This window comes from Hemiscyllium ocellatum, chromosome 7, assembly GCF_020745735.1.
Source record: "Hemiscyllium ocellatum isolate sHemOce1 chromosome 7, sHemOce1.pat.X.cur, whole genome shotgun sequence".
Lineage (NCBI taxonomy): Eukaryota > Metazoa > Chordata > Chondrichthyes > Orectolobiformes > Hemiscylliidae > Hemiscyllium > Hemiscyllium ocellatum.
This window is the reverse complement of record NC_083407.1, coordinates 89,056,576-89,117,523: the sequence shown is the minus strand read 5'-3', so window position 1 is coordinate 89,117,523 and position 60,948 is coordinate 89,056,576. Positions and strand designations below refer to the sequence as shown.

The 60,948-nt window shown below is 42.0% G+C and overlaps 3 protein-coding genes and 1 pseudogene across 8 annotated transcripts; all 4 read left to right on the top strand.

Annotated features, from left to right (window-relative positions):
• The first annotated feature begins 235 nt into the window (after positions 1 to 235).
• LOC132817187 (gamma-crystallin S-1-like) lies at positions 236 to 3,876 on the top strand. 3 transcript variants are annotated; one of them, XM_060827460.1, is made up of 3 exons: positions 236 to 244; positions 330 to 572; positions 3,601 to 3,876. In XM_060827460.1, exons 1-3 carry the CDS (start codon positions 236 to 238, stop codon positions 3,874 to 3,876), a joined length of 528 nt encoding a protein of 175 aa, XP_060683443.1. The 3 variants fall into 3 exon arrangements, with proteins under 3 accessions (XP_060683443.1, XP_060683445.1, XP_060683444.1); XM_060827462.1 differs by having other exon boundaries at positions 330 to 576; positions 3,611 to 3,876; XM_060827461.1 differs by having other exon boundaries at positions 330 to 576; positions 3,608 to 3,876.
• Positions 3,877 to 11,266: 7,390 nt separating this feature from the next.
• On the top strand, positions 11,267 to 13,050 carry LOC132817631 (gamma-crystallin S-1-like; annotated as a pseudogene).
• Positions 13,051 to 19,487: 6,437 nt separating this feature from the next.
• Positions 19,488 to 35,929, top strand: LOC132817630 (beta/gamma crystallin domain-containing protein 2-like). The gene is made up of 6 exons (XM_060828132.1): positions 19,488 to 19,496; positions 19,581 to 19,823; positions 20,947 to 21,212; positions 30,307 to 30,394; positions 34,246 to 34,488; positions 35,654 to 35,929. Exons 1-6 carry the CDS (start codon positions 19,488 to 19,490, stop codon positions 35,927 to 35,929), a joined length of 1,125 nt encoding a protein of 374 aa, XP_060684115.1.
• A 16,606-nt stretch (positions 35,930 to 52,535) lies between these two features.
• On the top strand, positions 52,536 to 54,972 carry LOC132817186 (gamma-crystallin S-1). 4 transcript variants are annotated; one of them, XM_060827458.1, is made up of 3 exons: positions 52,536 to 52,544; positions 53,331 to 53,577; positions 54,704 to 54,972. In XM_060827458.1, the coding sequence occupies exons 1-3, from the start codon at positions 52,536 to 52,538 to the stop codon at positions 54,970 to 54,972; spliced, it is 525 nt and encodes a 174-aa protein (XP_060683441.1). The 4 variants fall into 4 exon arrangements, with proteins under 4 accessions (XP_060683441.1, XP_060683439.1, XP_060683442.1 ...); XM_060827456.1 differs by lacking the exon at positions 52,536 to 52,544 and adding an exon at positions 53,220 to 53,228 and having other exon boundaries at positions 53,331 to 53,573; positions 54,697 to 54,972; XM_060827459.1 differs by lacking the exon at positions 52,536 to 52,544 and adding an exon at positions 53,220 to 53,228 and having other exon boundaries at positions 54,707 to 54,972.
• Positions 54,973 to 60,948: the final 5,976 nt, after the last annotated feature.

Here is a 60,948-nt window from a genome sequence, read left to right as displayed (position 1 = left end):
GGACAAATCAAAATGACATGAAAGCAAAACTCAATGAGCCAATTACTCCTATTATTCTGAATGAAGGTGATTTGCTGAAATATCTGTAACACATTTTAGCTTATTTTTGCTGATCTGTGCTTGAGATTGTTTAAAATTACAAAGGCAGTTTCTGTAACTGTTTGTGAAGGGTATAAATACTGAACACCCAGAGTGAGAGCATGTTCAGGCTCTGCTATACCACTGTGAGCTCAAAATGGGAAAGGTGAGGCAGACTCTGATATCATTTACATTTTATCCATGATTCATCAGAAAATACAAATAGTTTGTTTCATTTCCTTCCCTCACAGATCATCTTTTACGAGGACAGGAACTTCCAGGGACGGCACTATGAGTGCAGCAGTGACTGTGCCGACCTGTCCCCTTACTTCAGCCGCTGTAACTCCATCCGTGTTGAGAGTGACTGGTGGGTGGTGTATGAGACACCCAATTACATGGGATACCAGTATGTTCTGACCAGGGGAGAGTATCCTGACTACCAGCGCTGGATGGGATTCAATGACTGTGTCAGGTCATGTCGCAGTCACCCATTTGTGAGTCATAAATTGATTGTCCTTCGGATGAAATGAGCTTGTCAATTGACTTATATTTGGAAAGGTCTGTTTAATTATTTATTTCAAGAAATATGTAGTGATTTTCAATTCATATTTCCATGTAATGAATTTCATTGATAATTAATTGAAATTTTAATTTGAATTTGAAATTGTAGCCTGCAAATTGATGGGCTATGCTTGCTCTGTAAGTACCTCAGGACTATCCTGATGGATCATCAATGAAAAATGAATGGGAATGCCATTATCTTGATCGGAGCAAAGGGAAGGTGTGATTCTCAAATGGTGATCAATCAGGACAATCTCTGAACAAAATCCCAATGAAAAATCACTTGTGAAGGGCAATATGTAGAGTGCATACATCATTACAATAAAGTAGGCACTAAAATAATGGGAGAACACATCAAGTTATATCAGAGAGTAACTTATTTAAAGCTAAGGCTGGCACCACATGTCAACTAACTCACACGGAAACCTTGCACTGAAGCAGACTGCCGAGGTTATCTTCTACTCTCCTTGTAGCTGATGCAAAGTTGAGAGATGCCTCAAATCAAATAAGCAATGAAAATGCAATGGCATTTATCTATAAAAACAAACATGGTAAGTAATCATCTTCTTGTCTTCCGTGTCCACTGAGACTTGAGCTAAGCCATGTCTTCCCCAACAGTTGAATTCAAAACAAAACATTTTCGATTGCTTTTGTCGTGAAGGTTTTATCATTAGTCTGATGAGAGATTAGAGTTTGTCTTGGGTGCGATGGAGGTTTGACGCTGCATAATGGAACAAGAGATAAAATAGAGAGGAATTAGAATCATAGACTAGAGTCATAGAGATGTATAGCACAGAAACAGACCCTTCGGTCCATCCCGTCCACACCGACCAGACATCCCAACCCAATCTAGTCCCACCTGCCAGCACCCAGCCCATATACCTCCAAACCCTTCCTATTTATATACCCATCTTAAATGTTGCAATTGTACCAGCCTCCACCACATCCTCTGGCATGTCATTCCATACACGTACCACCCTCTGTGTGAAAAAGTTGCCCCTTAGGTCTCTTTTATATCTTTTCCCTCTCACCCTAAAACTATGCCCTCTAGTTCTGGACTCCCCAACCCCAGGGAAAAGATTGTGTCTATTTATCCTATCCATGCCCCTCATAATTTTGTATACCTCTATAAGGTCACCCCTCAGCCTCTGACACTCCAGGGAAAACAGCCCCAGCCTGTTCAGCCTCTCCCTGTAGCTCAGATCCTCCAACCCTGGCAACATCCCTGTAAATCTTTTCTGAACCCTTTCAAGTTTCACAACATTTTTCCGATAGGAAGGAGACCAGAATTGCACGCAATATTCCAACAGTGGCCCAACCAATGTCCTGTACAGCCACAACATGACCTCTCAACTCCTGAACTCAATACTCTGACCAATAAAGGAAAGCATTCTCCGTCAATTCTGCCACCTCCAAACAGACCACACCACCAGGGATATATTTCCCGCTCCACCCCTCCCAGCGTTCCGGAAAGGCCACTCCCTCCCCGACTCCCTTGTCAAGTCCACACCCCCTACCAACCCAACCTCCACTCCCAGCACCTTCCCCTGCAACCGCAAGAAGTGCAAAGCTTGCACCACACTTCCCCCCTCATCTCCCTCCAAGGCCCCAGCAGATCCTTCCATATCCATCGCAAATTCACCTGCACCTCCACATCATTTACTGTATCCGCTGCACTCGATGTGGTCTCCTCTACATTGGGGAGACAGGCCACCTACTTGTGGAATGTTTCAGGGAACACTTCTGGGACCCCCACACCAACCAACCCGTGGCTGAACACACTAACTCCCCCTCACACTCCGCCAAGGACATGCAGGTCCTTGGCCTCCTCCATCGCCAGACCCTGGCCACACGATGTCTGGAGGAAGGGCATCTCATCTTCCGTCTTGGAACCCTCCAACCACATGGGATGAATGTAGATTTCTCCAGCTTCCTCATTTCCCCTCCCCCCACCTTATCTCAGTCCCAACCCCTGGATTCAGCACTACCCTCTTGACCTGCAATCTTCTTCCCCATCTCTTTGCCCCCACCCCCTCTCCGGCCTATCACCCTCACCCTTACCTCCTTCCACCTATTGTATTCACAGCGCCCCTCCCCCAAACTCCCCCCCCCACCTTTTATCTCAGCCTGCTTGGCACAATGGCCTCATTCCTGAAGAAGGGCTGATGCCTGAAATATTGATTCTCCAGCTCCTCAGATGCTGCCTGGCCTGCTGCGCTTTTCCAGCACCACACTTTTCAACTCTGGTCTCCAGCATCTGCAGTCCTCACTTTCTCCAAAGCATGCCAAACACCTTCTTCACTATCCTATCTACCTGCGACTCCACTTTCAAGGAGCTATGAACCTGCACTCCAAGGTCTCTTTGTTCAGCAACACTCCCTAGGACCTTACCATTAAGTGTGTACGTCCTGCTGAGATTTGCTTTCCCAAAATGCAGCACCTCACACTTATCTGAATTAAATTCCATCTGCCACTTCTCAGTCCATTGCCCCATCTGGTCCAGATCCTGTTGTAATCTGAGGTAACTCTCTTTGCTGTCCATTACACCTCCAATTTTGGTGTCACCTGCAAACTTACTAACTGTACCTCTTATGCTCGCATCCAAATTATTTCTGCTGTTTGGGGAGTATAGGGAACATGTTGAGAAAATTAGAGCTCAATCTTTCAGGATGAACATAGCACACTATCCTTCTTGCCAAGAGTGGTAGATGTAGTTTTTTTCCAAAAGGTAATGCCAGATCAATGGTTATTTTGGTTATGCAAAGTTATTAAATGAAATTGAGTGAAGGTAAGAATATGGGATTACATCACAAATCAGCCACAAGCTTCTTGAATGTTGGAACAGGCTTGAAGGGCTCACTCCAGTTCTTTTTATCCTCTGTTCCCAACATTAACATGTACTCTGCTAAATGTCAAACTAACATAGCTGTGTCACAAATCTTTCATTTCTTTCTATTGCAGTACCGAGGAGGCTCCTACAGAATGAGGGTTTACGAGAGGCCTGACTTTGGAGGACAGATGATGGAATTCATGGATGACTGTCCATCTGTCTACGATCATTTCCGTTACCGTGACATCCACTCCTGCCATGTGATGGACGGTTACTGGATCTTCTATGAACATCCCAACTACAGAGGGCGACAGTACTTCATGAGACCCGGTGAATATAGGAGATACAGTGACTGGGGAGGCTACAGCTCAACTATCGGGTCTTTCAGGCGCATGAGGGATTTCTAATTCCTTATTGAACTAGATTTTATCATGCAGAAATGTTCTGAAACATAAATAAATGTCCTTTCATTAGAACCGATTTCTTATCTTTGAATTATGTTTTTGTGCCTCTGTTAGTACAAAACTTTTATGAATTTGAGACCATAATGTTAAAAATAGGGAATTATATTCAGAAATTCTCTGAGATCCTTATATAAAAAGATTAGACATTGTGCAACTGCATCATTTGGGACACCTTGTAAGATACGTTGGTAACAATGATGTTTTGCCAAGGCCATCTTGCTAGATCTTCCCTTCACCTGGGCTAATATCAACAGGAAGACGTCAGGCAGAGAGTCCTTTGTCCTCAATATCTCCTCCAACAACACGTTTGAGAAGCTGGCTCTGCTGCTTTCGCCATCTTGCAAAACCCAACTTTGGAGAGACAGTGCATGCTACAGCTTGGGTGAAGATGAGTGCTTGGAGTGCAAATCCATCTCCACGGAAGTTATGTCTAATCAGCAGTTAGTTGGTAAATGTGGCCCTATTTAACGCTTCCAGACATGTGGAAATTGTGATGAGCAGCATGTAGCACCAAACTGTTATTTTAAACCATCATTAGCATATCAATACAGTTTCAATTTGGTGTCATTTTACCAAATATTCCACTTTATCAAACTTCTAGTCATGGTCTGTTATAATGATAGGAAATGTGTGAATTCTGTTTAATTCCTCCACTAAGAAGCAGCTTGCTTGATTAACATCCCATTCATCACCTTAAATATTGACTGCATCCACGACCAGGGTTGTACACTATCATTATAGCATCAAGTCTCTTCGATAGCATCTTTCAAACCCATCATAGAGAAATAGAGTCATAGAGATGTACAGCATGGAAACAGACCCTTTGGTCCAACCTGTCCATGCCAACCAGATATCCCAACCCAATCTGGTCCCGCCTGCCAGCAGCCGCCCCATATCCCTCCAAACCTTTCCTATTCATATACCCATCCAAATGCTTTGTAAGTGTTGCAATTGTACCAGCCTCCACCACATCGTCTGGCAGCTAGTTCCATACACGTACCACCCTTTGCGTGAAAACATTGCCCCTTAGCTCTCTTTCCCCTCTCACCCTAAACCTATGCCCTCTAGTTCTGGATTCCCCCATCCCAGGGAAAAGACTTTGTCTATTTATCCTATCTATGCCCCTCATAATTTTGTAAACCTCTATAAGGTCATCCCTCAGCCTCCAACGCTCCAGGGAAAACAGCCCCAGCCTGTTCAGCCTCTCCCTACAGCTCAAATCCTCCAACCCTGGCAACATCCTTATAAATCTTTTCTGCACCCTTTCAAGTATCACAACATCTTTCCGATAGAAAGGAGACCAGAATTACACACAATATTCCAACAGTGGCCTAACCAATGTCCTGTACAGCCGCAACATGACCTCCCAACTCCTGTACTCAATACTCTGACCAATAAAGGAAAGTATACCAAACGTCATCTTCATTATCCTATCTACCTGCGACTCCACTTTCAAGGAGCCACTAACACTTAGCAGTACAATAGCATCAGACAGATGGAAAGACAACCATATGTAAGTCATATATTATCCTGACTTTGAACTATTTTAACAATCATTTCACTGCAACTTCATCGAAAACCTGGAATCCTTATACCATTGTGAGCACACAGGTGGCTACTGTGCATCAAGGGGAAATTTCTTAACCAACTTCTCACATGCAATTAGCAATAGGACATAAGGTCTGATCCAGCTAATGACACTCACTCAGCCATGTAAGAATTAAAAAAAACCTAAAGCTGACATGTTCCCTGCAAGATTTGCCACCTGGATGGCTGTCCATCCATAGTGGTATCTCCACCATGTAGATTACCTTACAAAAAATAAACAAGCTGCAATTAAAACTATGTTGGCATCTACTGGGAAACCCCTGTATCCATTCAGTCAACACATCCTGGATGACTAGATAGTTCACACCACCAGCTGGCATTTGTGGATGTGGCTGAATAAAATTAATTCGATAATCTGGCAGAGGCACCAACTTAAAAATACTGTGGGATTGTGCTGTAAGCAAAATAAGCATAACTGAACTGAGAACATATTGTCTCGCCATCACCATTGTTAACAGCTAACCCGAGAATGCAACTCTTTTAAAAAAAGGTTTTGTGATTTACACATGAAAGAAATTAAACTATCACTGTATTCTAACAGATGAAAGGCTTAACAGACAAACAATTTTTCAATGTATAATTTTAGTTACATCACAATGTAAATTTTTGCTATAAATTCTGTGTTACAATTGAGCCCTCCACTATCACCTGATGAGATTATGGCTGATCTGATCATGTGTCGGAACAGCTTTGGAAGGCCAAAAGAGCTGTTCCTGTGCTATTTTGGAGCGTCGCTCCGAAAGCTAGTGTGCTTCCAATTAAATCTGTTGGACTATAACCTGGTGTTGTGTGATTTTTAACTTTGAACTGAGAAGGATATCTTACTTAAAGGGTCATGAGGTTGTCCCAGTGGTTTAAATTGTTTCGAATGAAACTAGATTTTCCATCAGTGATGAGGAAAAAACTTAGATGTTTTCTGCATAACTGGGTGACCAATATAAAACTGGGCATTGGCATCATATGTGACACATGGATTAAGCAAGTCATTCAAAGAGATGGGTTGTGGAAGAGGTTCCCCTTTGCTTTGCCACATCTGGGTCTGATAGTGGAGCTCATGTTCAATCTGGAAGGGGTATAGAGAAATTTGTTGTGAGGTGAGGGGAAGGGCTGATATTTGGAAAGCTTGCCACTATCATGTATTGGAGGAAAGCAGATTCCCATGTCTCACATGTTGATCTGCTTTCCTTGCATATTGACTGGTTAAGGAGTTTCCATGTGTCAATGGGTTATAAGTCTTCAAGATGGAAAATGTTGGCATTATCTGAGGCGGAGTACGATTAGAACTCAATGTCACCCTTCTATGTGCTGTTGAGAAAGAGGAAAGGCTCATAAGTACCACTCTGGATAAATGTCAGCAGATTAAAGAAGTCACCGTGTGCCCCTGCCCCGTATATTCAAAGGAACATGCCTTGTATGGTTTTCAGATAAACACCATTCTAAATTGTACTGTAGAGAACTAGAGCCTGAACACAGACACCACCAGGGCAATATGTAGAAGGAAGGGAGAATACTACACCACAACTTCCAGAAAACACTATCAGGATGGGATGTTTGTATGTAACATCCAAAAACACCACACATACCAGCCAGGTTAGGTGGAATCAAGCTCACAGACATTTACATGAGGAGTGAGATATTGTCAATGTCAGTGACAAACTCAGACAAACATTATGGAATCACTGGGACACCAGCGTTGAACTCCTAGCAGAAAAGTTACAGTCGGTCCAGACAAAATGGGCAAATGCACATGAAGTTTTTACTCCAGTCATTCAGCAGACAGAGCAAATTCAAAAGGATACCAGGGAAAACAAAGTGACTAATTGGTGGGAAGAGTTCTGGCACTGGGACTCAAACATGCATGTACCCCCATGGGGATGACTCCTGTCACACCTGGATGTGTTGTTCATCCTGTTTACTTTAATCTACCTCACCCTCCTCACAGTGAAATTTGTTTGTTGGAAGAAGAAACTCATCCAGAAACTAACTACAAACTCTGTGTTCCTAAAGCGGGAGCCAAGAAGTTAATGAACATAGACTGCATCATGAAAGGTAAATTGTTGCACGGAATCAATTTTACCTTATCGAGTACAGCTAATTGCCAAAGGGGTAATGTATATAAATAGTGGTTAATTCTCAATTTATGTATTAACTTATTTGTAAAACAAATCCTGTTAGGCTCATTATGTGTGTAAGGAAGATGGTTTGTGTATAAGATATTTTTGTCTATATATAGTGAGGAAACCAGATACTCAGTAAGTTCGGCTCATCATCTGAGATTTGATACATGCCTGCACAAGAGTGTGTTCTGAACCCATGATCACATTTTCACTAGAAGTTTCAAGTGATCAACAGGATGGAAACGGGTCCAAAGTTGGACATTCAAAATTGACCGACAACCACAGAAATTGAGACAGATAGAAAATTAGCCAAACTAAATTAAGCAGCAGCCAGCAGCTACAGACAACAGTGGAAAGCAAAGTCAAACAAGTTACAGGAGAACTAGTTTCAACCATCCTGAAGGTTGTGTACTGGAGAAGTGTTGATCAGATATTCTGGCACCTTGACCACCTGAGTATGTGCACTTCACAGCAACAGTGAAGGCTGTTTGTGTGACCCCATTGGATGCTTAGAATCTTGCTCATGATCCCTATGGCCAAAGGCCACAGAATATTCTAGAAGATCTAAGGATGGATAAAAAACACATACCGGGAAGCCAGACTTCCAGTGAGAATCCTGATGAAGGGCTCCGGCCCAAAACATCAATTTTCCTGCTCCTCAGATGCTGGTGACCTGCTGGGCTTTTCCAGTAACTCACTCTCAACTCAGATCTTCAGCACCTGCAGACCTCACTGTCTCTAAGTGCGAAGACCCTGTGAAGACTCAATGAAGACTCAACCTAGCCCAGCAGTAAAGCTTCCTCATTTCTCCTCCCCCCACCTTATCTCAGTCCCAACCCTCGGATTCAGCTCCGCCCTCTTGATCTGCAATCTTCTTCCCGACCTCTCCGCCCCCACCCCCTCTCCGGCCTATCACCTTCACCCTCACCTCCTTCCACCTATCATATTCCCAGCGCCTGTCCCCCAACTTCCCTCCCCTCAACCTTTTATCTCAGCCCGCTTGGCACACCAGCCTCATTCCTGAAGAAGGGCTTATGCCCGAAACGTCGATTCTCCTGCTCCTCAGATGTTGTCTGGCCTGCTGTGTTTTCGCAGCACCACATTTTTCAACTCTGGTCTCCAGCATCTGCAGTCCTCACTTTCTCCTCATATGGAGAGAGCTAAATAAAGACCTATCTAAATAAAGAATAAACATTGCGTGAATTTGGGAAATGCTGCTATTGTGTTTTAATAAAAATATTTTATAAATAAAATTGAGTTGAACCAAATCTAATTCTCAGAATTAGTCTGTGGAATTATTTACTGCTGAGCACTATAGAGGCTGGGTTATTATGTATTTCAAGACAGAGACATAGGTTTTTAATCAGTCGGGAATCAGGGGTTAAAGGGAAAAGGCAGGAAAGTGGAGTTGAGGATTTATAAACAACAAAATACAAACAACACGGGACGGCACGGTTGCTCAGTGGTTAGCAGTTTGGGAAAGCAAATTTTAGCAGGACCTTTACTTAATGGCAAGGTCCTAGGGAGTGTTGCTGAGCAAGGAGACCTTGGAGTGAAGGGTCATAGCTCCTTGAAAGTGGAGTCGAAGGTAGATAGGAGTGAAGAAGGTGTTTGGTATGCTTCCCTTTATTGGTCAAAGTATTGAGTACAGGAGTTGTGAGGTCATGTTGCGGCTGTACAGGATGTTGGTTAGGCCACTGTTGGAATATTGCATACAATTCTGGTCTCCTTCCTATTGGAAGGACATTGTGAAACTTGAAAGGATTCAGAAATGATTTAAAGGATGTTTGCCAGGGTTGGAGGATTTAAGATATAGGGAGAGTTAAATAGGTTGGGGCTGTTTTCCCTGGAGTGTTGGAGGCTGAGGGGTGACCTTATAGAGGATTATCAGATCATGAGGGACATGGGCAGGATAAATAGACACGGTATTTTCCCTGAGGTGAGGGAGTCCAGAACTAGAATGCACAGGTCACAGGTTTAGGGTGAGAGGGGTAAGATATAAAAGAGACCTTTTCACACAGAGGGTGGCATGTGTGTGTGGAATGGGCTGCCAGGGGAAGTGGTGGAGGCTGGTACAATTGCAACATTTAAAAGGCATCTGGATGGGTACATGAATAGGAAGGGTTTGGAGGGAAATGGTCCAGGTGCTGGCAGGTGGGACTAGATTGGGTTGGGATATCTGGTCGGCATGGACAGGTTGGACCGAATGGTCTGTTTCTGTGCTATACATCTCTATGACTCTATGATTCAATGCGTTGTGGAGGAGACAGGAGAGTAAGTTGAGGCCACAGTGAAATTGGCTATGCTCTTATTGAATAGATGAGCAGGCTTCTGGTGTTGAATGGCCTCCATCAACTCTTAATTTTTATGAACTTGCCTTCTTCCATCCAGCTGACCCACTACTTGATTCATATTTCCAAAGTCAAATTTGCCAGCCATGACCTAGTCTTCACAAATCCAAACAGGCTGTTTCTGATCAGTTGAAAATTTCCATGTGTATCATCAATCTATCTTCAATGATGGTTTCTTATAACTTCCCAAGAACAGATGCCAAGGTCACTGGGCAATCAGTCAATGGTTTTCCTCTGTCAATTTTCTTAAATAGTGGAGTAACGTGGCCAACTCAATCAAATGGTTTTCAGTTTGAAAAGGCGTCATGTCACTCTTGAGATAACTCTCATTATCCAAACTGTTCTTAATCTGATCTACTGCATTTCTGCTTTTCTCTTAGAGCTATTACTGGCGAGCACTCAGAGGTTCCAGTAAATGTGTTATTTATATTTCAATTTACAGAAAAGTAATGCTCAACTCTCTAGTACTGTGCTTTCATTCCTCTCTTCCCAAAATCTGGATAGTATGCAATTGTTGATCTCTGATTCTCAATCGCATTTCAGTACAACCACCATCTGCCTTTCTATTGTTTTATTTAATATTACAATACAACTTCAGCTAAATTAGAAATAAGTGACAAGTAATATACACCAAAATGACATTGGTTAAAATATGAAACTGTCCATAGGCTGCAACTAATGTTATAAATGTCCTGTCAATGCTGTCGGAGAAATGTTACCAAATAGATAAATTCAGGTATTAAAGTTGATGGCCTTTGCAGCACAGTCTGGAGTCTAAATACTCCAGGGGTTATAGGCATGTGCAGGGGGCTGTAAATAAAGCAACTTGCTCTGAAAGCATACATTATCTTATAGACAGGTTCTGGAGTAGATTTCCATCATTGCATTGAAATATTGGAAACAGACTTAGACGATGGTCAAATGACAAGTGCTCGAGAATTTTAATGACAGCATAAGACAGAGTACACCATTGCTCTAATGCATTGTTGCTGCCTTTCAAGCAATTAAAATGACATGAGGGCAAACACAAACAATGATACAAAGGTGCTTTAAAATGATCTTGCATTATAATGGTTTTCTTTACAATGAGTGCATGCATCATGTACTTTGTTTCTTTTATGTTAACTTCAAATCACTTCAGATATTGGAATAACAATTAGTAAAGCCCAGAGAAGCCTTTCACTCTCACTTATAAATACCAAGCTGCATGAGGCAGTGAGACGTTCAGGTGCTTACTCAACAAGCTCTGAGCTCGAAATGGGAAAGGCAAGCATAACTCAAATGTTTTATATTTCACATTGTATTGGGATTATTGATTAGACATTTCCAAACTGAAAACTCTGAATTAATAAACCTGCATCTTTTCCCACAGATCATCTTTTACGAGGACAGGAACTTCCAGGGACAGCACTATGAGTGCAGCAGTGACTGTGCCGACCTGTCCCCTTACTTCAGCCGCTGTAACTCCATCCATGTTGACAGTGACTGGTGGGTGCTGTATGAGAGACCTAATTACATGGGATACCAGTATGTTCTGACCAGGGGAGCGTATCCTGACTACCAGCGCTGGATGGGATTCAATGACTGTGTCAGGTCATGTCACTCCTACTATTAAAATATGAGTAATTTCTGATGGTTTTATCATTTTCTACCCAGAGTGACACTAAAAAAAATTACTGTGTTCAAAATTACTGTGTACAGCTTGTACCCATTAGCACTGAAGAGGAATACTTGTTCCCATTGGTCTGGTTATATCTTGCAGCAGTGATATTAACAGTAGCGGATCGTCTGCTGTTACAAATCCAACCTCATTTACCAGTCTCTGAGCACATGTTACAATCACTGTGAGAATTTAGTATCAACCCTTGTAATTACATAATTGCAGTTAAGATCCCCAGGCACAGTTTCTTTCTTCAATTGTTGCATAAACTAGGAAATTTGTGGTAGGTCACTGCTGGTGGTATACTTAAAATTTTCAAGAATGTTTGGGAGACAGTAGAACACATCTTTTTGTATTTAATCAAATAATCAGAACTAAAAGCCAATTTGGTGCTTTGACAGTGTAGAAAGTAGTAAGGTAACTACAGATAGGCTAAGATAGAGTACACCTTTCTAACGAACATATTTGTACATGTTCCATTCATCTCATTATAAATATTCAATACATTATAAAAAGGAGAAAGCTGCCCACACTTGGAGAAAGTCTCATCACAATTAGATTTTTACAGACATTGATAAGCCTCATTCTGGGTGGATCAATTAACATCAATCACACATACTGTCACAGGCATTTCACTGATCAACTGTTTAAAATTAAATAGAAGCTGCCTATTTGGTGTTCAAACATAATTGACCTACCGAATTGATGGTAATGAATTATATCAGCTTTACTTCCATTATTAATGTCATCAACTGGGATTTGCTATATTCTTTCCCTCTCTCAGTAATTATCAAACATGGGTTTGCTATTTCCTTACCAATACGATCTCATTTCTATTCCAGTACCAAGCAATACCAAATATTTCATAATAGATTGATGACAATTGGATAACCAAGCAGGAATTGTCCAAAACTAGACAACAATCTGTTAGCATCTAGAGATGGTCAATAGCTGGTTAATGATTGAACAGTGAATTTTTAACAAAAAGCTAATGGGTTCCTTGGTCATATTACTAATATAAAAGCAACCCATGACAATAATTTTAAAGTGTTCTATAGATATTTTCATATCTGCATCTCAAATGTTTCATTTCTCTCTATTCCAGTACCGAGGAGGTTCCTACAGAATGAGGATTTATGAGAGGCCTGACTTTGGAAGACAGATGATGGAATTCATGGATGACTGTCCATCTATCTACAATCGTTTTCATTACCACGACATCCATTCCTGCCATGTGATGAACGGTTACTGGATCTTCTATGAACACCCCAACTACAGAGGGTGACAATACTTCATGAGACCCGGTTGGTACAGGAGATACAGTGACTGGGGAGGCTACAGCTCAACTGTTGGATCTTTTAGGCACACGAGGGATTCCTAGTCTGTCATTATAAACCATTTGTCAACATAATAAAATATCTTCTATTACATGGACATTTTGTCCAACTCGATCATATGTTCAGAGCTTCGTAGAAATGGTCCACGACAGCTGGTATCCAGATGTCATGTACCTAATGTATCATTACAATCACCTCAGCAATGTGATGACCATTAATGTAAAAGAAGGGAAATAGAAAATGTGTGAATAAGGATCCTGCCAACAAAATTGGGAAATAGCAGAGACCTAGAGTCATAGACAGCATTCAGCATGGAAACAGACCCTTCAGTCCAACTAATCCATACTGACTATATTCCCAAACTAAACTAGTCCCATCTGCCTGCACTTGGCCCATATCCTTCAAGATCTTTCTTGTTCATGAACTTATGCAAATTTTAAATGTTGCAACTGTACTCGCATCATCACTTCCCCTGTAGGGTGATTCTACACATGCACCATTCTAGGGATAAAAATGTTGCTCCTTATGTCCTTTTAAATCATTCTCCTCTTACCTTAAAAATATGCCCCCGAGGTTGTCTTGAGATGTTTTACTCGGCATTGTCTGATTATCACAAGATTATTACAGTTGGACATGACCTATAAACACTTTTTGCAGCCAGAAAATCTTCAAAAGACACACCTCCAGCTCTCTTAAGGCTGTTGTGTTACAGCTTGTCTAACAAATGTCTTGTGTTCTACCAACGCAGCTGCAGCCTAGAATATTGGGAGCTCGCAATGTCAGTAGTTCCCAGCCACTCTCTGCGATTTACTGGATCACAGGATAGATAAGGCAGATCTGAAGGGAATGGAGACAATGCCTGAGGAAAGACATCCAATGGGAATGTCAGCTCTGTGGAAGCCAGAACAGGAAATAGAATGCTTTGTAATTCATTGAGAGTAGGATCGAGGAATCAGAAGCTGGCTCCTTTGTATAAGATGGACTTGAGAAAGCACAAGACATGATAAGAGAGAAACAAGAGAAATATGCAAGCTGAGGACTCCAGCATGGAAGATCAACTGGGGAATTTGGCCAAAGGTGCAGAAGCGGAAGTGTATACTTCAGCAGATTGTAATTCATTACACAGATTAAGGAATCATGTTACACGACAAAAATAATCCTCACTGTTTGGTTAGGGCCATCTATTTTTCAGTACGCCTGTTTCCTACATTACAGCATGTGAATAGTCTTGAGGCAGGCAGGAAGATTTCAAAAAGCACTGTATAATTACAGCTGTTTTTTTTTCATGAGCACCTTATCCATAGTATTAGACTACATGTACTAGACAATGTGGAAGATTGTCAGGTTCTGCTCTGTTCCCAAAAAGCAACATCAATCCAACAAATACGACCGCACTAGGGCATTAGTCTACTTTCAGTTGTCAGCAAAGTCACAGAAGGTTTGGTGACAGTGCCATCAAGTGACAGACAATCAGCAATAACTTTCTCATGATGCTTGTTTTGGCCTAAATTAAAAACCAGACAAAACCAAGTTATAGTCCAACAGGTTCATTCGAAAGTACTAGCTTTCAAAGCGCTGTTCCTTTATCAGGTAGCTGATTTTTAACTTTATCCACCCCAGTCCAACACCACAGTTTGGCCTACACCAGGGCCTCTCAATATCAGTCCTCATGACAGCCTTAGATCCAAACATGAACAAAAGAAATCCATTAGTTGGAGTCATAACTGGCACAATGGAAAATTGTTGTGGCTATTAGAAGCCAATCATCTCAATCCCAGTGCATCACCATTATTTATTTTTTTCAAAGATACTGATAGGTTAACCAGAGGAGGAGCAGGAATTGACCATATGACAAAACAGTCCCTCAAACCTACTCTGCCATTCAACATAATGAAGATCGATTATTGGCCTCAGTTCCATTTTCCACTCACTCCACATCCCTCTATTGTCTACCTCCTGTCCATTTCAAACTTACCTGCACTTAAGTTCAAGCTTTTGCTTGAAACGTCAATTTTCCTGTTCCTCAGATGCTGCCTGAACTGCTGTGCTTTTCCAGCACCACTCTAATCCAGAATGAAGCATCTATTGTCAAGTCTGTTCAGAAACATTTGCTTATTTTTTGCTAAACTCCAGATGGTATAGACTCAATGTTCACAGCTTCTCATCATCTCAGGAACCAATAAAATACTTTTTCAAGATTGCCTCCAAGACAAGAATATCCTTTTGTTAAACATGGAGAACATAGGGACAAAAAGTACTTAAAATGTGGTCCCAATAAAGCATTGCAAGTTGGAAGGGAGACTTCCTTTTTCCTGTACTCCAAAATCCCCTTAAAATACAGGCCAAAATACTGTAAGTTTTCCACAATTGCTTGCATACTGACTCGCTACATCTTTGTTACAAAACACATCTAATTCTCTGTGGGCATTTGAAAGTTTTACATCTTTTAAAAAACTGTTCTGCTTTTCAATCTTAATACCAAAGTAAATAGCCTCACACTTGGCCACAATAAACTCCATCTAACGCTCTGTTTCTCAATCAATTCACCAATCTACTTTTCTCAGCCTTTTTGTGTCCTCTTCACAGCTTGCATGCCCACCTAGTTTTGTACTGTCACAGAGGGTAACATTTGCTCAGTTGAAGTGAACAATTCCAATACTATAGGATGGAACCTGTTCTGACGCCAGTAAGCCAATTCAACAAAATTTAAATGTGGGAAAAAGCCCTCATTCCTCTTTCCTAACTGTGTGCTATTGCGGCAGCCACACCCCCACCTCCCTATTTATCTCTAATCCCCTTCCTCCCTCCACATTCCTGATAACGGGTTCATGCCCCCTAATCGCTGACTCTCCTGCTCCTTGGATGTTGTGCTTGTCCAGAGCCACACTTTTTGACTCTATCCTCAAAGGCCCACAAGCAACTTCTGGTCACCTGACATTTTGTTCCCAACATCGGTCATTTTGTTTCTGCATATGTTCAGATGATCAGAGATTACTTCAGTATGGCAGTCTCATTTCAAGCTCACAGGGTCATTGCTACACAGTCATACAGCACAGAAACAGACCCTTCAGTCCAACTAGTCCATGCTGTACATAATTCCAAAACTTAAACTAGTCCCATCTGCCTGCTCCTGGCCTATATCCCTCCAAACCTTTCCTATTCATGTACATATCTAAGTGTCTTTTAAATTTTGTAACTGTGCCTGCATCCACCACTTCCTCAGGAAGTTCATTCCACATGCAGACTAACCCCTGTGTAAATAATTTGTCCCTTATGTCTTTTTAAAATCTCTCTCCACTTGTCTTAAAAATGTGTCTCCTTGTCTTAAAATATAGGGAAAAGACACTTACCATTAACCCTATCTATGCCCCTCATGATTTTATAAACCTCTATAAGGCCATCTCTCAACTTCCTGTGGAAGCAGGATCAGTATTTTCTGCTCTCCGCAAGGGTGAGTGCCACCACATTCATTCTGCTACCTCACACTCACAGGGGCACACTCACTCTAACTCTGGCACTGTCACTAGGATTCAGTGACCACTACTCACACAATTGCATTTATTGTGTCAATGGCTTTCACTCACTTTATATTCCCAAGCTACTAGCCTGTGCTGTCCTCTGCACTTCCTCCTCACCTTCTCCTGCTCCTGCTCCTGCCTTGTCACTCACTTCACTTCCTTCCACTTTCATCAGACACAATCCTTCCATTTGTCTCATTGCAAGAACAATTATCCTACGAATGGGTTGAAAGAGTCAACACTGACAGGGTGAGGGCACCCACTAAACTTTAGCAAGGAGGAGACTAATGTTACAAACTACAAGCCCCATATTCATCTCTGAAGAGGAAGCCAATGAACGCTGAAAAAGCACCAGCAAGGCTTTGACCAAACTTCCATCTCAATGACCCTGCTCTCAAAGAATTAGATTGATGCCAGAGGGTATCCATAGGGAGGAGGAGCCCCAACAGTGTCTGACAAAACATCAGAGGTCCCTGGTCCCGCCACCTCCCTCCTGTTTGCAATGTCAAAAGTTTGTCACAAATCCTTGTTGCAGAGGGGGGGACGCTTGGCTACTGCTGGTGGTGATGAAGAGACAGCACCTTGAAAGCGAGTGCTTCCAAATAAACCTGTTGGACTGTTACCTGGTAATGTGTGATATTTAACTTTGTCCATTCCAGTCCAGCACTGGCACCTCCAAATCATTGTTGCAGAAGGTGAGCCTACATCCAGGCAGGAAACTTTCAACAGCCATTCAGGCAATCACCCAAGTTGGGAATTGGTGCTATCTAGTGACTGACAGCAATAATGGTGTATAATAGAGGCAAGCTGAGCAATTCATAAGATGCAAATGCATGCAGCTAAAGAAGTAACTAAAGTCACTTTTTAAAGCTTAAGTGAAAAGCAGCAAACATTTTTATCATTGTCAAGCTTCTGACATTTTCTTTATCATCATACTTTCTCAACTTTCTTGTCATTAGCAACACCAGCTCCACGCAGATGAAAATTCTGCCAGTGAAATTACAACAGATTAGATTGCGTGTGTAGTATGTCATGCTTCAAGTGGTCCTGAGTAAAGAAGGAGTTTAGGATCTTTATATCAATATGTCATGAGCATGTCTGTGAAAGGTTTATTGACATACCGATTGTTCTACACAATACAACAATCCCTGGCTTGCCTTTTCCTTCTTCTATTGGCTTTTCCTTGGCCAGTCAGTTAGAGGATGCCAGTGTAGTGGATATGTTAGTGGACTAGGAACGCAAAAAGTTCTGGGAAATGGTTTGAGGACAAAGGTTTAAATCACACAATAATTGCTAATTGAATTCAAGCTAATTTAATAAAATCTATTGGATCAATCTAAACATGACATCTAGTTCATCAGTGCCCTGACCATGTTTACATTGTTTGCGTAGACTGCAGAAAAAATGATAGGACTTACTCTGCAATAATGGCCCTTTGCTAGTCTGGTCAACATGTGTATGACACAAACTGACACAATGTGGTTGACTTTTTCTTTTTTGTGTTTGATTCATAACTGCCTTCTGAAATGACCTAGTGAGTGACCCAAATAAACTGGTCAGACCATCTATCATCAACCTAGACACCAGAAATAATGATTGGTCAATCTGTCCAATTGGCAATGCAAAGTCCTCTCACTAACAAAGTCCGCTTCAGAGGGCAATCTCATAGACTGGTCAAGTAACAACCTGATGTACAGTCAAACTCACAGAATCAAAATACTCAGCCAATGGTCCAGATATCCCCATCACCCTCCCTGCAGTGGGAGAGGGACAATGGTACACAGTCAGAAACTCGTAGCCCTGCTAGTTCTCAACATTGCCTCTGAACCGCATGGCATCATTAGAAAGAAGAGTGAAGAATAATCCTACTAATCTCCACTAACCAACAATCACTCCTCTCACTCATCATTGTCTTTGAGTGGGGAAAAATTAGGGTCTCATCTGTGTTGTAATTAGAAGCAGATTGAAATTGTGTTTGTCAGATGCACAATACGTACAGTAAGAAATAAAGAATAGGAGCAGAAGTCAATCATTTGACTCTGAGAGTCTGGTGAACTGTTTAATCATAGAATCATTGACCCATAGAGAACAGAAGGGCCCTTCGGTCCACCAAGTCAGTACTGCCAATGTTATGTTTAAAGCTACACTGATCTAATTGTGACTTTCACTCAATTTTCCTGCCTGCTGACTCAATCTTGAACACCATTGTAGATCAAAAATTTTGCATTTCTTTAAATAACAGCTTGCTACCAAATAAAGACTAGCATCTAATTCTAGCCTTATACAGCAACCAAAAAACAAACTTAGAATTTTGAAATTAAGGTGTTGCAAGATAGAACCAGTACAGGTCATTGCAAACAAGGGTGATAGCTGGACGAAACTTATTGCCAGTTATAACATGGGAAGATGGGTTAGGGATAATTTGGAATTTACCAAGGATAGAAGATGGTAGGTGACCAGGGGTTCATAGGATCAGACAAAAAGGATGAGAAAACAACAACTGCAGGTATTTTGGAAGAGGAGGTGGGAAATTCAATTACAATGATGTAGCCCACAAACTTTGAAACAGTTGCCTGGATTTAAAGGTTACGCAAAATGACAAGCATTCAACCACATTGAACCTGTTTGGAAAAAAAAGTGATGTCCAATTTATGACAATTCCACAGAGTTCATAGTTCCATGTTTTTTGTGTGTTCTACTTGAGAATGACTAGGGCCTCTCATTTTCTGGTGCATTTTTTCCCCTATAGGACAATCGAAATGACACAAAATTAAAACAAAACGAGCCCGTGACAATGTAATGCGCTGAATAAAGGTGCTTGTGACACTTTTTGTTTTTTTTTGCTGATCTGTGCTTGAGATTGTTTAAAATTACAAAGGCAGTCTCTGCAATGGCCTCTCATATGTATAAATACCCAGAGTGAGAGCACATTCAAGCATTGCTTTATTGACTGCCAGCTCAAAATGGGAAAGGTAAAGGGGAGTCTAATATTTTCAACATTATTCAATAAATTGTTGTAACATAGAAATTTTTCATTAAATGCTCTTCCCCCACAGATCATCTTTTACGAGGACAGGAACTTCCAGGGGCGACACTATGAGTGCAGTAGTGACTGTGCCGACCTGTCCCCTTACTTCAGCCGCTGTAACTCCATCCGTGTTGAGAGTGACTGGTGGGTGCTGTATGAGAGACCCAATTACATGGGATACCAGTATGTTCTGACCAGGGGAGAGTATCCTGACTACCAGCGTTGGATGGGATTCAATGACTGTGTCAGGTCATGTCGCTCTTACCCATATGTGAGTCATAAATTCACTGTCCTCATAGACAAAATAAACTGATCAATTGATTTGTATCTGTAATGGTAATTTTCATTGTTATTTGTTACATAGATCAAAAACTCAGATGATTAATTCTTCCCACTTCCCTTTATTTGAATTCCTTAATGATTAGTGGAAGAATGGGAAATTTCGCAAATAAAATGAGTTACCTCTATGAAGTGGTAGAAGTTTGGAACTTTCTTCTTCAAAAGTTAATTAATGTTAGTTGGATTGTTAGTTTTGTGAACCAAAGACATTAGAGCGTATACCACAAATGCAAGAATGTGGAGTTTGATCAAAGATCAGCCATGAGCTCATTGAATGGCAATACAGGCTTAAAGGTTTTAGTGGTGCTTTCCATCAAACGTATGTTCCCTGCTGAATGTCAAATCATTATTCAGAGAATTAATCCTTGCTTCCACATAAACAGGGCTTTCTGGAATTGGGCTTCAACCTGAAACTATCCGGATCATAATTTGGTAGCAGTAATATATTTTATGAAATATTTCATAATGGCTTGGAAAGGGTGGACGCTAGGAAATTTTTTCCGTTAGGTGAGGAGACTAGGACCCATGGACACAGCCTTAAAATTAGAGGGGGTCAATTCAGAACAGAAATGCGGAGACATTTCTTCAGCCCGAGAGTGGTGGGTCTGTGGAATTCATTGCCGCAGAGTACAGTGGAGGCCAGGACGCTAAATGTCTTCAAAGCAGAGATTGATAGATTCTTGATACCTCGAGGAATTAAGGGCTACGGGGAGAATGCGGGTAAGTGGAATTGAAATGCCCATCAGGCATGATTGAATGGCGGAGTGGACTCGATGGGCCGAATGGCCTTACTTTCACTCCAATGTCTTATGGTCTGATGGTCTTATAATAGATTGATGACAATTGGATAACCAAGCAGGAATTGTCCAAAACTAGACAACAATCTAGAAATGGTCAATAGCTGGTTAATGATTGAACAGTGAATTTTTAACAGAAGGTTAATGAGTTCCCTGGTCATATTACAAATATAAAAGCAACCAACAACAATAATTTTAAAGTGTTCTATAGATATTTTCATACCTGCATCGCAAATGTTTCATTTCTCTCTATTGCAGTACCGAGGAGGCTCCTACAGAATGAGGATTTACGAGAGGCCTGACTTTGGAGGACAGATGATGGAATTCATGGATGACTGTCCATCTGTCTACGATCGTTTCCGTTACCGTGACATCCACTCCTGCCATGTGATGGACGGTTACTGGATCTTCTATGAACATCCCAACTACAGAGGGCGACAATACTTCATGAGACCCGGTGAATACAGGAGATACAGTGACTGGAGAGGCTACAGCTCAACTATCGGATCTTTCAGGCGAATGAGAGACTTCTAATTCTTTTTTGAAAACCAGAATTTACTCTGTTAAATATTCTGAAAAGTAATAAATGAACTATAAGTGAAACTAATTTCTTTTCTTTTAAATTGTGGTTCTGTGTCTTTGCTGATGCAGATGCTTTATGACCCTAAGACGTTAATTAGGGAGGCAATAACATGAAAAATAAGAAAATATATGCAACGGGTGTTAATTTTCAAAATTTCAATTATTCATACATAACATATGAACATGCTGTTTAAGAGCCAGAGTTGATCATTCAGCCTCTCAAACCTCCTCCTTCATTTAAATTGGTCAAGGCTGATAAACTTCTCCTTCATTTCTAGCAATCTATTCTTGTTGTGCTTTGAAAATATTCAAAGGTTCTGTTTCTACCACATTGTGAGGAAATGATCCAAAGAAAGACAATCCTCAAAGGGGAAACGTCTTCTCATCGCTGGGCAATCCTTCTTTAGAAGTGGTAAAAAATGAGGTCTGCAGATGCTGGAGATCACAGCTGAAAATGTGTTGCTGGTCAAAGCACAGCAGGCCAGGCAGCATCTCAGGAATAGGGAATTCGACGTTTCGAGCATAAGCCCTTCATCAGGAATGCAGAGGGCGACAATATTTCATGAGACCCAGTGAATACAGGAGATACAGTGACTGGGGAGGCTACAGCTCAACAATCAGATCTTTCAGGCGAATGAGAGACTTCTAATTCTTTTTTGAAAACCAGAATTTACTCTGTTTAATATTCTGAAAAGTAATAAATGAACTATAAGTGAAACTGATTTCTGTTCTTTTAAATTGTGGTTCTGTGTCTTTGCTGATGCAGATGCTTTATGACCCTAAGACGTTAATTAGGGAGGCAATAACATGAAAAATGAAGGGCTTATGCTCGAAACGTCGAATTCCCTATTCCAGAGATGCTGCCTGGCCTGCTGTGCTTTGACCAGCAACACATTTTCAGCTTCTTTAGAAGTGGCAACACTTTTGCCCGAATCTCTAACAAGAGGAGACATCCTATTCTTACCTGCTCAATCAAAATCCCCCAGAAACGTACTTGTTCATTCAAACATCTCTTCAGATGGATGAACGTTCCCATTTATTATGCCAGGGACTATGACTGAGACATAAAGATATTGAAATTGAATTCCTTTAGTGGTGAAGCAGGCTATTCAATCCATCAAATTCACACTGACCCTCTGAAGAACACCCCACCCAGAGCCAACCCTCTACCTTATAAGCCTACATTTCCCATGTCCCTAATTTACACATCCCTGGACACTACGGGCAATTTAGCATGGCCGATCCACCAAACTAACACATCCTTAGACTGTGGGAGGAAACTGGAGCACCCAGAGGTAACCCACAGTCATCTGGACAAACTCCATACATAAAGTCACCCAAGGGTGAATTCAAACCCCTGGAGCCATTATCATTTTAAATATCACTGCTTTTTAAAAAAAAAGCTCAATTTCCTGAATCCTGAGGGAAGTATCAATCAGTTTGGGCCTGCAATAGATGGTGAGGGGGAAAAACCTACTTGACTTTGCCTTTATTAATCTACTTGTCAAGACGCATCTGTCCATGTCAGAACTGATAGAAGTGACCGCTGTAAAGTTCCATCTTTGCAGTAAGGAGGTTCTCCATCATATTGTGCGACTCTACCATGATGGTATAGATTCAAGCAGACCAAGCAACTCAAAACTGGGCAGCCATTGAGTGCTGTGGGCCATCAGCAGCAGCAGAGCTGCATTTAACTTCAATCTTTAACTTCAAGGTCCTGCATATCTCCCACTCCACCATTATCAAACAGATGAGGGATTAGTCATGACTCAAAGAAGAGTGAAGAAAGGCATTCTAGACTAGCACCAGGTATACTTAAACATTAAGTGTCAAATTGGTGAACTTACAACATTGGAAAACTTTGATGACAAGCAATATACAATAGACAAAGCTAAGGATCTATATCGTCAATGGATCAGATTTTCAAAGATCTGCAGTCTTAGTCAATCATGACTGTTGGCAGAGAATTACACAAGTAACCAGAGGGGCAGGCAGCTGGGGTTGGGGGGGATGTGGGGAGCACTCCACAAATATTCCTACACATCAGTGCAAAAGACAAAGATCAAGCATTTGCAGTCAGCTTCAACTCCAGAGTGGAATACCCACCTCGCCTCATCAAGAGGTCCCCAGCATCACACATGCCAGTCTTCAGTCAATTTGATTCACTCTTTATGATATTAAGAAGCTGCTTAAAGTACTAGATACTGCAAAGGCTATATGCCTAACAATATTCCAACAATGCTCCTGAAAATTTGTCTTCCAAATTTTCAGGCTGTTGGCTACAAACAGTAGTTCTGTTTGTAGCCAAGTTGTACTTACTGTAACAAAACACCTGACAGCACTGTAGGTGCATTTGCTCCAAATGGATTACAGTTATTCACCTCAGAAAGCAGCCTATCATCATTCCATCAAAGATCTCTAGGAATAGGTAACAAACGCTGACTTCCACAGTGACGCTCCCATCTCATGAAGACAAGGACAAAAGTCAATTCACTCTTCGTAACCAAGACGGTTTGATTGCTGGAGTCTAATGCTCCCTCCTCACTCGTTCACTCCTCTAAGAAACTATTTTTCACCCTGAGCAACATTGCTGCCTGAAGGCTTAAAGCAATGACTACTTCCCCTATTCATTTGCCAACTCCCCCAGCAACTGTGAATTGCAATAGATTCCTTCATGTCTGGGCCACTCGACTCTAAGTTAACCTGCTGATGGTTTGTCTTGATAATCCCAATTGAATATAACAAGGGTTATTGTAACACTTAGCAGTATCAAGAATGCACGTGGTATTCAAAAGATAATTAATTTGATCCAAGTGAGATATTTTTTCCTGAGAAGATCATATTATTAAATATTTATTGAATTTGGTGGCCTCTTGTGGCCTGCAAAATCATTACAGCTCTACTAAAGTGGTGGATAACTGCTTGGTGTCTACCAAGGGAGTTGCTTACCAATAGTCCTTATGGATTAAAAAACACCAGATTTGCATCTGAAAGTTCTGCAGTTGGTGGGGGGGTGGGGAGGTACTAAAATGTAAGACTGCCGTAAAAGTTACTTTTCAACCGGGGGGGGCGGAGAGGGCTTTGTTCAGTGCATTCAAAAGCACTTTCTCAATCAATATGTGGCTGTATCTGCTATAGACTTGACTTCCTCTTGAAAAATAAGGCAGGTCAGGTGTCTGAAGTGTTGGTGTGGGCAGGTGGGGAGGACTTTGGGACCAGTGAACATAGTTCTATTAGTTTTAAAGCACTTATGGAAAAGGATAGGTAAGGGCCACAAGTTAAAGTTCTAAATTGTGGTCAGGCCAAATTTGACTGGAGGAGGCTGTTCACTGATAAAGGAACATCTGGCAAGTAGGAGACTTTCAAAAGTGAGATAACAAGAATTCAGGAATAGCATGTGTAAAGGGCAGGGCTGGCAAGAGTAGCCAACCTTGAATGACTAGAGATAGGCTCTGGTCAAGAAAAATAAGGAGACTTATGTCAGGTATAGATAGCTGGAATCAAATTAATCCCTGCAGGAGTATGGGGCAAAAAGAGTATACTAAAGAGGGATATCAGGAGGGCAAAAAGGGTACTTGAAGTAGCTTTAGTTTAAGGAGAATCCAAAGAGATTCCACAAGTATATTAAGGGCAAGAGAGTAATTAGGGAGAGAATAGGGCCCCATAACAATCAACAAGGCTATCTATGCATGGAAAAAGAAATGGGTGAGATCCTAAATGAATATATATTTACTGTGAAGAAATAAATGGAAGCAAGAGAACTCAAGTAAATAAATACTGAAGTCTTGGAAAGAATTCATATTACAGAAGAGGAGATGCTGAAGGTCTGAAAACACATAAACATAAATAAATCTCTGGGACCTGATCAAGTGTATCCAGGGACTTTGTGGGAAGCTAGAGAAGGAATTGTAGGGTCCTTAGCAAAGACGTTCATGTCATCAACAGACACAATGTGGTGCCAGAAGACTGGAGGGTGGTTAATGTAGTGCCATTATTTAAGAAAGGCTGCAGGGAAAAGCCAGGGAACTATATACCAGGGAGCCTGACGTTAGTGGTGGACATGTTGTTGCAGGGGATTCTGAGGGACCGGATCTACCTGCATTTGGAAAGGCAAGGACTGATTAGATATAGTCAACATGGTTTTATGTGTGGGAAATCATGTCTCACAAACTTGATTGAGCTATTTGAAGACGTGACCAAGAAGCTAGATGAAGGCACAGTGGTAGAAGTCGTCTACATGGATTTGCAAGGTTCTGCATAGTAGATTGGTGAGTAAGATTAGTTCATATGGGATACAGAGAGAGCTAACCAATTGGCTTGATGGTAGGTGACAGAGAGTGATGGTGGAGGCTGGTTGTTCAAACTGGAGGCCTGTGATCAGAGGTATGCCTCAGCATCAGTGCTGGGTGCACTGTTGTTTCTCATTTATATAATTGATTTGGATGATCATACAGAAGGCATGTTTAGTAAGTTTATGGATGACCTCAAAATTGCTGGTATAATGGACAGCGAAGAAGGTTATTTTCAATGGGATCTTGATCAGCTGGGCCAGTGGGTTGAGGAATGGAGATGGAGTTTAATTCATATAAATGTGAGGTTTTTCATTTCGGTTGGACAAACTAGGACCAGACTGTTAATTACACAGCTAATGTTAGCCCTGGGGAGTCTTGTCGAACAGAGAAATCTAAGGAGGGCAGGTACATAGTTCCTTAAAAGTGGTGCCACAGGTTAAAAGGGCAGTGAAAAAGGCATTTGGCATGCTTGTCTTCATTGGTCTAAATAGGAGTTAGGATGTCATGTTATGGCTATACAAGACATGAGCGAGATCACATTTAGCATACTGTGTATAATTCTGGTTGCCCTGCTGTAGGAAGAAAGTTTTTAAATGTAAAGGGTACAAAAGACGTTTTACAAGGATGTTACTAAGATTGGAGGGCTTGAATTATAAGAGGCTGGATCTTTTTTTTCCCTGGAGGATAGGAGGCTGAAGGGTGACCTCATAGAGGATTATAAAGTCATTAGGGACATTGATCAGGTGAATGCCAAGGTTCTTCCCCCAGTGGAAGGAAGTTCAAAACTCAAGGGCAGGGGTTTAAGGTGAGAGGCGTAAGATTTAAAGGAACCTGTGGGGTGATTTTTTAACACAGCGGATGGTGCATGTATGGAATGAGCTGCCAGAGGAAGTAATAGAAGCAAGTACATTTACAACATTTAAAAGACATTCAACAGATCCATGAATAGGAAAGGTTTAGAGGAATATGGGCCAAACACAGGAAAATGGGACTGATTCAGTTTAGGAAATCTGGTCGGCATGAAAGAGTTGGGTTGAAGGATCTGTTTCTACTCTTGGGTCAGGTGATGGGAGATGGTAGTTGGTTTTTGGTGGGAGGAATGGATTATTGGTAGGTGTCCATTTATGGTGTTCAGTTACACTGGCCATACACTGAATTATAGCAGAGATCAAACCGTGCAGCATTTCCAGAATTAGTATCTAGATAAGTTCCACATATTTAGCCCAAGAGTCCAACACTGACTTCAATGTAAGAAGCACTCATGGAGGGTCATAAGCATCAGGAATCAACCCACTGAAAGTTTAAGCTTCCCAGATAATGACAGCGCAGCTGCATGCACCAGAATGTCTGCAACTTCCTGATACACACCACAGATTTATGACCATACTTCATCACTCACAACCTTGGGTAATGCAGGGAAAACGATCAATAAATTATTCCACAGCCTTCATCTTCACATAACCATCACATATATTCTCTGCTGATATTTATCCAGCCTTTCATTGAGTAGATAATTCATGATACCATTGCTTATTTAGATGGATACATATTTCAGATATCAGCCACTCTGCAGAACATATAGAGATCTTCTGTTGTTAAGGCTTGTCTGTGATTTGTTTATCTTGCATTCATTTCCTTCCTTCTTTGAATTCACAATCTAAGTGAAAGATTAAATTGTTGCTATTTTGCTCCACTGAGTTAATAAAACCTGGATAATATTGCTATTCAGTTTTCTGTGTTGAAGAAATAAAGTACTGAGAGCAGGCCATTTTGCCTCAGGCTGATTTCCCATTTATATAATCAAAGGTAACAGAAAAAGGAGGTCAACCACCTGTAATATCTCATCCAGCTCTGAAAGAATAGGGCAATTATTATTACTACCTCACTCTTTTCCCTTCAGCCCAATAAATGTTTCCTCTTCAGCTGCTTACTCATTTACCTTTAGAAAGCCATCATCAAATCTGCTTCCACTACACTCTCAGTCAGTTCATGTAAATGCATATCCTCACTGGTAAATGAGCAGGAGTAGGACAGTCCACCCTTCAGACCTGCTCCATCACTCGATAAGATCATGGCAGATCTCATTGTGGTCTCCACTCCTTTATCCTGTTTCCCCAACCCCATCATGATCCTTAATGGTCATGTCTGTCAAAAAACCAGCCTTGAATAAATTTTGTGGTGCAAATGGGCGGCACGGTGGTACAGTGGTTAGCACTGCTGCCTCACAGCGCCAGGGACCTGGGTTCAATTCCCGCCTCAGGCGACTGACTGTGTGGAGTTTGCACGTTCTCCCCGTGTCTGCGTGGGTTTCCTCCGGGTGCTCCGGTTTCCTCCCACAGTCCAAAGATGTGCGGATCAGGTGCATTGGCCATGCTAAATTGCCCGTAGTGTTAGGTAAGGGGTAAATGTAGGGGTATGGGTGGGTTGCGCTTCGGCGGGTCGGTGTGGACTTGTTGGGCCGAAGGGCCTGTTTCCACACTGTAAGTAATCTAATCTAATCTAATCTTCACTATTTCCTGAGGAAGAGCATGACACAGGCTAATAACACCCTGAAAGAAAATGCTTCTCTGTCTTCATATGAAGGTTTCTTACTTTTGAACTGTGTCCCGTAGTTCTAATCCCTCCAACAAGAGGACACAGCTTCAGGACATCCACCCTGTCAGTTTCTCTCGATGAGGATCTGAAATGTCTCCACAAGATCACTGCTCAATCTGCTAAACTACAATGAACAAAGGGCCAACCTGTTCAATCTTGCTTCATAAGATAAACTCTTCCTCACATGAAGGAGTTGAGTGAACCTTCTCTGAACTGTTTCCAACTCAATTATATCCTTTAACCATTATGGATTTGTATGTGATCTGGAAGGGTTAATAATTGATTAGGTGCAGTAAGCAATACCCACTGTGATGATGTCAATGGGACTTGGCCAGAATAAAGAAGGAACCTGTGGGAGATAGACCTGAGTGTGGTGTGACCCTATAGCCTCTGCGATATCATAAATCATTAAATGGTTGCCACAACGCAATAAGCTTCCCATTGGTTTATCAGTAAGACCCTTCTAGTTAGACCAGAGACGTGGCTATCTTCATCCATAATAATTTGGTCTTGAAAGACTCCATATGCCCAACACTAACTATCTCTAGAAATGTGCTGTCATGAAAATCTCTTTCCCCTTCATACATTGAAATGGCATTCCCCCTGAATATCATCTAAGTCACCCACCTTCACAGCCCCTCTGCACTCTCTATACCTCCTAACTAACAAACCAAAGCCCCATCGTGTCCTCAACTTTTCAGTCTAACCAATGATCCTTTACCCAACCTGTCCATTTATAGCTCGAATGCCAACTTAGTGTCAACTCATACCAATCCCTGGCCAGAGTAGCACTTACCATGCCAATGAACTAGGAATCTATCATGGGCAGACCTCAAGGTCCATGCACAAATGAAATTTCTTATTTAATCAAATGCAGCTATTGCAAATTACATTATATTAAGAAAAAACACATTCATAAAGATCCATGTATTCTATTTGAATTATGTCATCTCACAAACTGTATTTTCATGTGCACCATATATAGGAATTCAAAATTTCTGCATCAAACTATTGAAATCTATATAAATGTGGCACGTTGGCTCAGTGGTTAGCACTGTGGCCTCACAGCACCAGAACTTGGTTTCAATTCTAACCTCAGGCAAATGTCTGTGGAGTTTATACATTCTCCCTGTGTCTGTGCGGGTTTCTGTCAGGTACTCTGGTTTCTTCCCAGCATCCAAAGATGTGCAGGTTGGACAGATTGTCTGTAGTATCCAGGGATGTGCAGGTTAAGTGGATTTGCCATGGTAAATATGGGATTGAGGGGGAGTGAGTCTGGGTGGAATGACCTTCAGAAGGTTGGTGTAGGCTGAATGGCCTCTATCTGCACTGTAAACATGATCTATGATTCACTTGCAGCTGTGAAATGGAAAGTACTGAAATGGAAGGAAGGTACAGTATGATAATGTATACTTGTGAAATATATTGTGCTGCACTAAGCTAACATTGGAATCCTTCAAGCTAATGACAAGAAACAGATTGAAATAGAAAACAATGCATTTTCTAACTCTCCAATTTTTCTTCAAAGATTAAATGGCTGCACTTTTAAATGCCTTGCCAGTCTTGATAGTTCCTTTAACAGCTAAACTATCCAAATAAGTTGATACATTTTTGCACAAGTATATCCACTTTTGACAACCCAAATGGCATCTGGCTTTAGTGCCTTAAGAGGTGCCTTACTTCTGTCAAGGAGTGCTTTAAATCCCGCAAAAGTGCCCTTCAACTAGACCCAGAGGGGTATCTTATTTCTCCAAAAGAGTGCTCTGGCTATAAAAACACATCCACAAGTTTTAGACCTTCTCTCAATGATGTGATACGTACAATTAAAGATTCAGACACTTACTTCAATAAAATGACCATGAGCAAAATTGCAGCTTTCCATTCCCCCCACATCCAATTGGGAAGTTAAAAACTAAAAATTACTGGTAAAGCTCAGCAGAAGAGACACTGGACCCAAAACATTAACTCTGCTTTCTCTCCACTGATCCTGCCAGATCTGCTGAATTTTTCCAGCAATTTTTGTTTTTGTTTTAGATTTCCAGTATCTGGAACTCTTTGTTTTTCCTTGTTTAAATTTGGAAATGAGATGTTATGGGGGTGGACATTGAATTTCTGAGGGCTTCTGTGATTTTGTCACATTTGCCTGGAGTCGAGTAATCTTTTTGTTCAATCTACACTGCACTTCCTCCAAATTCAATATACCTTTGCATGGCATAATGCCTAGAATTAGTTCTAGTGTGGTCTAAACTGTGCTTTGTACAACTGGCATAAATTCTGCCCTCCATGTATTCTGCCCTGTAGACATAAATCCTAACATTTTTCCTTTTACTATCTATGTAGCTTCATGGCTCTTATTGAGTTCTTGAGCTCTCTTTACTTTACTTCCCCCTTGTTCTAGATTTTGATTGATTATCAAAGACCTTGTTCAATCCTTTTAGGCCCAAGATAGAGGGCCTCACATTTGCCTGCATTGAAACTTATTTTCCATAGTTTTAACCAGTGACTTATTTCTGTCATTGTAAATGTATGCTTCTGTATGCATTAAATATAAGTTTTCAAACTTTGGATCGTGGGCTCATTTGGATATTTGAATTTCTATTCTTTGTAAATTATGAAGTGTTATGGTGACAATGCAGATGCATGAGGGACACCTATAGTTACATCCTGCTAATTAGAATGCTTTTCCATTGCCTCTACACTTAATTTCCTACGTTTGCTCACTTTCCAAGTTACAAAAAGGGATTGTTTTCTCAGCATCTTCATAGCTTCAATTTTTCATTAGCCCAGACTTTTCTGGCCTTGATTGGGTTGAACTGAGTTGGGTTGGTAAAAGTAATAGTTGCAATGTCATGTGATCTTAAGTCCCACTTCCACTTCCATCCTCTCCAATCTTCCCATAGGGTCAGGGGAGAATTTGAGCCTCCAAATCTGCCCACACTAATTCTGAGGCTAAATAACAATGCCATGGACTACTTAAAAAGCCTGTTTCCTAATTATTGCAATTTTTCCTATGAAGTCTGAAGATTAGCAGCCTGTCTGAATTAGACCAAATTAGCCAAAATTTTTAAACATTTTAAAATTATCAAACATTTAAATTGCAGCAGACCAGCCAAGACAGAAGCCATCATTAAGAATTTTGCAAGTTTAAACATTGTTACTCCCTTGGCATTACCTCAACAGCGAGGTGTCAGAGCTGTTCAGACTCCAGTCCATCATGAGGCAGACTACAGCTAAAATGGGTTCAGCACTATCGGAAATTGTAGCCATTTTCAATTAGGGGCTTTATTTTTATTTTTGTTTCAGGATACAAGTTGGTAGACTTCCCTATGTTGCATTCCTGGCATCAATAAGGCAAACCTGCCAATGGAATTTTGGCCTTCAGAAGTTGGAGGTAGGCTGACATTGGGGTTTCTACAATCTGAGGCAGCTCCAAAGCCACAATAGAGAGGGCAACAGAAGGGGAAGCCCACTTCTATTCTCTGGGACATCAGCTAAGTTGTATTTATGATGTTATGACCTCACCTCACCACCTAAACCCAATGCTCCGTACATGTTTACATATTCTCTCAAATCTTCTGTTCATTCTTTGTCCCCCTTCCCTCATTCATTTTCCATGACCACTCATTAATTAGCCAGTATACATCTACTTTGCAGCTCTGTAAACAATTCTCAGTAAAATGAATTGAATAAAGGTATCTTAGAGCTAAACAAAGCATTCATTATAAAACATTTTGGCAAAACAGGTTTTCATCCATCTGTTCAACTGACCATTGTTGGTACAGTTGCCAGGCAGTGTCATTATGAAAGTTCAGCTGAATTCCAAACCACACTGCAGAGGAATTGTTTACACAGATGAAATGGACTGCTGGTTTTGTTTTATAACTTTTTGCGCTTGGAAAGCTTTGTCTTTCTTTGGTGTGGTTGCTCAATATCTACTTATTTATTTGCACAAGATTGCAAGATGTTAAGTAGATTAAAGATTTCTTTTCAATCCGACTTTCACTGGGTTATGTTTGATCAAGAGTTTTGTGACAATATTTATCAAACAGAACTTAAATGTTGTTTGTCTTGTTCTATATTTCATGAGCTTTTCCCAAATTTGTCTTTTTTTGTTGGAAAAATGCATGAAAGATTCAGCAAGTATCAGGACAGTGTGAAATTGAACTGCGGGGTTCCATACTTGCATTCATATCTGACCCTACAGAATGCAGAAGGAGAACTTTACCCACTGCAGAAATAACTCCAAAGGATGTAAACTCTTACACAGTGCTGGTAAATGGAATGGTCTTTTAACTTTAAATGAAACAGTGTTATGAATAATCATGACGTAAATAATATATTTAACATTTTAGAAAATATCTAATAATGACTGTTGAAGTTGACAAGAACTTTTAAACTTACCTACCAGAAGGCTTTTGACTCCACACCAGACTTATCCCAAGATTTTCAAACTGGCTTACCAGGCATCATCTCCAAGCTTTCAAAAACCTATTTGTCTGCATAATGACAGTCTAAGTGAAAATTTAATTTGGAATGACTACTTAAATAGCAAACATTCACTTTGAGTGTGTGTCGGATTGCAATCGGTTACATTTTCTAAATTGGGAAAATGGCAGGGGGCTGGAATTGGAGATAAGCATGAAACTGTGTCTCCATGTACTTTCATGTAGTCCCCCCAATGTCTGTTCATCAGCATTGAGGAACGAAAATTCAGCCCAAAGAGTCCAGGTTGACATTTGTCACCTCAGTCATCTACCTCAATATGTACATCTTGAGCTCAGGGTAATGTCTCCTTCTCCTTTCTGACCTTTATTCCTCTTCTCTGGTCTTCTGACTTTTGAGGCAGATGATCACTGTCAATAATGCCCACAACAGTGAGAACTTTATGGTATCTCACAGGTACTTGCATACCAGTGTATCACCCAGGTGACAGATGCCCTCTTGACTGATGTTGCAATACACATCAGGAACACAACTGTTGAGCACCTTGTAGACTTAGAGGACCTGGGTCAGATTCCTGCTGCATCTGTCCTGGAATAACTTCCTGTTACTATCTGAAGAGGCGTCCACATTGCAATGGTGAGAGCCAGGAAGAGATCAATACGTTGAAGAAGAGCAGGAGGTAGGATAGATGGAAGCAAAAAGGGAGACGATGAGAGCATGTCAAGGTGGCCTCCTCCTGTCATCCTTTGGAAAGAGGCCCTTCCTTTTCTTCCTCATGTAGTGCTAGTTTTCTGGTTCCATCAATTATCCCTCTGGGCCAGAGGCAGGAGTTCACATAAACGCTCTCCCTCAAAACAATAACAGCCTCAAGGCTGCACTAATCTTTAAAACTCATCCCTACCAACTTTAATCAGACAAGAAACCCTTCCAATCCCCTAATGAGCTTTCACATTACTTTTACACAAACAGACAATGCTGCTGTAACATTCCACATAGCTCCTCCAAGTACATTATACAAAAACAAACCTGGTACAAAATAATGCTGATTGCATTGCCAGAATGAAGAAAAACATTGCAATTTCCATGACACACTACAGCAATGTACAGATAATGCATGAAGCTGAATATTTGTTTGCAGTTGTTACAATAAAATCTACTTAATATTCAGAAACAGAGAATACCAATCCATTCTTGAAAACAAAGTTATAAAGCAGATCAACAAAGTGACAATACCTTTACTGGACTCAACACAACTGAACTTGGATTCGAGCCATTCGAATGTTTTCAGGAACAATTGAAACCACATAAAAGCAGAATGAGAAGAATCAGCCCTATCAATAACCCTGAGTAAGGGGATTTTATTTGTAATGATTATAGGTCTTTATTTTTCTAATTTGTCATTTTGCTGATATACGCTGTCGAAACCATTAGAATAACAAAAGTATTCCCTTCAGTAGTGTTTCGGTCCAGGGTATAAATATCAAGCTGGCCAGAACAGTGCTACATCTCAGGAAGCTGGTTCACTCACTGGAAAGCTCAAAATGGGCAAGGTAAGGTCAACCTAGATATTATTCACATCTGCTAATAATGTTTTATAAAATCTTAAATTAAGACAATTATTGACACAGTTGTATAATTCCCATAGATCATCTTTTACGAGGACAGGAACTTCCAGGGACGGCACTATGAGTGCAGCAGTGACTGTGCTGACCTATCCCCTTACTTCAGCCGCTGTAACTCCATCCGTGTTGAGAGTGACTGGTGGGTGCTGTATGAGAAACCCAATTACATGGGATACCAGTATGTTCTGACCAGGGGAGAGTATCCTGACTACCAGCGCTGGATGGGATTCAATGACTGTGTCAGGTCATGTCGCTCCTACCCACAGGTAAGTTTAATGAACCTGTTAAATGCATGATGAACAGACATTTCCAATCATTTGATGACATGCTTTATTTCTCTTATAAGACATCAAATTTTTTCCATACCTTATATTTCCAAAACCTTCATCAATAATGAAATTGACCTTTATAATAATTGAATTATTAAATTTATTTCCTCTTTTTCTATCATTAGTGACAAATCTATATTTTAATTTTGCTGGCTGCATCTTATTTCATATGTTCGAAAAAAGATTGAGGTATTACAAACAGCAACCAGAATTGGGAATGTAGAAGGAAAAAAATTGTCTGTTTTGTATTGGCATGATTCTAATTTGTTGTAAAATTGTACTAAGTAAGCAGGAAAATTGATGTATCAATGTGCAAAAGCTTCATTATATTCCTTTTGTACTTCTCCAAATACACGCCTGGTGAGTTTGACCAGGGTGACAAGTATTTCACATGCATTCCTGAATAGATTGTGCAGAGGTGACCTGTAGGTAAACATTAGCAATTTATTTTTGTTTGCTTCAATTTTTGTAATTGAAATGTTGGCTGAATCTGTGGGTTTTGGAAAGTTGTTCAGGCATGGTGAATGCCATTATTAGGCCAATACTTCACCTAACAGATAGAAACTTCACCCAGCTTTGAACTTGAACAAACTTGACTAATCTCCTAGTGGAAGATTCAGTCGTTTCCTTTGATCCCCATCTGATGAAGATATTTACAGGTTAAAGGAGGTAGCTAGCTACCCATTAGCACTTTAACAAGTGGATCATGCCTTATTTAGTCACTCGCTTTATCCAATGAATTGATGGTCAGTTTGGTTTCTCTCACTTCATAATCGAGACACCTTTCTTTGCAAGGTGGAATTTGAGTCACTCTTCTCCAGCAACAATGAACTACCAGTAAGAATTCATCTATAATTTCAGTGATGATCTCCTTGCAGTTAGAATACCAAGTTATGATACATTATACTGTATTTTGTTTCAGTTTCATATGCTATCTGCATTGCTTCTAATGGTTTAACTGCAAGTGGAAACTTTTAATCAATGGCCAGTAATCTATATTTCTAAATCAATTTTAACTTCTGTCTTTGGTAATATACGGTCTGCACACATTTTCTTGTTTTAACAGATAGTTTTAACACATGTTTTACATTGTCCATTCCAGTACCGAGGAGGCACCTACAGAATTAAGATTTACGAGAGGCCTGACTTTGGAGGGCAGATGATGGAATTCATGGATGACTGTCCATCTGTCTATGATCGTTTCCGTTACCGTGACATCCACTCCTGCCATGTGATGGACGGTTACTGGATCTTCTATGAACATCCCCACTACAGAGGGCGACAGTACTTCATGAGACCCGGTGAATACAGGAGATACAGTGACTGGGGAGGCTACAGCTCAACTATCGGATCTTTCAGGCGCATGAGGGATTTCTAGATTGTTGTTGAAACCTGAATTCTGACATACTGTATTATTCTGAAATATAATAAATGTGCTATCAGCAGAACTGATTTTTGTTTCTGAGTCATGTTTTTGTTTATCTGTTTACACTGTTTACACTTATTTGTTTACACTGTTGGAGACAGTGTATTATCATGAAATTATAATAATCATGGAGAAATATATTTTCACTGTCAAATTAATAATAATTCTGCAATGTAGCTTCCAATTAAATAAGCGACTACTCATTCAGGTAGCTGATGCCCCCATCATATTTTGGGAAAAGTATCATGACTTGTAGCATAATTTATTCAGAAAGTGTCATCTAGCTAACGGACATTGATCCTTTAAAAAAAATGAATAGCAATAAATTTGATTTCTGGGCCAACAAAATGAAAATCTAGGAAATTCTATTTGGATTTATGTGGATTTTTAGGTGATTATTGGACAATAACTGTATTTAATTTTCCCTTATGTGGTAAGGCTATATATTCAATACACTGATGGTAACCCTGTGCATACTACTGAAACCTAAGAAGATTGGGTGAATGATAATGATATGAGCTTCCAGACAAGTGTCTGCGCAACCAGTAATGTGAATCCAGAGACATGGATTCAGTTGCATGAAAAATTAAGGAAAAAGTTAAAGGCCGAGGGGAGGACTCAGTAGAGGATATTAAAGTTTCCAGAACAAGTAATAGGTCAGACAGTATGAAAAAGGTCTTGAATCTTATTTCAGATGCAGCAGACAAGGGAGCTACTATGAGAAGAGAAGCAGCCAGTACTTAAATGCGTGCACAGTATATGAACCAAGGTAAATGAGCTTGTAGCGCAGATTGAAATCGGTGGGTACGATGTTGCGGGCGTCACAGAGACATTGCTGCAAAGGGATTAGGGCTGGAACCTAAATACCCAAGGATACATGTTTTATTGAAAGGACAGGCAGACAAACAGAGAGGGTAAGCTTGCCTTGTTGGTAAGAAATGAATTTAAATCAATAGCGAGAAGTGACATAACATTGGGGGATGTAGAGTCAGTTGAGGAACCGTAAAGGCCGAAAAGACTTTAATGAGAGCTATGTACAAGTTTCCTAGCAGTAGTCAGGATGTGGAACAGAAAATAATTTGGGAAACACAAAATACACGTAAAAAAGGTACTATTACAATAATCATGGAGGACTTCAATATGTAGGCGGACTGGGAAAACCAGATTGGTAGTGGATCTTGAGAAAAGGAATTCATGAAATACCAGGAGATTTTTTTTTAGAGCAGCATGTGGTTCGTCCACTAGGGAACAAATCTGGATTTGGTGATCCATGATAAGGTAGACCTGATTAGGGAGCTGAAGGTGAAGGAACTCCCAGGGGGCGGTGACCATTACATGATAGTATTCACCCTGCAGTTTGAGAGGCAGAATCTGGAATCAAGTGTCATGGTATTACAGTTGAGTAACAGCAACCACAAAGACATGAGGGAGGAGCTGGCCAGAGTCGATTGAAAGGGAAGACAGTGGAGTAGCAATGGTAGGAGTTTCTGAGGGTAATTCGGGAAACACTGCAGAAATTCATTCCAGGGAAGAAGAAACATACTAAGGGGAAGACAAGGCAACCATAGCTGAGAAGGGAAATTGGGAAGTGTAAAAGCAAAAACAAAAGCATATATGTAGTGATGATTAATGGGAAGCCTTTAAATACCAGCAGAGGACAACTAACAAGCAATAAGGGGCAAGAAGATGAAATATGAGGGCAAGTTCTGAAGAAGTTCTGAAGAAGGGTCACTCAACCCAAAACGTTAACTTTGATCTCTCTCCACAGATGCTGCCAGACCTGCTGAGCTTTTCCAGCAATTTCTATTTTTGTCACTAAGGAGGTGCTGGGGAAGCTGTAAGGTCTGAAATCACCTCAACCAGATGAACTACACTCTAGAGTTCAGAAAGAGGTTGTAGAGACATTGGTGATGATCTTTCAGGAATCACAGGGGTCAGGGAGGGTCCAAAAGGACTGCATAATGTGTAACACCCCTGTTTAAGAAGGGAAAGAGGACAGAAGACAGGAAACTATAAGCCAGTTAGCCTGACCTTGGTCATTGATAAGATTTTAGAGTCTATTGTCAGGTTGAGATTGTGGTGTACTTGAAAGTACATGGTAAAATAGGGCTGAGTCAGCACAACTTCATCAAGTGGGGATTATGCCCGATAAATCTGTTAGAATTCTTTACGGAAGTAATGAGCAAGTTAGACAAATGAGAACTAGTGGACATAATCTATTTGGATTTCCAGGAGTTCTTTGACAAGATGCAACACTGCTGCTAAATAAGACAAGAGCCCATGATGTCAGGGGCATCTACTGACATGAATAAAGGAATGGCTGACTGGCAAAAGTCAAGATTGTGGTGCTGGAAAAGCACAGCAAGTCAGGCAGCATCCGAGGAGTAGGACAATCAACGTTTCAGGCAAAAGTCCTTCATTTGAAATGAGGCTTGTGGGCAAGGGGGACTGAGAGATAATTGGAAGGGCGGTGGAGCTAGGGGAAAAGTTGCTGAGATTGCAATAAATGAAGGTGGGGGAGATGGTGTCAGGATGGAGAGGAGGGTGGAGCGGATAGATGGGAAAGATGATAGGCAGGTCAAGAGGGCAGTGTTGAATTGGATCTTGGGACTGGAATAGTGTGAGGGGAACGGAAATGAGGAAATCAGTGAAATCCACATTGATCCCATGTGGTTGTGGGGTTCCAAGGCAGAAGATAAGGTGTTTTCCTCTGGGCGTCGAGTGGTAAGGGAGTGGTGATGGAGGAGGCCCAGGACATGCATGACCCTGGCAGAGTGGAAGGGGAAGTTGAAGTGTTCAGCCACAGGGCGGTGGGGTTGGTTGATATGGGTGTCCCAGAGATATTCTCTGAAATGATCCGCAAGTTGACGTCCTGTTTCCCCAATGTAGAGGAGACCACATCGGGTGCAACGGATACAGTAGATTATATTTGTGGAGGTACAGGTAAATTTCTGTTAGATGTGGAAGGATCCTTTGAAGCCTTGGACAGAGGTGAGGGGGGGAGGTATGGGTGCAGGTTATGCACTTCCTGTGGTGGCAGGGGAAGTGCTAGGAATGTGGGGTGGGCTGGTGGGAGGTGTGGATCTGACAAAGGAGTCGCGGAGGGATTAGTCTCTGCAGAACGCTGATATGGGTGGGGAGTAATCCATCTGTGATTGAAACAAGACTTTCTTACTCTTGTATTTTACACCTTGGTTAATGAAGGCAAGTGTCCTGTTTGTTTTCTTCAACACCCTTTCAAGAATTCAGTGACCAATCCAGACAAGTACGCCACTACTGTCACAGACTTCATTAGCAAGGGCACAGAAGACTGTGTGCCAAAGAAGTCAATCTGTATGTTCCCCAACCGGAAATCTTGGATTAACCAGGAAATCTATTGCTTACTGAAAACCAGGCTTCGGGTGTTCAAGTTAGACAACCCAGACTTTTACAGGAAATCTAGATATCACCTCCGCAAGGCCATTAGAGACACCAAAAGGCAATACCGCACTAAGTTAGAGAACCAAACCTACGACTTGGACTCCTGCTGTCTGTAGCAAGGCCTACACTACATCACGGGATACAAAATGAGGTAGAGCAGAATAGCAGACAAAAAACATATCCCTCCCTGATGCGCACAATGCTTTTTAGGCTCAGTTCGAGCAGAATGCAAGTGAAATGGTGACATCTGCCCCAGCAGTCCCAGAGGGAATTATTCCCTCAATCACCGCTGTAGACGTCTGATTGACCTTCTTGAGAGTGAACTCATAGAAAGCGACTGGCCTGGATGGAATCCCTGGCTGTGCACTTAGATCCTGTGTGAACCAGCTGGTGGGAGTATTTGCTGACACCTTTAATCTTTCCTTGCTACAACCTGAAGTCCCCACCTGCTTCAAGAACACCACTATTATCCTGGCACCAAAGAAAGCACATGTAATGTGCCTCAATGGCTACCACCCAATGGCTCTGACCTCTATAATTATGAAATGCTTCGAGAGGATAGTCATGGCTCACATCAACTCGAGCCTCCCAGCCTGCCTCAAGCCCTTGTCATTCACTTACCGGAGCAACAGGTCCACAACAGATATCATTTCCCCAATCTTGCACTCATACCTGGAACATCTTTATAATAAGGATACCTACATCAGGCTTCTACTTGTCAACTACAGCTCTGCCTTCAACACTATAATCCTCACCAAACTAATCTCCAAACTCCAAGAGCTAGGTTGATGCTCCATCATCAGCAACTAGATCCTTGACTTCCTGACCCACAGACCGTATTCAGTGAGGATTGACAACAGCACCCCCTCCACGCTAATCCTCAACACTGGCACCCTGTGAGAATGTGTACTCAGCATCCTACAGTACTTCCTGTCCACTCATGACTGTGTGACCAAATTTTATCCGAACTCCAACTACAAGTTTGCTAACAACACCACCATTGTAGGCTGGATATCAAACAATGATGAGACAGAATACAGGAAGGAAATAAAATGCTTGGTGACATGATGCAAAGAGAATAATCTCTCCCTCAATCTCAGCAAAACTGAAGAGCTGATCATTAACTTCAGGAATCAAGGAGGAGGACATGCCCTCAATCTACATCAGCAGAGCTGAGGAGGAGATGGTCAAGAGCGTTAAGTTTCTAGGAGTGGCAATAACCAACAACCTATCCTGGACCTCCCATGTAGATGTGATGGTCAAGAAGGCTCAACAAAACCTCTTCTTCCTCAGGAGGCTATGGATAATCGGCACATCCCTAAAGAGCCTCAGCAACCTTTATAGATGCACCACAGAAAGCATTCTAGCCCGGTGCATCACATGACTTGGTATGGCAACTGCTCTGCCCAGGACCGTAAGAAACTAAGATAGTTGTGAACATAGTGCAGAACACACAGAATCAACTTCCCATCATTGCCAAGGAAAGGCAGCCAATATTATCAAAGACCCCTCCCACCTGATAATACTCTCTTCCAACCTCTTCTATCAGGCAGAAGATACAGAAGCTTAAACATACGTGCAAACAGGTTCAAGGACGTATGTTCCCTGCTGTCATTGGACTGCTGAGTGGACCTCTCAAATGTCAAATCTAATGTTGATCTTGCTTTAGTACTTCTTCTGCACAGCTGTAACTTTGTATGCTTTGTATGAATTCTGTTCAATTACCCTATGATCTGTATGTCCTCATACGTGATTATCTGCTTTTACTGCACACAAAACAAAACTTTTCACTGTACTTGGGGATGTGTGACAATAATAAATCAAAGCAACCCACCTTCAGGGATCTGCGGACATGTACATCAAGAATGCCTTGTTTCTCAATGCTCAGAATTCCAACATTGTTATATTCTTGCTATTTTCAAGTTGGTCATTTAATGCCATAGTGAAGAACAGTTAGAATCATAGTGTCTTCAAAACACAGGACAGAATGAAATCAGTCAGTATCTTGTGCCGATGGTGGCTCATTGGAAGAGCAGTGGCATTCATCAAACAATCCTAGATTGCTTTGTAAACCATAATTTTTCATCGTCGTGTACCTATCAAACTGCATCATGAATGATATTGATTCAGGATCGGGAGAAAATATTATTTTTGTATCTGCTGTACCTAAAACAAATTTGAATATTATTCTCTAATATTAATTCTTCGTATGTACACACACAAGGCTCAACTTAAAATTATGCAGGATTAACAATCCTTTTATAAATTCATGTGGTGTGAGTGTCTAATAGGACATGCATTTTACAAAGGTACAGATTCATGTTGAAAGTTGCTGTCCTTCCTTTGTGTACAGGTCTGTACAATACTGCTACCCAAGAGGCTTTCAACTAAAACTTCAAAGATGATAGGATTTGGCAAACCTAGTGGCTTTATTAATCAATGCCACTCCTTCTGATTGGATGAATCTACATTAAGTCCTAGCACAATGCAATGCTTCTATTGGCACTCTATCAGCAACCAGAATCACTTCACCCAAAAGGTGGTGACTTTAAGTAGCAATAGTGAGAGATCCTTGTTTGGTTGAATGCAGTTGTGTGTGTTGAAGAGGGAGAAGTAACATAACCAGTTGGTTATAAACAGCAGACATTTTATGTCTCACAATCAGTAGGTTAGTAAACCCTGAAGCAACATGCTCATGGTATCATAAATGTGTCATAACACATGACATGAGGGTTTAAAGGTCTCACAATCCATTCTATCTCAGACCACTTAATTGAAAGCATGCGCCACTTGTACGATCCAATAGATTAACATTAGAGAAGAGGACTCTTGTGGTACAGTGGTAGCATCATAACATTATAGAGTCTTACAGCACGGAAACAGACCCTTTGGTCCAATTAGTCCAATTTTGAAGAAGTAACAGAGAAGATTGATGATGGCAGAGCAGTAGATGTGATCTATGTGGACTTCAGTAAGGAGTTCGACAAGGTTCCCCATGGGAGACTGATTAGCAAGGTTAGATCTCATGGAATACAGGGAGAACTAGCTATTTGGATACAGAACTGGCTCAAAGGTAGAAGACAGAGAGTAATGGTGTTGGTGGAGGGTTGTTTTTCAGACTGGAGGCCTGTGACTAGTGGAGTGCCACAAGGATCAGTGCTGGGCCCTCTACTTTTTGTCATTTACATAAATGATTTGGATGTGAGCATAAGAGATACAGTTAGGAAGTTTGCAGATGACACCAAAATTGGAGGTGTAGTGGACAGCAAAGAGGGTTACCTCAGATTACAACAGAATCTGGACCAGATGGGCCAATGGGCTGAGAAGTGGCAGATGGAGTTTAATTCAGATAAATGCGAGTGCTGCATTTTGGGTAAGCAAATCTTAGCAGGACTTATACACTTAATGGTAAGGTCCTAGGGAGTATTGCTAAACAAAGAGACCTTGGAGTACAGGTTCGTAGCTCCTTGAACGTGGAGTCGCAGGTAGATAGGATAGTGAAGAAGGCATTTGGTATGCTTTCCTTTATTGATAAGAGTATTGACTACAGGAGTTGGGAGGTCATGTTGCGGCTGTACAGGATATTGGTTAGGCCACTGTTGGAATATTGCGTGCAATTCTGGTCTCCTTCCTATCGGAAAGATGTTGTGAAACTTGAAAGGGTTCAGAAAAGATTTACAAGGATATTGCCAGGGTTGGAGGATCTGAGCTACAGAGAGAAGCTGAACAGGCTGGGGCTGTTTTCCATGGAGCATCGGAGGCTGAGGGGTGACCTTATAGAGGTTTACAAAATTATGAGGGGCATGGATAGGATAAATAGACAAAGTTTTTTCCCCCTGGGGTCGGGGAGTCCAGAACTAGAGGGCATAGGTTTAGAATGAGAGGGGAAAGATATAAAAGAGACCTAAGGGGCAATGTTTTCATGCAGAGGATGGTACGTGTATGGAATGAGCTGCCAGAGGAAGTGATGGAGGCTGGTACAATTGCAACATTTAAGAGACATTTGGATGGGTATATGAATAGGAAGGGTTTGGAGGGATATGGGCCGGGTGCTGGCAGGTGGGACTAGATTGGGTTGGGATATCTGGTCAGCATGGACGGGTTGGACCGAAGGATCTGTTTCCATTCTGTACATCTCTATGACTCTAGTCCATGCCTAAAATAATCCCAAACTAAACTAGTCCCACCTGCCTGCTCCTTGCCCATATCCCTCCAAACCCTTCCCATTCATGTGTCTATCCAAATGTCTTTTAACCATTGTAATTGTACCCACATCTACGACTTCCTCAGGAAGTTCATTCCACACATGAACCACCCTCCGTGTAAAATGTTTGCCTCTCATGTATCTCTTTGCCCAATGCTTGAGTTCAAGTCCCACCTGCTTCGAAGGATGTCGTAACATACCTGAACAGGTTAATTTAAAATGTCAGACATTCGGCAAGCACTTCCTGCATTTATAGACAATAGGTGCAGGAATGGGCCATTCTGCCCTTTGAGCCTGCACCACCATTCAATATGATCATGGCTGATCATCCTTAATCAGTATCCTGTTCCTGCCTTATCTCCATAACCCTTGATTCCACTATCCTTGAGAGCTCTATCCAACTCTTTCTTAAATGAATCCAGAAACCAGGCCTCCACTGCCATCTGGGACAGAGCATTCCACACAGCCACCACTCTCTGTGTGAAGAAGTTTCTCCTCATCTCTGTCCTAAATGGTCTACCCCGTATTTTTAAGCTGTGTCCTCTGGTTCGGCACTCACCCATCAGCGGAAACATGTTTCCTGCCTCCAGAGTGTCCAATCATTTAATAATCTTATATGTCCCAATCAGATCCCCTCTCAGTCTTCTAAACTCAAGGGTGTACAAGCCCAGTCGCTCTAGTCTTTCAGCGTAAGGTAGTCCCACCATTCCAGGAATTGACCTCGTGAACCTACGCTGCACTCCCTCAATAGCCAAAATATCTTTCCTCAAATTTGGAGACCAGAACTACACACAATGCTCCAGGTGTGGTCTCACCAGGCCCTTGTACAGCTGCAGAAGAACCTCTTTGCTTCTCTCCTCAATTCCTCTTGTTATGAAGGCCAACATGCTATTAGCCTTCTTCACTACCTGCTGTACCTGCATGCTTACCTTCATTGACTGGTGTACAAGAACACCCAGATCTCTTTGTACTGCCCCTTTACCTAAATTGATTCCACTTAGGTAGTAATCTGCCTTCCTGTTCTTGCCACCAAAGTGGATAACCATACATTTATCCACGTTAAACTGCATCTGCCATGCATCTGACCACTCACCTAACCTGTACAATCTTTGCACATAATAGCTAGCTGTAGTAATTATCTCCTGGAATAATCAATGCCATAATATCCATACGCACTTTCTTATGCTTTAAGAAATAATATTAACATTGCGGCATAAATTAAAATATCCTATTGGAGGCAAACACACTAATGTTAATGATAGTAGAAGATATTAGGAAAATTAATTGTAAACCAACTGGACAACACATAATTTGGATGAAGGGTAAATTCCTTAGCCATAGGAGGCATCAGTTTCTGTCAATACAGTCAGCCGGGACAGATCTTAGGTAGTCCATTTACCACCAAAACAAACAGAAGTAATTTACTTTTGATTAAGATGCAATTAATTTTTTTTCAAACCTGCAAGGTCTTTATTATTAAGGAAGGGGCACCTTCTAACTTAAATTAATACATAATTAGGGGCATGCACGTTAAGGTGGTACACGCAACACTTTTAATTGGAATCATGGAAAGCTGAAACCTCATTATAGATTCAGCATCTGATGACACCCTCATCGAATTCTGTGGCCAAGCAACATTTGCAATTATACCTTACAGACCAAACCATAGATAATCTTGAGAAAAGACCTTTAATAATCTTATTTTCCATTGGAAAGGAGGATTTTCATAGGAGTAACACATTTGGTCTTTTCATGGACAATTAGAAAAATCCAGGAAAGATCTGTAAAAATTAGCTTCATACATAACAGACTCCAACTCACATTGTACAGACAGCAACCTCCAAGAGTTTACTGACCAGTTTACCAGAATTCCACAGTAAAGATGTTGTGGTTGTGTTCGCCAAGCTGGGAATTTGTGTTGCAGACGTTTCATCCCCGAGTAAAAAATGAGGTCTGCAGATGCTGGAGATCACAGCTGCAAATGTGTTGCTGGTCAAAGCACAGCAGGTTAGGCAGCATCTCAGGAATAGAGAATTCGACGTTTCGAGCATAAGCCCTTCATCAGGAATAAGAGAGAGAGAGCCAAGCAGGCTGAGATAAAAGGTAGGGAGGAGGGACTAGGGGGAGGGGCGATGGAGGTGGGATAGGTGGAAGGAGGTCAAGGTGAGGGTGATAGGCCGGAGTGGGGTGGGGGCGGAGAGGTCAGGAAGAGGATTGCAGGTTAGGAGGGCGGTGCTGAGTTGAGGGAACCGACTGAGACAAGGTGGGGGGAGGGGAAATGAGGAAGCTGGAGAAATCTGAATTCATACCTTGTGGTTGGAGGGTTCCCAGGCGGAAGATGAGGCGCTCCTCCTCCAGCCGTCGTGTAGTTGTGTTCTGCCGGTGGAGGAGTCCAAGGACCTGCATGTCCTCGGTGGAGTGGGAGGGGGAGTTAAAGTGTTGAGCCACGGGGTGATTGGGTTGGTTGGTTCGGGCGGCCCAGAGGTGTTCTCTGAAGCGTTCCGCAAGTAAGCGGCCTGTCTCACCAATATAGAGGAGGCCACATCGGGTGCAGCGGATGCAATAGATGATGTGTGTGGAGGTACAGGTGAACTTGTGGCGGATATGGAAGGATCCCTTGGGGCCTTGGAGGGAAGTGAGTGTGGAGGTGTGGGCGCAAGTTTTACATTTCCTGCGGTTGCAGGGGAAGGTGCCGGGGGTGGAGGTTGGGTTGGTGGGGGGTGTGGATCTGACAAGGGAGTCACGAAGGGAGTGGTCCTTGCGGAACGCTGATAGGGGAGGGGAGGGAAATATATCCTTGGTGGTGGGGTCCGTTTGGAGGTGGCGGAAATGGCGGCGGATAATACGTTGTATGCGCAGGTTGGTGGGGTGGTAGGTGAGAACCAGTGGGGTTCTGTCTTGGTGGCGGTTGGAGGAGCGGGGCTCAAGGGCGGAGGAGCGGGAAGTGGAGGAGATGCGGTGGAGGGCATCGTCGATCACGTCTGGGGGGAATCTGCGGTCCTTGAAGAAGGAGGCCATCTGGGTTGTGCGGTGTTGGAATTGGTCCTCCTGGGAGCAGATGCGGCGGAGACGAAGGAATTGGGAATATGGGATGGCGTTTTTACAGGGGGCAGGGTGGGAGGAGGTGTAGTCCAGGTAGCTGTGGGAGTCAGTCGGTTTATAATAGATGTCTGTGTTGAGTCGGTCGCCCGAGATAGAAATGGAAAGGTCTAGGAAGGGGAGGGAGGAGTCTGAGACAGTCCAGGTGAATTTCAGGTCGGGATGGAAGGTGTTAGTAAAGTTGATGAACTGTTCAACCTCCTCGTGGGAGCACGAGGCAGCGCCGATACAGTCATCGATGTAGCGGAGGAAAAGGTGGGGGGTGGTGCCAGTGTAGTTGCGGAAGATGGACTGTTCCACATATCCTACGAAGAGGCAGGCATAGCTGGGGCCCATGCGGGTGCCCATGGCAACTCCTTTAGTTTGGAGGAAGTGGGAGGATTGAAAAGAGAAGTTATTCAGGGTGAGGACCAGTTCAGTCAGTCGAAGGAGGGTGTCAGTGGAAGGGTACTGGTTAGTGCGGCGGGAAAGGAAGAAGCGGAGGGCTTTGAGTCCTTCGTGATGGGGGATGGAGGTGTACAGGGACTGGATGTCCATAGTGAAAATAAGGCGTTGGGGACCGGGGAAGCGAAAATCCTGGAGGAGGTGGAGGGCGTGGGTGGTGTCCCGAACGTAGGTGGGGAGTTCTTGGACTAAAGGGGACAGGACCGTGTCGAGGTATTGGGAGATGAGTTCGGTGGGGCAGGAGCAGGCTGAGACAATGGGTCGGCCGGGGCAGGCAGGTTTGTGGATTTTGGGCAGGAGGTAGAAACGGGCGGTGCGGGGTTGTGGGACTATGAGGTTGGAGGCGGTGGATGGGAGATCCCCTGAGGTGATGAGGTCCTGGATGGTCTGGGAGATGATGGTTTGGTGGTGGGAGGTGGGGTCGTGGTCAAGGGGGCGATAAGAGGAGGCGTCCGCGAGCTGGCGTTTGGCTTCAGCGGTGTACAGGTCAGTGCGCCAAACTACCACCGCGCCTCCCTTGTCTGCGGGTTTGATGGTGAGGTTGGGATTGGAGCGGAGGGAGTGGAGGGCTGCACGTTCTGAGGGTGAGAGGTTGGAGTGGGTGAGAGGGGTGGACAGGTTGAGTCGGTTTCATCCCCTGTCTAGGTGACATCCTCAGTGCTTGGGACCCTCCTGTGAAGCGCTTCTGTGATGTTTCCTCCAGCATTTAAAATGGTATGTCTCTGCTGCTTCCGGTTGTCAGTTCCAGCTGTCTGCTGCAGTGGCGGGTATATTGGGTCCAGGTCGATGTGCTTATTGATTGAATTTGTGGATGAGTGCCATGCCTCTAGGAATTCCCTGGCTGTTCTCTGTTTGACTTGTCCTGTAATAGTAGTGTTGTCCCAGTCGAACTCATGTTGCTTGTCATCTGTGTGTGTGGCTACTAAGAATAGCTGGTCATGTCGTTTCATGGCTAGTTGGTGTTCATGGATGCGGACTGTCCACAGTAAAGAGCATGAGTGTTACTTTCCAGAAGTGACACTCCTGGAGAAGCTCATTATGTTAAGTCATCAAATTTACACCAGCTAAATCTATTTGCATTATCTTCTCAGTGTGATGAATTAATTAAGGATTGATAAAAATAGGAAGCCATAGCATCAAATTCACAACAATTAGATGTTTTGGATATAATTAACACGACTGATATGGTCATAAAACCTATATAATATGTAAGAGATCCATTATATCTTATGTATAAATGATTATTCAACTTTTCTTGATATCCGTAAAATGTATGGCACTGAGGGAGATAAGGCATACATGTGCAGAAAATCTAATTCCAAAGGCTAGGCCAGATTCCAGAACAATACACAGTTGATAAGTTGGTACAACACTGGCTGCAAGGCAAGTGTAAAGATGGTATACAAATGCACACAAATACATCAATGAAGTTCAGAATCAAAAGCAAGTGAAAATCAAATTTCAAACAATGCCCAAGCTTTTTATGTTATTCACCTTATAACCATGTCAACAGCATTAGGCAATCAGGAGCTTTTATATACGTTATGATCATTTGCTGAGAAAGGCACAACAACATACAATAAAAGCCAAAACCAACATTGGAGTTACTGCCAATTTATTACTACTGTGCACTCAGAAAATGTATGTATCTCACCAAGTGGTACACTTGGGAGACACTGTCTCAGAGTGTACAATGAATCACCATTTCTGTGCATTAGCAAAATTATGGCTTCCCAGAATCTTCTACCTGGTGATGTTAATACACAAGCAGTGATGGGATTACTAGTATGCACAAGTCTCGGTATAGTTACGATTCATGAGATTTAACTGTGCCCTTTGTGGCAGAACAGACTACATGTGGCACAACTAAATCCATCAATGGTCTCAAAAAATATAACTTTCAAGTGAGATTTAAGTCAGGCACAAGGATGATTACTTCAGAAGCACCAAGATGATCAGATTACCCAACCCACACACAGACCAGGATATACCTCTTGACTTACACAATGCGGTTCAAGATTATACAAGTTAAGGATTTTCTCAAAATTGCTCCATTACACTTTGGCCAGAGCAAATGCTATTGGCTACTGCTGAAGATAAGCAACTACAAGAGTTGCAAGAAAAATAATGTCCAGGAATGGGCTGACACTATTCAAGAAGAATCTGAGACGTTTTGCTCATCTTGGCCAGAGATCAACTTGGTAAATCAGGACAAGGCACATTTTGGGAAAAGCAAGTCCAAATACCATAAACATAACACCATGATATCATTTTGATGTGAGACCAGAGGCATATTAGCATTGAAACTCACAAGGCAGCTGGCATGTGATTCTGCCTTGGGATATATCCGAATATTAATGCCTCATGAATGCAGTTGAGGCATGCCAGATGTATCAATCCCACTAGAGGGAGCCTCTACATTCACACAATGTTCCATTCACTCCTTGGATGAAGGCAGCAACAGACCTTTTCACAGTACACTGAGAAGATTGCATCCTTGTGATAGATTACATTTCTAAACTCCCTGCTGTTCAGAGACTTAGCATCACACTGAGCGGGACCATCACTGACATGATAAGTTTTATTTTCAGTTTATTCGATGTCCTAGATCAGATAGTGAATAAAAACAAACCATACTTCACTGGCAAACCATCTCAGGACATTTGTACTGTGGGGATTGACCCATAGCAGACTGTCACTTCACTAACCAGACTCAAACTGTTTAGCAGAATGTTTGATGGTGTGAACAATGAAATCAACAAATATTAAGTGTGGAGCAACAAGCTCTTTGTACTGCCTTGCTTCATTTTGTGCAATACCAAAATAAGAAATTTCGATTTCAGGACAATTTATGTTCATATGACAAGTGCAAATTACTTTTCCCAGCAACAAATTGTCTAACTATTCCAAGATACAGGACATTCTTCTTTTTAGACAGACAAGAACAAAAGGGATCGACATGAATGAGCAGTTAGAAACCTACCAAAACAGAGCACTGGGCAGAGAGTATGATTTATAAATACAATTACACCGATACCAGCAAAAGTCTATGAAAATGCAACCAGCCCCGGACCATAAGTGATCATGACACTACATTGTGAAGGAATAGAAACCAACTCAGTCCAACATACAGCACACTAATTATGCAAAAAGAGGGTGAGAAAAACTACTCCAAAGTTAGCGTTTAAACATCTCATGTCTTTGAATACCACTATTAAATATCTCTCATTATGCACTTCTCTCAGGTAGAACAACCTCTGTCTATTCATGGCTAATAAGTCCTCCAGTCCTGGAAAATTTCTCATAAATATCCTTGGCACCTTCACACTTTTCCCAAAATATTATGCCAAGATTGAAACACGCACTTCAGTTGAAAGTAGATTAATATTCCATGAAGTTTCATCACAAGTTGTTTTATTTTGATACTTGATTTATAATGCCATGGAGCCTGGCTGTCTTTTTAACCACTTTATCGAGTTGCCCAAACACCTTCTAAAAAATGTGCTCCGAGTATCATTGGGTGCAGTGATAGCTACCAGCAAAGTGACAACCAAATTGTCAAAACATGTGCAACAATGCAAATTTCTATAGACAGGTGCACAATCACCACTTCAGGACAAGTTGGGCAACCGCAAAAACATTATACTGAAACACAGAAGTTTAGTTTTCTTTTTAAACTCTGTTTTACCTATTTGAATCAGTTTTTAATTGACACCAATGTGCCTATGTATAAACACATATATACAGTCGGTTCTGCTATAATGCAGCAGTTCTGATCTCGTGCAATCCTGTGTTATAAGAAAACGTCATAATAGCCTCACCATTGAAACTAATGGGGCTGGAATCATGTTATAACCAATCCACACTTTAAAAACTCATATTTAGTCCCCATTTGTCAATTGTGCTACTGCAAATTTGCATTAATAGAGCGCACATTATAGCAAAACAACCTGTATTTGTTCAGGATAGATTTTTATCTTTGGAAAAATGGGATGTTGTGCTTTGTCTTATGATTAGCATGTCAGTATAACTTTAAGGGACATGCTTATATCACCACAGTATTGTAACCCAAAGACATAACAATCATCTTAACTTAGAGCATTTGAAGTGTTCTGGTCAGTCAGTTTGATATTAGCCCAGACATTCTGTGCCTGAGGAGTGTAACTTTTGTACGTGAAAACCTGGTCATCAGGTGTGAGGTACTGTCAGTGTTGTTATATGTGGCACAGGTCTGGCATATTCCCAGAACCTATGCCGCCGCAGTCACCCAGGCCATCTTCCACTTCATGTGGAGATCAAAGATGGACCAGGTCTGAAGAGACATCATGTATAAAGATCTGGGCAATGGAGGAAAAAATACGCTCAACGCTACCCTTGCCATAATGGCCACCTTTGTGTGTGGTGCATCAAGTTGTGTGTGGATCCCCGGTACATAAGCGCCAAGTGTCACTATGTATTGAGGTTCTACCTGTCCCCGGTGTTGTGAAGGATGGGCTTCGCCTCGCTGCCGTGGAACGCTCCGAGTAGTTGGACCATTCCAAATCAGCTATCCTTCGTGGAGAAATTTATGAAGAAAAACACGCTTGACCACAAGTCCATCAGGAAGTGGTTAGCACGTAGTGTCCTTGAGACCCTTCGGGAAAAGGAGAGAGCAGATCCTATCGAGCGGTTCCCTGGGCAGATTGTCAAAGCCATTTGGCAGAATGCCTCACCACCAGAACTTTCCAACAAGCACCAAGACATGGCTTGGCTGGTGGTGAGAGGGCTCTGCCTGTGAGATCCTTTATGCACGCCCGGACTCTCTCCCACACCGCACGCTGCCCTCGAAGTGGCTGCGGGGGGGACGAGACTGTCACACACCTCCTTCTGGAAGTGCCTGTGCAAAAGAAGTCTGGAGAGGAATGCAGTAGTGTTTGTCGAGGTTCGTCTTGAGCAGCTCCGTGACGCGGGTCTCCGTGCTCTATGGTCTGTTCCCTGGGACGCACACCGAGAGGAACATCAACTGTGCCTGGAGGATCATCAACTCGGTGAAAGATGCTCTTTGGTCTGTCCGAAACCCTGTTGATCTTCCAGCTGAAGGAGTTGACTCCGACTGAGTGTTGCAGACTGGCACATTCCAAGGTCCAGGACTACGTGTTGAGGGACACGCTGAAGCTTGGGATAGCTGCCGCCAAGGTGCAATGGGGAAAGACCACCATGTAAGGTCTGCCTGCCTAAGAAGAATGGGCAGCCCACCCAGCAATAGCGCTCTGTTGATGCCTCAGTAGAATAGCTGGATAGTCAATGCACAGATTTGTACATATGAATGATTAATTCTGATCTCGGTATGTAAAGAAATGGAATGTGTACGTATGTATGGCATCACCAATTGTATAGATATCAAATAATTTTATGAATAAAGTATATTTTTGAAATTTAAAAAAATGTACTTTTGTACATACACGTTAGTTGTTCTAAATGTATTTTGGTTTCTTCAATATTATTATGTTTGAGTTTTTTTAATACAACAGGTGATAATGTAGACATTACCGCATAAACTAAAATACCGTATTGGTGGAAATTCACACCAGCATTCTGTCAAATGAGTGATTAGCTCTTGTTCTGCTTACTCTGCATATTTCGGGTAAACATAATGCATAATCATGGACAGCCCACTTCAAAAACAGCAGTTGACACACTGAGCCAGAAACATCCTCACCATTGTCCACCATCCATGTTCTGTAATGGAGCATCACAGTGATGCAAGGGAGACCAATTGCATGTCAATAATGCCTTTACTTGACGCATCATAAATGAATTGCCAGTTTGCCTTTGAAATACTTCATTAACAATGAAAGCAGCATCAAAGCAGAATGAAAAGAATCATTGTCCTATCAATAAACCTGAATAAGGGGATTTTATCTGCAATGACAGGTTTTTTTTATAATTTGTCATTTTGCTGATATGCGCTGTTGAAAGCTATTAGACTAACAAAAGTATTCCCTACAGTGGCATTTTAGTCCAGTGTATAAATATCGAGCTGGATAGAACAGTGCTACATCCCAGGTGCTTGTTTAATTAGCTTTAAAGCTCAAAATGGGCAAGGTACGGTCAACTTGTATAACTTTAAACTTGGATCATAACGTTTTCTAAGAATCCTCAAATTTATGAAAGTATGAAATTTCTTGTGTAATTTTATTTCCACAGATCATCTTTTACGAGGACAGGAACTTCCAGGGACGGCACTATGAGTGCAGCAGTGACTGTGCCGACCTGTCCCCTTACTTCAGCCGCTGTAACTCCATCCGTGTTGAGAGTGACTGGTGGGTGCTGTATGAGAAACCCAATTACATGGGATACCAGTATGTTCTGACCAGGGGAGAGTATCCTGACTACCAGCGCTGGATGGGATTCAATGACTGTGTCAGGTCATGTCGCAGTTACCCACATGTAAGTTAGAAATACATGCTAATTATCAGTCTCAGAACATCTACTGATATGATTTATGGTGTGTGAATAATTACTGTTTTTAATAAAATACATTTGGAGCTCCTTCATAAATTATGTTTTCATGTTTATATTGAATAGTGGACCAGGCTTAAAGGACCAAATGGGTTACTCCTGTTGATGTAATCTATGTTTCTATATCAATTGAGGTACAATTATTGTCATTTCCATTGACTGTCATGAGTGACAAATCTATATTTGAACTACACTTCATCAGGAAGGGCTTATGCTTGAAACGTCGATTGTCCTGCTCCTCAGATGTTGCCTGACCAGCTGTGCTTTTGCAGCACCACACTCTTTGACTCTAAGCATACTTGTTGAGAATTACAGAACCATAGAACCACTTTTCAGTAATGGGAACAGTTTCTAATCAGAAACGCTGTCTAGACATCTCTTGGTTTTGAATACCTCTATCAAATATCTCTCATCATTCACTTCTCTCAACAGAACAATGTTGGACTATCCATGGCTAATCAGTCCACAGTTAATAAGTCTTTCATCCCGGAACAATTCTCATAAAACTTGTCTGCATGTTCACGCTTTTCCTATAGCCTGGTGTCAAGTATTAGACATGTAATTCAACTGAAGCCAGATTAATGTTTTAATTATCACAACTTTTTTGCTTTTATGTTCTGTGATTTATAATGTCATGCAGCCTGTTCGTCTTTTTAACCACACCATCAACCTTTTCAGCCACCTTCCACAAATTGTGCTATCATTGTTTTTCACCTCCTTGAGAGTTATACCTTAATTTTAGATTGCCATTTCTCATTCTTCCTTCCACAGTGCATGACTTCATATGTTGCTTTGTTCAATTTCATATGCCACATGACCACTATTACATCAACTTATATTCCTTTGAGGTCTATCACAATTCTTCTCATGGCCCCCTATGCTTCACAGGCTTGTGTCAGCTACACACTTTGAACTTGTGTCTCATAGACCCAAGTCCAAGTCATTGATAAATATACTTGTTCTGGAGTGTTATAATCTTGAAACTGTTTTCAATATACTTCACGTGTATGTTTATAGCTGCTTTGTGAATGTTTTACATTTTATGTTGCAGTACCGAGGAGGCTCCTACAGAATGAGGATTTATGAGAGGCCTGACTTTGGAGGGCAGATGATGGAATTCATGGATGACTGTCCATCTGTCTACGATCGTTTCCGTTACCGTGACATCCACTCCTGCCAGGTGATGGACGGTTACTGGATCTTCTATGAACATCCCAACTACAGAGGGCGACAGTACTTCATGAGGCCCGGTGAATACAGGAGATACAGTGACTGGGGAGGCTACAGCTCAACTGTAGGATCTTTCAGGCGCATGAGGGATTTCTAATTCCATGTTGAAAACTATATTCTGTTATGCTGAAATACTCTGAAACATAATAAAAGTGCTAGCAATAGAACTGATTTTTCTTTGGATTTTATATTTGTGCACTGCCACCTCAGACATCCAATAGTCTTGAAACTATGATAAACTATGCAAAATATTCCCCATGACATTGAAAATGCGAAATACATAGCAATGCAAGATTCTTCACCAGAACTTTTATTTAAACCAGTGACTGTTCATTTAGACAGCTATTCAGATAGATCAGTGACATTCAACAAAAAAACAGCGAGACTCAACTGGGATATTAAAACAGGACTGCACATAGAATGCTAAAAATACTTTAACAGGTTTATTTGGAAGCACTAACATTTGGAGCACTCCTCCTTTGCCGAGTGGTCAGACAGAACGAAGGAGCAGTGCACCAAAAGCTAGTACCCCCAAATAAACCTGTTGGATTATAACTTGGTGTTGTGATATTTTTAACTTTGTACATCCCAGTCCAACACTGGCTCTTTCAAATCATAAAATCTTGGATTTGATGCATTGTCTTTATTTTAAAAAGGTGTTTAGTATTTAAAACAGATAAATTCTCAAGAAAGATATTTACTTATTGGTTGGAATACAAACGTATAACTATCAACTCATATTTATTTGATGTTGATGAACGGAACCAATCTGATTGCTACCTTATTTTGTTGCTGCTGTTTTTGCGTTAAGTAGCTGGTCCAAGTGTATATTAGTAAGTCAGACTCTGTTTTTACTCTTTATAAATTTTAACAAATTGGCGGTTGTTTTGCCTATATACCTGGGCTTACAAAAAGAGAAAGAATTTTTTTTGGCCAAGAATGACAGAGAAGGGTATTGTTTTTGTTGAAGCATGTTTCAAAGCACACTTACATTACTCATCTCAACATTCTCTTGCAACATGCCTCCAGTGTCATGTCTTGCAGCAAGTCAAACAGTTCAGTTTTTAAGTATCTCCTTTCATACCTAAGAATACTTACTTCTGATATATATTCGATTGAAATTAACCATGAGTTTTCAATGAGGCAAAAGACTTGACAAGATCCTCTAAAGGCCTGTGGCATACTGTCTATTAATGTCTGCTAGCAGTGACACCTTCCATTACTTTACTGATGAGCGAGAGTAGACTGGTAAGGCGGTAATTGGCCTGGTTAGATTTGTCCTGCCTTTTGTACATAGTGTGTACCTGGGCAATTTTCCACATTGCTCTGTAGATGCCAATACTGTAACTGTACTGGAAGAGATTGGCTAGGGGATCAGCATGTTCTGGATCACAAGCTTTTGGTACAATTGCCAGAATGTTGTCAGGACCCACAGCCTTTGCAGTTGGCGGCACGGTGGCACAGTGGTTAGCACTGATACCTCACAGCGCCAGAGACCCGGGTTCAATCCTTGCCTCTGGTAACTGTCTGTGTGGAGTTTGTATATTCTCCCCGTGTCTGTGTGATTTCCTCTGGGTGCTCCGGTTTCCTCCCACAGTCTTAAAATGTGCAGGTTAGGTGAATTGGCCATGCTAAGTTGCCCATAGTGTTAGGTGAAGGGGTAAATGTAGGGGAATAGGTCTGGGTTGCTCTTCGGAGGGTTGGTGTGCACTTGTTTGCCTGAAAGCCTGTTTCCACACTGTAAGTAATCTAATCTAAATCCGGTTCCTCCAACTATTTCTTGATAACACATGGAGTGAAACAAGTTGGCTGAAGACTGACATCTGTAATGCTGGGGAATCACTGGAGGAGGCTGAGGTAGATCATCCACTCAGCACTTCTGGCTGAAAATTGCTGTGAATACTTCAGCCATAGCTTTTGCACTGATGTGTCAGGCTCTTCCATCATCAAGGATGGAGTTATTTATGGAGCCTTCCTACTTCAGTGAGTTGTTTAATTATCCACCACCATTCAAGATTGGATACACCAGGACTGCAGAGCTTACATCTGATCTCTCAGTTGGAGGATCACTTAGCTCTGTCCATCTGCTGCTAATGTGGTTTGGCATGCAAGTGATCATGTTTGGTAGCTTCACCAGATTGACATCTAAATCTTAGGTATGCCTGGTGCTGCTCCTGCACTCTCATTGAACTAGGGTTGATCCCCTGGCTTGATGGTAGTGGTTGAGTGGGGTTTATGCCAGGCCATGAGGTTACAAATTCTGCTGGAGTGCAATTTTGCTGCTGTTGATGGCCCATAGTGTCTCATAGACGCTCAGTCTTGAGTTGTTAGACCTGTTCAAAGTCTGTCCCATTCAGCATGGTGATAGTGCCACTCTACACAATTGAGGTAATTCCCAATGTGAAGACAAGACTTTGACTCCACAGTGCAACGATGCTGTCACTTTAAAAAGGTTATTTTGCCCTTGGGTTTTTTTTTTCAAGACAATCTGTGAAGGCAGCGATGCTGAAATATCTGGGCAAGGGCCTAGTTTAACAATGGCATGGGAGTGGCCAGTTCTCCCAGTTCAGGTTTTGTCTAGATTGGTTGAGTTGTAACAGTGAGAAGCTGCTGGTTTAGCTGTAGCAGAAACTGTGCAGTGCAAAAGGTTTCCGTGCTTCAGCAGATAATCCCTGACTGACTTCTCTCTCTGAAATCTTTCCTCCCCGTAAGAACCTGTGTTAGAATGCATCTTTTGCCAAGGGGTGTGTTTGGGATATTACTGGATTGGAACAGTTGCTGTGTCAGATCAGTTAAGATTCCAATAGTTATGATATTCTAAATTCCATTTCCTTTTGTTCATGTTTCAACTGTAGTGTTTCAATAAAGTCTGTTTTGCTCAAAGCTGAATGGTTTGACCAGCTGCATCAAACCTGGAATAACCATTGCCTTTAAAATAAGAAAAAGTTAGGCTTCCTTCTTAAAATATTTTGAGGGGGTCTGGCCTGGTCCATAACAACAAAGACTGTGTTGTGGTCACTCTTACCAAAACTGTCATTGACAGATACACCTGCAGCTGGCAGATTGGTAAAGATGGGACCAGGTATGTTTTTTCTCTCTTGTTGATCCCTTCCACCTGCCACAGATCCAGTCTAGCAGTTATGTCCTTTAGGACCTAACCAGCTCAATCAGTAATACTGCTGGTCTGCCCCACCCAGAGTAGTTTAAGTCCTTGCCTCCCTCAGTACTTCATCGAAGTGTTGTTGAACATAGAGGAGTTCTAATTCATAAGCCGAGGGAAGTCGGTATGTAGTACTCAGCAAGAGCTTTCCTTGCCCATCTTTCACCTGAATCCATGAGACTTCATAGGCTCCAGAATCACTGTTGAGGATTCCAACGGCAACTCCCTTCTGACTGTATGCCACTGTGCTGCCATCTCTGCTGGGTCTGACCAGCCAATGGGACCAGACAAATTCAGGGCTGGAGATGGTAGTTCTAGGACGTTGTCAGTCAGGTATGACACCATGAGTATGACTAGTCTGTGAGGGAGCTCTCTCAATTTTGGCACTAGCATCTAGATGTTTGTAAGGAGGACTTCGCAAGGATGACAGGGCTATTTCTGCCATTGTCTTTTCTGGTATCTAGGTCGATGCTGTGCAATCCAGCCAATGTCATTTCTTTGATGAGACTTTGTAATGATAGGTACAATGCAGTGGCCTGCTGGGTACCAATTAAGACTGTCCAACCCCATCATGCCCGAACAACTTAATCTGAAGGATAATGACTTGTGCTCAGAAGGTCTGACCCATGTTCTCGTCCTGGCCGCTGTGCAGCTCACAGTCTTGGATCCCCTTAATTTTTCTGTCAGGAGCTTACTTCAGCATGTAACTGGGGACCAGAGCTGCAGCAATACATTCCTGACCAATAAATGCATCCGGGCTGGAATAGGTGCTACTTTTTCCAGAGCACAGCCCTTCATGGTGATCCCCTGTGATAGTGAGAGTCAAGCAGCTCAGGGTTTTGAAATTCTCCACTTTGTGAGTGCACCCCATTGTTGCAATCAACTGCACCCATGTTCCTTTGGGAGTGCCGAGCACCAACTTTTAGATGATGTCAACCACGAAAGCTTACACTCTGTGAATGATCAAATTATACGCGACCCTTGATATGTCATAAATATGCCACATTCTGTGGGTCTTTTTCAGATATCCTGGGGGTTGCCCTGACCCTTGCATATTAGAGAGCTCACTAGTTTCCTGCCCCCTTTCTAGGTGCCCAGGCCATACAGGAATGGCTGTTGGGGAACTGTGCCTTCCCCTTCCAAACATAGCTCTTCACTCTTTTACAATACACCTCTCCCAATAACACTATAGTGGAACAGACCCTTATGCTGAGGTATTGATGCCTGGAGTACACCAGCTGACCTAGTGATATAGCTGAGTGTATCCTGTTTCTTTGAGTCATGCTGTACCCTTCATAAACTGGAGCCAGCAAAAAGAAGATGCAACAGAAATCAAAGATGGGGGCAGTCTTTTGAGGATAAAGATGAGGCCAAGGATCACGACATTGACAAGGAGGGCTTTCCAAGGAGGACAATAAGAGACATGCATTATCAAATTCAACAGGCAGAAAGAACATTAGTGAAGATGAAAGACTGGGCTTGGACTTTGTTTAATTGTTTAACATTCTCTTAATTTGGAAAACAGACTTAAAGGTCATATGGACCTTCCCGTTTTTGCAGTCCTTGACCTTTTGTGTTATTGAGTAAATGTCTTTTTATTCATGTCATTGAATGCTTGACTTCTTTGGATGATCCTAATTTAATATATGCGCAGACATCATATCTCAATGACCATTAGGGGAAAGGCAGACAGTGCAATCACATGGCTTTAAGTGAACTCTCTCAGGTTAGCCAGCAGGTTGAGGGAAATCCTTATCTATCTCCTTTTGACCATAATCAAGGGTACTTCATTGCTTTAGAGTGCACGTAGAATGCTTTTGCAGCAACTATGAACCTGTGAGAGGCAACACTTTGTGTTGGCAGACAATATATTATGAGGGAGCACTGAATTTTACTGAATGATAAACAGAATAAACAAAGATATGTCGAATCCTCAGTACTCTCACTCATAAGATGTGGAATAATGTGTGAATCTGGTCCATTTCTGCCTATAGCACATAATTTAAGTGATATATTTATTAAATTACAATGACTTGGCAGCAGTCCTTCATGTGCAAGAATCCTGATATTTTGATATTTTGACATGCCACCTTCGTGCCCTCAGTGTCCTTTTTCCATCTTCGCCCTCTTACTATGTCTAAGTGCAGCTCTGACATCTGCACTAGGGTGGAGGGAACATGCACTGTGGTTGACCCTGTTGGATTGGTAGATTTGGGCAGTCGTGGCTCCCGGTGCCTCTGGGCCTAGACAGCCCGATTCTGCTGAGAGTCACCTACCTAGATGCAGGCTCACTCTCCTTTGTTTGAAGTGCTGCAGGCTTTGAGACCACAGGGAGGGTTGAGGTGGCACTAAAGGTAGCACTTGGCAGAGTGTCCTGAAAAGAAGCACTGGGGGAACCTGTGTATCACTCCTCCCCCACTCTGTCAGCACTACCATGAGAAAAAAGGGGCATCTGGAGTGAGACTGAAGTTCACAGTCCCACTCCCAACTTAGCAGTGATGTTGAGTGACTATGGCCTGACTAATGGAGAGCAGCTCTTTGACAATGTCCTCTACGTAACATATTCGACAAACACTGAGTGCGCTCGACTTGGCTTTCCCAGGTGATTGCCAACCTGTCCATGCAGACTGCCAGATCCATGCCAGCTGAAGTCAACACTCTACTGATAATATTTGGTAAACCCCTCTGTATTTCGTGTAAATGCCTCTGTTGTTCCTGATGTTCCTGTGCCTGTCTTCGCAGTCTGACATAATCATTAATGGCTGAGAACAAGGATTCATCATCTGTATGGGGTTGCAAATGTGCCTTGAATTTAGCAGCAGTGTCCTGAGTCCCAGAGCCAATGCGTACTTCATTGAGGCTCACTTTCCACAGGGCAGGAGGAAGTGAGGACTGCAGGTGCTGGAGAGTCAG

Bases quoted from the DNA above. Each gene is read 5' to 3' on its own strand.
- LOC132817187 (XM_060827460.1), top strand. The intron at 573-3,600 runs GTGAGTCATAAA...TTTCTATTGCAG, and splicing joins CATGTCGCAGTCACCCATTT to TACCGAGGAGGCTCCTACAG.
- LOC132817630 (XM_060828132.1), top strand. The intron at 19,824-20,946 runs GTGAGTCATAAA...TCTCTATTGCAG, and splicing joins CATGTCGCTCTTACCCATAT to TACCGAGGAGGCTCCTACAG. The intron at 30,395-34,245 runs GTGGTCTAAACT...TAATTCCCATAG, and splicing joins TGCCTAGAATTAGTTCTAGT to ATCATCTTTTACGAGGACAG.
- LOC132817186 (XM_060827456.1), top strand. The intron at 53,574-54,696 runs GTAAGTTAGAAA...TTTATGTTGCAG, and splicing joins CATGTCGCAGTTACCCACAT to TACCGAGGAGGCTCCTACAG.